The sequence below is a fragment of the Alosa sapidissima genome, chromosome 12, assembly GCF_018492685.1.
Source record: "Alosa sapidissima isolate fAloSap1 chromosome 12, fAloSap1.pri, whole genome shotgun sequence".
Lineage (NCBI taxonomy): Eukaryota > Metazoa > Chordata > Actinopteri > Clupeiformes > Clupeidae > Alosa > Alosa sapidissima.
The window spans coordinates 16,219,739-16,287,106 of NC_055968.1; the positions used below are offsets into that span (position 1 = coordinate 16,219,739).

General features: G+C 42.6%; 2 protein-coding genes across 2 annotated transcripts; both read right to left on the reverse strand.

Moving 5' to 3' along the window:
• Positions 1–354: 354 nt before the first annotated feature.
• podn (podocan) lies at positions 355–18,903 on the reverse strand. Its single transcript, XM_042057096.1, has 12 exons — positions 18,558–18,903; positions 17,747–18,449; positions 16,288–16,305; positions 15,696–16,093; positions 13,811–13,904; positions 12,901–12,965; positions 8,921–9,030; positions 8,446–8,602; positions 8,113–8,228; positions 6,270–6,927; positions 4,279–4,427; positions 355–1,507 (listed from the first exon to the last, which is right to left on the reverse strand). Exons 4-12 carry the CDS (start codon positions 16,047–16,049, stop codon positions 1,312–1,314), a joined length of 1,899 nt encoding a protein of 632 aa, XP_041913030.1. The 5' UTR covers positions 16,050–16,093; positions 16,288–16,305; positions 17,747–18,449; positions 18,558–18,903; the 3' UTR covers positions 355–1,311.
• A 5,238-nt stretch (positions 18,904–24,141) lies between these two features.
• Positions 24,142–40,180, reverse strand: scp2b (sterol carrier protein 2b). Its single transcript, XM_042057347.1, has 5 exons — positions 40,024–40,180; positions 34,573–34,672; positions 30,429–30,558; positions 28,299–28,378; positions 24,142–25,133 (listed from the first exon to the last, which is right to left on the reverse strand). Exons 1-5 carry the CDS (start codon positions 40,065–40,067, stop codon positions 25,038–25,040), a joined length of 450 nt encoding a protein of 149 aa, XP_041913281.1. The 5' UTR covers positions 40,068–40,180; the 3' UTR covers positions 24,142–25,037.
• Positions 40,181–67,368: the final 27,188 nt, after the last annotated feature.

The following is a 67,368-nucleotide window of genomic DNA, read 5'->3' on the forward strand; positions in this document are numbered from 1 at the left end:
CAGCGCCCCTGCCCTGTCCACCATTGTGCCCTTGAGCAAGGCACTTAACCCTAAGTTTCTCTGGGGACAGTGTCCCTTGTGATATAATTGACATGTGAAAAAGTTTCTGCTAAATGAATAAATGTAATGTAAATGTAAACCTTAGTCTCTAATGCCTTAAGATCTGCTAGGAACAGTCTCTGAAAACCAATGGGCTTCAACCTCCTGGCTTGTCTCCCATACTCAGCGTTGGAGGTTCAAGTACATTGCACTGAGACTGCGATTCTCACAATTCAGGTAATCCAGACTAAGAGCGACTCTTATTCGGAATACACTTACAAGGAGAAGAGGAAAGGAGGAGTGTACAATACATCATTTATCTGCCAAGAATTTTATTTTGAATGCAAAAAAGTGTAGAAATATGGTAATTTGTCAGTGAATCAGATGTCACATGAGTGAATATTTCTACATACCATACAAAAATAGATGTAATCTTTATTCGCAAAAGAAACCCCACATGTACTGCACAAATAAAGGACAAGAAGGTTTGAAAAACACAGACATGTGTAACTTTGCAATAGCATGCAATAGCCTAGTGTCTATGCAGAATGGATGAATCTGGCTGAGAGGCATCTGGCTCATTAATGACAAGACCTAAAGGTGACCCTGCTGCTCAACTAGTCCAACTTAATTGACCCCTCTGGGAGCATCAGTAGCCCTGATTCTAGTCACACTGATTACTAGTCCCATCATGTATTTGATCGCCACAATCTATGGCCCTTGCTCATGGCATGTATGCATTTTACGATATATATTTAATTATATATCATTTATTTATCTTGTGTTGTTTGACCATCCTCTTTCTTAAATCAACTTTTTGCATGAGATACAACTCAAAGCCTGCTCTGTGTACAACTCTCTTCTGTGGTGTCCCCACAAGCAAAATAAACACATCAGCAGTCATCCAAGGTGAACACAAAGATGAGAAGAGGGGGAAAAGGAAGTCCTGGTCTGGTATCCTGCACCAGCCACAAAGGGGGGAAACAAATTCCTTCAATACAACTGTTTGCTAATAGCCCAAAATCTGCATAGTCTCTCTATTGTAATCACAACCTGCATCAACTCATCTGAACTGCTCTCTTTCTCCCCCACTTCCCCAAATCACAATAGTCCAAGTCTGTGTACTTAAGAACTGAAGAGCTCAGGTTGAAGCGGTCTGAAGAGCTCGGTTTTTTAGGAGGCTCTCATTAGGCGTAGAGACTTAACGACACACAGGGCACCAGGATCCGTCTGGAACTGTCAATGGCGGCTCGTCTTCACAGTCGTGTGGGTTTAGGCCTCGCTGTCGTCACTTTGTCCTCCTCCTCCTCCTCCTCCGGCCCTGTCCCAATTCGCCAGGTCTTTTTCTTCTTCCTCCCCAACGCCAGGGCCTTGGGCTGCATTCCCATAGCCGATATCCAGCACTTGCAGGTGCACCAGGTGGGCGAAGGAGCTCTCTTTCACGGCATTCACTGACAGTGGGTTGAACCTTAGCAGCAAAGAGACAGGAAAGATGGGGGGTGGGGTGGGGCATAGAGGGAGTAGAAGTAAATGCTATGATCTTGTGTGCGAATTTTCTATCCATCAAATGCACAGTCTAAAACCTCATATATTTATATATACAGATGAGATGTTTCAGAGTCAGTGTGCAAACATTGTTTTCAGACTCTTCGTGCCTCAAGATAAAACAAGGTAAAAACTGTAGAAGACATTTAAAAATAATTAAAATTAATATTAGAAGGACAAACATTAAAAGGACAAAAATAAATATTTAAGCATTATGACCTGCGATATCACCACTCTTGATGACTCATAGAATGGCTCTTGTCCAATCAGAAATTAATTAGTTACAGTAGTTAGTTAATTAGTTAGACCAGATCTAACTGTTGTATAAAAAGGTTTGGCATTTGGCATCACTGAGCTGGCAATGCTGAATTTTAAATATGCTTCAGTTATTCAACTGGAAGCCAATAACAGATGCACACACAGTGAAACATCAGGGAGATGCTCAGGCAATCAAACTCTCAGGTGGTGCACTTCATTATCACAATCATTAACAGCTCATTAAACTAAGCTTTGAGTAAATCCGAACATTTGAAGGCCAGTGGAGAGACCAACGGAGCAGACAGGCAGGCAGGCATCGTGACCCTGCTCTTTAAAAAAAAGAGAAAGAAAGATAAAAATCGAATTAGCCGAGAGATGTTCCAGTCCTTGGAGATGGAAAAAAAATTAAATGCCCGTCCGTTTCCACAGCACTTCAAGGTTCAGTTTGACCTCATCGGCAGTAAACTGCACACTCTCACGGAAGCATCTTCCATTAGGGCCAGAGGCCATTTCCACTCCGCAGCACCAGGAACGAAAAAAAAAGAGAGAGAGAGAGAGAGAGAGAGAGAGAGAGAGAGAGAGAGAGAGAGAGAGTGGAGTAGGGTAGCACAGTTGTGGTGGACAAGCCTGTAGTCACCGTGAGTCATCGTAGTCATGTCAGCCAACGCACATGCCAAGTTCACAAGAGGGAATGCATTCAGAAACACACACCCACGCGCATGCATGTGGCCACGCATGTGCAATTAAATACACCCACATCCACTGGAGACGAACAAACACAAAACATGGACGCAATCAGCTGTTCAGGAAATATGAACAGAAACACTCACACATATTGACACAACACAGATAAACATATACACACGCGTGCGCACACCCACAGATAAATGCTCCACACACTTACAAGTGGAGACAAAAATTTTCAAATTCAAATGCACAGAAAAAGACACAAACACACACGCACACAGGCGCAAGTCGCGCATATACACAGACACACACACACACACACACACAGTAATATAAAGACACAACTATAACACAACTATTGATGTGTTGCTATGCAGAGGGCTCTCAGAATAGTTCTCCAGCTGTGAAATCAGAGCAATGAAAACAAAAAAAAGGCCCATCCCCACAGATGTGGCTGCGGACAAACACACAGCACTTCAGCTGAAACTGAATCGATACAAAGAAGATTAGTGCGGCTACGCCTTGCAGTGGCACGCAAATTGTCATCTCCGAACACTCATCGGCACTTGCAGGCCGACTGGGAGAGAGTCAATAACACAACTCTGAATGAACCCATTTCACTCCTCATTCCCTCTCTTTCTCTCTTAAACACACACACAAACCAATATGTGCAAACCACAACAAAACTTTGTGAGTGTGAATGTGTATGGGGAGGTGATCGGGTCCACCACCATCTGAAAGCTGGATAAATATTACATAACTATGAGATAAATACCAGCCAAACAATCAGCATACTGCAGCACAAGGACATACATCATGCAGATGGCTTTCATCACATTTGTTTGTCTTTTACTCTCTCTCTCTCACACACTCTCTCTCTCTCACGCACACACACACACACACACACACACACACACACACACAGTCTTTCTTTCTTTCTCTCTCTCCCTCCCATACACACACACACACACACACACCCAAACACATACACAGTGCTGTGAATGAGGTAATAGAGAATAGTGCGAGTGGACTGGACTCCAGACCTATCACTCTCACTCCAAACACGCAGCCAGAAGAAGAAACTTCACACATGCTCACACCCTTCCCAAGTCTAATGGCAGAAATCAGCCCAGAACTGATCAGAATCCACTATTTTCTTCGCTTCACTGAGAAAGAGTATCAGTGTGGATATGTTATTGTATTTGCATTTAGAATTATTTAGTAATTTTACACGTCTTCCATTACATGTTATATCATATACATCACATGCTCATATGTATGTGAGCTGAGGATCTAGTTCCAAAAAATGAACCAGAGGAATACATGTTTGGTTAGCAGGTGTGTGTGTGTTTTTGTGTGTGCTTGTGTGTGTGTGTGTGTGTGTGTGTGTGTGTGTGTGTGTGTGTGTGTGTGTGTGTGTGTGTGTGTGTGTGTGTGTGTGCATGTGTGTGCGTGCTTGTGCCTCTGCCTGTGCGTGCGTGTGTGCGTGCGCGCATGTGTGTTTTGTGTATGTGTGTGTGTGTGTTTGTTTGTGTGTGTGTGTGTGTGTGTGTGTGTGTGTGTGTGTGTGTGTGTGTGTGTGCGAGAAAAAGAGAGAGAGAGAAAGTTTGTGTGTGTGTGTGTGTGTGTGTGTGTGTGTGTGTGTGTATGTGTGTGCCTCTGCCTGTGCGTGCGTGCGTGCGCGCATGTGTGTTTTGTGTATGTGTGTGTGTGTGTGTGTGTGTGTGTGTGTGTGTGGTTCAGACACACCTCAGAAAGATGCCCTTGATGTTGGGCGTGCCGTCAAATGCGGTGTCTGGGAGCCGGCTGATGCGGTTGTTCTGAAGGTGGAGGAACTCCAGAGACTCAGGCAGGTCCGGCGGGACATGAGACAGCAGGTTGCCTGACAGATCCAAGGTCTGCAACGCATATCAACACATACAGACACACATAATCAGGACATGCACACACATACACACACACACACACACACAAAATCACACACAGAATATCCTGACACAAACAAATCCACAAACATCTGGATCTCAGACAGAGAGAGAGATAAACAGAGGGAGAAAGAGAGGAAGAAAAAGAAAGAAAGAGAAATAACACATACACATAATCTTGACATACACACACTCTCTCACCAAATGGTATGTCAACTGCATAACTATGTTAAATGCCTGCCAATCATTTAACTAGATGGCCATTTGTGAAAATAATTGTAAAACCACTATTATTTATTACTCCAAATGAAAGATTTCTAAGAAGTCTCATGTCATTCTAACCCCTGCGCACCGTTTCCAAGAACATCACAATTACATCCATCAATGTTCACTCTGATTCAATCATCTGTGTTTGGTTTAAAATGTTTGTGTTCTAACTGTACCACTACCTTCAGAGGCAGTCATTTTCCACTGCGTCACCTCTTTCTCTCTCAGTATATCGCTCCTTCCCTTCTTCCTCTCTTCCCACTCTATCTGTTCATCCCTTCCTCCCTCACCATCAATACATCCCCCCCTCCTTTCTTCCTCTCCTCCCACTCTCTCTCCCTCCCTCTCTCCCTCTATCCCTCCCTCCCTCCTATACCCTCAGCACTCTCTCCCTTCCTTCTCTTTTCCCTCCTTCTCTCTCTGGGTCATTCCACGTCATTTCAACCAGGGCCCACGCACTTAGGTCTCAAAAAATTCAGAAAAAATTACCAGGTGTACCTATGTTACCCAGGAGACACACTGTAAAATTACTTTTAAGTAAGATCATTAGTTTCCAAGATCCAAGGTTCCAAACCAAGATAGTTTCCAGCCAGTTTTACAGGGGGAGGGGGGTGTCACAAGTCTGAAAAATCATTTTGGTTCTCATTTTCAGAGCACCCAAACACCTTGTGGGAATATACAAATATTTTTTAAATATTTGTTTCTTTATTCTCCATGATCCCTTCTTTTTTAAAAACACAAATTTGATCTCAATGATGCATTTTGCCCATGTTCAGGGTGGAAAAGAAAAAAGAAAAATTTGCATAAGACCAGTCAAATTGGTGTCTTTAAAAAGAAGGGATCATGGAGAGTGAAGGAAACCATATAAAAAAATCTTTGTATATTCCCACAAGGAGCGCTCTGAAAATGAGAACCAAAATTATTTTTCAGACTTGTGAGGTCTGCTGTTCAGACCCTGAAGGAATTTATGTTCTGTTCATTGCTTTTTGTGAGAGTGTTTCTACTTATCTCAATAAGGGAAATAAATTAAGAGCCTATGTTGAGTACAAATATGTCTTCTGAAGGCCTAAACAGAGCCCAGCCAAAAACTCCAATAAAATTTTGATCAACTTTGAGGGACAGCTATGACCATGCAGGATCATACAGACCAAATGTGACGATTTGGCTACCTACTATTCCTATTTATGTACCAGCATGCACCATTTGAGCCTCCTACATGATTTAGTTCTTGTGCTATGGGCTTGTGAACTTTGACAAAAAAGAGGCTGAACAAAATCGACACCCGCCTCCCCCTGTAAAACTGGCTTTACAGGGGGAGGCGGGTGCCTTTTACATAAAAGTCATTTTACAGTGTGTGTCCTGGATAACATAGGTACACCTGGTAATTTTTTCAGAATTTTTTGAGACCTAAGTGCCTGGGCCCTGGTGGAATTGATGTGGAATGACCCCTCTCCATTCCCCCCTTCCTCCTTTTCTCCCTCCTTCTCTCTCTCCATTCCTCCTTTTCTCCCTCCTTCTCTCTCTCCATTCCTTCCTTCCTTTCCTCACCGTCAGCTCAGTGACCTCCTGCCACGCTCCCTGGTAGATGGAGTTGAGCTTGAGCTGGTTGTTGGCCAGGTTGATCTCCTTGAGCTTGCTCATGCCGGCCAGCGCGCCGTCGGGGATGCTGTTCAGCTGGTTGTCCTTGACCTTGAGCACCTGCAAGCTCCGCGGCAGGCCCAGCGGCAGCGCGTGCAGACCGTTGCCCGACAGGTCCAGCCGCTCGAGCAGCCGCAGCTTGCGGAAGGCCTCGCGGTGCAGCCGCGCGTTGGTCAGCCGGTTGTAGCTCAGGTTGAGCTCGGTGAGCGTGTAGAGCAGGATGAGGTCGTTGCGGCCGATCTCGGCGATGCGGTTGTGCAGCAGCATGAGGGTCTTGGCGCGGCGCGGGAGGCCGCGGGGCACGCGCTCCAGCATGTTGTGGTACATGTGCAGCGTGTGCAGCTTCTTGAGGCCGCGGAAGGCGGTCGGCTCGATGAAGCGCGAGCGCAGCTGGTTGTTGTGCAGCAGCAGGTACTCCAGGTTGCGCACCTGTATCAGCGCCGAGGCCGTGATGCTGCGGATGGAGTTCTTCTCCAGGTGGAGCACCACCAGGTTGCGTGGGAGATTGTCAGGAACCTCCGTCAGGTTGTTGTTGGATAGGTCCAGGTACTCCAGGCTCCTCAGCTGACTAATGCCGGGAAGTAAGAGTAAGAGACAATATGTGCTCCCATATGAGAAAGATCAATAAAATGTATTGTATTCATCTATGTAGTATGATAAATGTATTCATCTATGTAGTATGATAAATGTATTCATCGATGTAGTATGATAAATGTATTCATCTATGTAGTATGATAAATGTATTCATCGATGTAGTATGATAAATGTATTCATCTATGTAGTATGATAAATGTATTCATCGATGTAGTATGATAAATGTATTCATCTATGTAGTATGATAAATGTATTCATCTATGTAGTATGATAAATGTATTCATCGATGTAGTATGATAAATGTATTCATCGATGTAGTATGATAAGTGTTAACACACAAGTCCTTCCTAATACACTCAGGAAAAGATGTTCTTTGTGCTACTGGCTGGGGAATTCTCACAGCTTGAGGGTGATCAACAACCAAGCCTAATTAACATAATACATCAAGAAGCAGGATAAAACAGCAATGCACAATTAGCTCGAGGCAATACATGTACATGCAGCATGCTGTACCCAGGATGCGTGAAGGCCTTCTAGTTATTATACATGGCAATCGCATAAATCCTACTGTATATTTTCTTTGCAGACCGTTTATGCTAAGAGGATTAATCAAGGTTGAAATACCGCTATGGAGTACAATTATGAAGGTTAAAACATCATAATGGACTGAGCTAACTAGGCAACAGCCAAACGTTTTGCCTTGCAAACACCCACAACAGCACAGGTTCCCCTGAAAAATGATCTAGAGTTTGGTAATTAACAAGATATATTGGCAATGATGATGTTATTCTGCTGAGCACAAAACCACACCGCAAATGGCCTGGGAGGCTGTTGGAAACAGGTGTGTGTATCTCTCCATCACATAATCATATCAAGACTCATTTAAAATAAAATGATTTTACGATTTTCAAAAGTGTAGAGTTACATTTTATTTTAAAATCAAAATTTTACTAAAATGTTATTTTAGATTTCACTAAAATCAATGAAAACCTATACATTACAAAGATGGAACAAAGACAGGAGAAGGAGAAAGAGGGATGGGAGGTAAGGAGAGAGAAAGTATGGCTTCCCACTGAATCAAATCATGAAAGTATAAGGCTACATTCACATTATTCGCTACATTTCTCCAAAAGCAAAAGATCTGCTTTTATTCATGTACCTGAAGGTCTCATTGTCCATGCCATCGTTGCTGAGGAGGTTGTTCTGTAGACAAAGCTCCCATAGGTTGGAGAGGTTCTCAAAAGCGCCTGAGGGAATCTTGACCAGCTTGTTATTCTGAATGCAAACAACCCACACAAAGTATCGTTGTTATTTTGCTTTAATGCTTCTAAACTGTGCTGTTACTTGAGCAGCGTAAAGTGTGCATCTCAAATTTTACAAAGCCTGTCCAAATCAGTGGGGTGGATGTGACTGCTTGTCAGTTGTCACATGATGAAGAGTGTCCTTTTAAGATGTAGCCTTAGGGACGTGTGTGCTTTTGAGAGGGATTCACCTTTAGGTGGAGCCTGTAGAGGGCAGGGGGGAGGTTCTTGGGGACCGAACGCAGGAAGTTGCTGGACATGATGAGGATTTCAAGGCTGCTCGAGCCATTGAACATGTCTTCAGGGAGGCCTGCATCTGTCAGCTTATTGTTATGTAGGTACACTGATCTATAGGAGGGAGAGTCAAAAGCAAGTGGACACACACACACACACAGTATATAAATAACTTATTCATTGCCTGTATAAGTACATTTATATACAGCATTATAAAAGATCATCCGTCTGTTTGATTGATTGCAAAAATAAATTAAAATAAATTGAACCTATAAGCAGTACAATGTTCTTGCATCAAAACATCTGGAAGCTGTAGAGTCACACCTGGCATGAGCTCTGAATTTAATTGGATTTCAAATCATGTGAACCAAAGAAATAACACTGAAATAACAAAGAAATAATCAGCACAGACTAAGCAGCAATTATCCTTACTTGAGGCCTGGCTTCTGGCCAAACGTGTATGGGTAGATCTTGGTAAGTTGGTTGGCAGCAAAGTCTGCACTGACCAGAGATGGTGGAAGGTGCTTTGGAGCTGCGGTGAGCTTCGGTACAAAGTGACAGAGTTGGAGAGGGTTAGCACAGGGCCATCAGGAGTTCAGACTTAAGATGTCCAGTGGTAGTTCAGGCTGTCTTTAGACTTAAGAGAGTTATATGCCAGCATTTGTCCACACATAGAAGCATCCTGGACATATAGTGGCTGGGACATCCACTCTGATAAGAAGGCAATGTTTGAACTTTTGGTAACACTTTGCGGTAAGGGTACATTGAATTATCATGAATTCATGCTAATTAATCATTCATCAATTAATTCACACATCAACTAAAGCATTAAGTAAGGAGGGCACATCATTATGAATTATAATCTATTAAGCATGATCATGATTATTTTTTTTCGACAAAAAAGTGGTCATCACTGCAGTTCTCTAAACAGATTTAATCTTAATATCATGTAATCATGATGATCATGTTTAAGAAATCATAAATCATAATGATGTACCCACCGTACCTAATGCTTTAGTTGATGTGTTGTTCATGCATTAAGGTTATGAATGAGAGACTATGAACTCATGTAAATTCCTGATGATTCATAAGATACAAAGGAATGAAGTAATGCATAAATCATGAATTAATTCATGCATGAATTCATGATAATTCATGTACCCTTACCTTGATTTGATGAAACTCAAAAGCTCTATGATTTAGATTTTTGGTATTTGTATATTCTATGTTTATGTGTAATTGTTTACATAATTTATATTCAGTACAGAATAATAGATAAGATAAGTTGATTTGTTGATTTGTGATTCAAGTGAAGCTCTAGTCTGTGAATGCCAACATACATCTAAGATCTGGGTGCATGTGTGTATATACACAGCTGTTAAGTTCAGCTGCATTCAGCTGGTTGAGCTATTCAGCCGGTTGAGTGTCTGTGCAAGCAAAGACCCACAAATGGAGGCTTTTAACCTGCTCTCCAACTGACACATCACAGGGCTATCACCATGACTCATAGGCTTTTAGCTGGCCTGAATCACGGTACATTTAGGTCCATTTTGTGTGGTTCTCAGGAACAGTGAAGGTACAGGGTCATTCCACGTCAATTCAACCAGGGCCCACGCAAAAATTACCAGGTGTACCTATGTTACCCAGGAGACACACTGTAAAATTACTCTTATGTAACTTTCCAAGATACATATTGATATTGATGTCAATGGGGCATTTTGCCCATGTTCAGGGTGGAAAATAAAAAAGAAAGATTTGCATAAGACAAGTCAAATTGGTGTTTTCAAAATGAAGGGATCATGGAGAATAAAGAAAAACATATTTAAAAAATCTTTGTATATTCCCACAAGATGTTTGGGTGCTCTGAAAATGATAACCAAAATGATTTTTCAGACTTGTGAGGTCTGCTGTTCAGACCCTGAAGGGGTTTATTTTCTGTTCATTGCTTTTTGTGAGAGTGTTTCTACTTATCTCAGTAGGGAAAATAAATCAAGAGCCTATGTTGAGTGCAAATATGTCCAGCCAAAAACTCCAATAAAATTTGTATCAACTTTGAGGAACAGCTATGACTATGCAGGATTATCCAGACCAAACGTGACGATTTTGCTACATACTATTCCTATTTATGTACCAGCATGCAAAATTTGAGCCTCCTACATGGTTTAGTTCTTGCACTGTGGGCTTGTGAACTTTGACAAAATCGACACCCCCCTCCCCCTGTAAAACTGGCTGTATCTTGGAAAGTATTGATCTTACATAAGAGTAATTTTACAGTGTGTCTCCTGGGTAACATAGGTACACCTGGTCATTTTTTCAGAATTTTTTGAGACCTAAGTGCGTAGGCCCTGGTTGAACTGACGTGGAATGACCCTACAAAGAACACAATGAAATGGTGAAATGAGAACACACACAATGTCTCTCATATTCTCACCATGAACATAGGAAACGTAAATCACTCTGTGGTAGAGCACACGAGTGGTGAAGGAGAAATCAGGCCGAGACAGCAGGTTTAAGAGGGCTCACGGTGTTTTATTTACAACGTGAAAAAATAATCCAAAAATACAGTCCACTTCCTATTCGCACCCGACGTGAAGTAAAAAGAAAGACAAACAAAGCATTTAACAGATATGAATATTTAAAGGTCTCTTATGGCTAGGCTACATGCCACTATATAAAGCAGACCTGACCGCAGGACTCACACCAGCCCCTTACCGCGTGTCACAAAACATCGAATTCCTGCATAATGAAAAGCCGGCATTTAAATGGCCAATTAACTAATTACTTCCGTCGACACCGGCAAAGTCTAAAGACCAAAAACGGGCACACCGCCCCTACCTGGCGGACATCTAAAGCAAACATCATCACATATTTCCATACCACACCCCCAAAAACACATGATCAAATATTAAGCAACATTTCTTGCGCGCAAAGGAACACGCCCAACACATTAAACACGCCCAAATAATAATTCATGAAATTGACATAACATACATCTTTAATTAAATAATAATCAAACAATCATAGTGCGATGTGCTGCTGAGGCGGCACATCGTCACATACTCCGAATGAGGTAAACTAGGCTGTCTGAATAGCAATGACTGACATGATACTTTTGGCCCAAACCAATGACAGACACACCATCTCTATCTTTTGACTTGGCACACTGCCTCTCATATAGATGATCATAGGCCATTCTATTGCAATGAAGATGAAACAGTTGCAGTGTAGATAAGCAACAAAGCATTGACATGCGACAAATGGTCTAAATGGAATAAGAACAAGGTATTGAAGATCTAAGATCCCCCTGTCGCTGTTGATGATGGCTTTGCCTTTGCCCTTGGGTCTGTGTTAGTTGAAAACAACATGTACACTGCACACACACACACTATAAATGAGCCAGGTGCTGTTTGGACAGGTTTTAGAAGTAATAAAAAGAGACCCTTGAGCATGTACACACTAAAAGATACTGGGCCCCTGACACAGATCACATCAAGTGGATCTGCACCACCTCACGGCCATGTGGGGTCACTGATTCACTTGGCTACCTTCTGACAGACACCTTAAGGCTCTGAGAGAGAGAGAGAGAGAGAGGGAGAGAAATAGAGAAAAAGAGAAAGAGAGAGAGAGAGAGAGAGAGAGAGAGAGGGAGAGAGGAAGTTTGACAGCTTTAGGGCGGCATGTGTCTGCGAAGCTTAGGGCACTGTCAAAATCCCCCAAGATCCTCCAGGATCTCTCTCACACACTCATCCTTTTTAAGTCAGAGAGCAACAAATCTGTCCATCACAACCCAACGTCCAAAAGGCTGCAGCAGCGCTAGCAGCAGTGTTTTAGATCCGAGGACTTGGCACAGACATCCGCAGAGTGATTAAGCTTTCAAGCTGGCATGGGTGGTGGGGTGGTTGGGGGAGTGGGGAGGGGGTGGGGGGGCTGATGGCTGCTGCCACTCTGCCCCTTGGTAACAGCTGGCTTGAGGCTGCTCAGAGCAGAGCAAACCAGGGCAGAGTGGCAAGGTCTACGGGCTGTAAGCTGCCATCAATTTTTGCCCAAAGGTTGTGGTATTTGGGATTGCGATGGGAAGAAAAATGGCAATTTATGATGCCAGAGAAAACACATACACACACACGCGCGCACACCACAAGCACACGCACACGCATACCCATACGCACACGCGCACACACACACACACATACACACACACACACACACACACACGCACACACACGCACGTGCACACACACACACACACGCACACGCACACGCACACGCACACGCACACGCACACGCACAATGAAAGAAATTCACAATATATTTCCAAACACTTATTCCAACCATTACTGAGGAGTGGATGTCCAGCAATTTCACGAGCATGCCACTCTCTCTGTAAGTGGTATTCACAAATGCTGTCAACTCACCTTATTATTTGCCAGATACAAGTAATTTAGTTGTTCCAGCACTTCAAACCCTTCATCTTCAAGACCTTGAAGTAAACACACACACACACACACACACGCACACACATAAATGTGTGTTGTAAATATCTCAACATGGAATTCAGTAAAGAGAAAAAGGCAACAAATGGAACAAATCTGTGTGTCAGAGGTAAAACATGGCACCATTTATGGGTTCACTAAGTCAAAACAGTGCAGGAAGGCATTTCTGCTGGAAAAACCCACATGACACAGCCCAGTCCTAGCAGAGCTGAATCTACATCCAGCGAGGGTGTGTGCCCAGCTTTAACTGAATAAGCCCACGATTTATCCCTCCTCCTGTAACGGTTCCTTAAAGGAATATTCTGTACTTTTTTCTTAGCCTTTCCAACATTTCACATCCGTTTCACACTGCCAGTGACCAAAGACAATCATGTCAACACATATCACTGGATTTAAAAAAGGAGGGAAAAATCTTTTTATCATTATTATTTTACTTTAGGCTGTACTGCAGCATAATGTGAACTACTAGGAAAGCTTTAATAGTTGAACCATGGCAATTGTTGACTTTTCCAAAACACACCACTGAATTGTGCATGGACATATTGAAACCCTGAAAAAGGAACAGATTATTCCTTCGTGTGCTGCTATTCTAAGTGCTAAGGAAGATCAGTTTGGCATTTACCACAATGGGTTTGGTAACAGGACTCATTTATTCCTATGCTTTGCAAACCAACAAGGATTCTTCATCAGATTCATCGTCATTACATTGACGTCATGCCTGTTGTAATCTACTGCATTGTAGATAAGATCAAATAAAACGAAGCAATATAAAAATGTAAGCAGTAAAAAAACAAAAATGTCATTCTATGTCGTTCTATGCTCTAGTCGTTACCTTGAGTAGTGAGGCGATTGTTCTGTAGGTTAAGAGTTTGCAGTTGGTGGAGGCGTGCCAGATCGTCTGTGGTGACCTCGGTGATTTGGTTATTCTGGGCAACATAGAGGGGAGAAGATGCTTGAGGGCACTGCAGCAGTATGGGCAGGAAGAAGAGTGCACTCGGTTCAATGGAAGATGGACAAGCCCACTCTCCACACAGCACTTACCCTTCTGTACAGCTTTCAACACACTCTCTCTCACACACACACACACACACACACACACACACACACACACACACACACACACACACACACACAGAATCACACACAACCACAACCACACACACATGCACACGCACACGCACACACACACAATAGCCTCAAACCAATGCATTAAGGGCAGCTGGGTAAGTGGTGAAGGACAAACAGCCATAGGTCACCAGATGACTGCCTCCTACCTCCTGGTTCCCTGTCAACACTTGGATTCAATATCCATTCTTGGATAGTATTAACCCTAATCAGGGCTGTTTACCTGTATACTCTTCAGCTTCCTGGAGCATGGGGAATGATTGGAGAACAACATGCTTCAAAGGGAAGCGTCTTCGAAATGACAATTCCACTAATATATATATAAATATCATTAAGCCTTTGGGGAAAAGCGGTCATGACATGAAAAAAGGCATAGTTGACCAGAATATTTAATGTGTGTGTGTGTGTGTGTGTGGGCGGGGTTTGGGGGGGGGGGGGGGGTGGCTATGGCTTCTGCAATTGTCTACACAGTTCAGTTTAAAAATGGCTATATTTTTTCAAATTGTCCAATAGGCTAATCATTCTCACATGATGGAGAGAAAACATTGCAATCTGTTGTCTTGTGGACAGTCTAATCTATATAATGTAAGCAAGCGCTGTAACAAAATTGATTTCACAAAAATGTGCACACCTACATGTCAACTGCATTGACAAAGTCTTTCTAAATTGATTGTGCATATGTTTCTATAAACAATGCACAAATTGACATATACCATTGATATTGCTAGTTCCTAGGCCTGGAGGCTGGCGGATACCTTCCATCAGTGGTGCCAGTATAACACTGAAAAGATATGAATCGACACAACAAAGTGAAAATGCTTTAAAGAGAAGGTGTCTTTGACATCAGTTATTTCAATGGAACATCAGTGTTCAGAGCATCTTTGTTGTATGCTACATTGATTCAATTTAAAAGGACTATGTAATCAGACGTGAAGTACTTATGAAGGGGATAGGTTAAGAGCTCCATCTGTTGCATGCTTGATTAAACACAGTTGATACATGTAGATGAAGCATGTGCTGAATTATGAATGTCTTACTGTATTGAGAAAAATAATTAAACTAAAGAAAAAGATTAAAAATAAAGATTGTGTTGCATTAACAACCTCAGCTGCCAAGGGCAATTTATTGATTGTGACTATTGCTTGACTAACCATATGTCTAGTAATTCTCTACTGAAGTATATCAGTTACTACTTGTAAATGCTTAGATGTTTGGCTTGAGTTAAAAGAACGTGAGTGCAATGCAGCAACACGTAGCCATTATTTGGAGTGATGTGTTGTGACAGATGGTAACCGTGAGCATCAAGAGCACCCGATCCCATCTAAAAACAATAGGCCTCTAGTCTTGGTCATAAACTACTCACACAAAATGATTTGGGATACACTATGTGTTATTGGAAAAAGGACCTATTGGCTTCCACTTTGAATGCTACAATTAGGGAATGCATTGATTGAATGACTGGAGTGGACCTTAATGCCCCATATGACTCTTCTGTGCACATCAACCAAAGCACTCTAAACTACCCCCTTTACATACAAACACACATACATACACATACACACACACACACACACACACACACACACACACACCTGTAGAGAGAGCTGACGTGTGTCCTCTGAGAGGTCGCTGGGGAAGTCAGCAAGGTTGACCCCAGCACAGTCCACCGCCCCCTCGTTGGTGCACGTGCATTCCTTCGGACAGCTGGGTGTCGCCTTCTTCTTATTCTCCCCTCCACCTCCTATTCCTCCTCCAGTGCCGCTCTGCACCACCGTCACGTCCTCCTCCACCTCCTCCAGTCCGTCCTCGTACTCCTCCTCTTCCTCGACCACCTCGTACTCCCCCTCCTGCAGCTTTCGCAGCGAGGGCTGGAACTGGCACAGCACCAGGGCCCACCCCAGGGTCACCAGGCAGAGCAGCTGCAGAAGGCCTCCGTGTCGGCCCATGGCTGCCCCGCCGACGCCACCAGCGCTCCCTCTCACTCCACAGGCTTTGGGGGGGGGGGGGGTGGGGTGGTGGTGATAGGGGGGTGTCAGAGGAACAGATGCTTCCAGATCAGTCCTCAGACACACACACACACACACACACACACACACACACAAACAAACACGCACACACACACACACAAACACACGCACACACACAAACACACGCGCGCGTATACGCCGAGCAGCCTCCTCCTACCGTCACAAATGCAGAAACCTGAGGAGGAGGGAGACATCAGAAAGAAAATGAGCCTCTTCATTTTTAGTGCCACCGAAAGTCATTGTGCTGCTCAATTCATCCGAAGAGACGGAATGCACAAATTCAATGAAAATTGCCCAAGGCCAAGTCTTCCATTTAAACCATGCGCTGCATTCTACACTTTAAATGACTCATGAATGCACACACACACACACACACACACACAACAAAAGTTAACACTGTGGTGTACAACATTTTAGAAATACAGAAGTAAGAACATAAAGATTGCTGGGCAATTGTTCGGAGCTCAGCTCTTTCTCTCATTCTCACTCGTCCTCACCGCAAGGTGAGAAGGGCGCACTCACTCACTCTTAGCATTGGTGGGTCTAATAACAAGTAGTCTCTATGCATCAGCATGCAAATCTTTTCCATCAAAACCACTACAGCATGGCCCTGCTCTAGTTGTATTCATTGCACGTGGCTTTTTACACTTCACTTTGTGTTCAGCAATCCAATGATTTTTACGTTGCCTTACATGGGAGGCAAGTGAGCAGTCGGCCCCTAAAGGAAGAACTGCTCCAGGCTGCTTATTTCGATGACTCTCTCCCTTGCCACCCTGCAGCTCCCCAGGAAAATGAAAGCAACCAGTGGAGGCTTTCTACACTGGCTGGTGTCCTGGTGCGATTAGACACTCTCCCTAGTGAGGGTGGGCTGAGTGTTGTGGCCCTGCTGGTTCCCTGTCCCAATCTACTGAGCCACGCTGAGCTGAGCTGAGCTGAGCTGAGCTGCACCTCCACGCTAGTTTGGACAGCTGCAGCTCACCCTCACAACACACACACTCGCCAGCCGCACTCTGCTTCCCGGTAATGGGCTCACACATAAACAACCTGACACCGGGACATGCACTGAGAGGTGAACTACTACGGCTGAGTATGTAAAGGTGTGTGTGTGTGTGTGTGTGTGTGTATGAGAGAGAGACAGAGAGACAGAGACATGCATGAGCTCCACTTAAACCAGTGAGTCCTGTCCATCACTTGTATTTGGTAATTCAGTGTGTGTGTGTGTGTGTGTGTGTGTGTGTGTGTGTGTGTGTGTGTGTGTGTGTGTGTGTTGGGGGGGGGGGGGGGGGGGCATTTTACTAGAAAAAAAAGGCTACCGCCCCACAAGATCAAGGCAGCTCTGCAGTAAAAGTCAATCAATTTAACTTGCAATAAACAGAGAAGTCATTTCAAAAGCAATGACTCTCACAGTTACGACGATCAATATTTTCCTGCTTTTATACTCCCTGCTGTAAAACACGCTTTCAGCAAGCAGAGCTCATTCCATAAAACATATGAGCTACTGGAGTCAGTCCACATTCTCTCAGAATCTGGAAAAGTTAGACAGGGAGTCACACGCACACACAGACACACACACAAAGCATTTTAACACACCCACACATACAGTACACACACCATACCTTCTTCTCCTATAGGTTAAGGGCAACCCTAAAGACAGCGATGAAGACTGAAGTAGCCTCTGTAGTCCATGTCCATTGCAAGAGGGTCGCTGGTGAAAGCTGCCGTCCCTGCTAGTCCCCTCCAGATGTGAAAGAGAGAGTGGGAGTGAAGGAAGAGAAAGCTAAGGGAGAACAAGCGGGAGGGGAGGCGATAACCGGTCCAGGGCCAAAACAAATCAACTTTCCTTTTCCTTTTTTTAACCCACACACACACACACACACACACACACACACACACACACACACACACACTTTTTTAAAATTCAGTAACAGGTCTTTTCCACACCACTTATGGAAGTGAATTAGGAAATATGAGTTAGGTCAATGCAAATAGGGAACCAACTTAAGAAGCTCCAAGTAACCAACAAAACAAAAGCTTCTACTTATAGAAGTCAAGCTGAACGCTAAGATAGTAAACATACCACTTCAAATAATTTCTAAAACCAGTAAAAAGACACACAGCACATGAAAGGCTTTACAAATCAGGAGAATAGGTAATCATAGGTCATAACCAATCCTTCCTGAAAAGCACAATTGTCCAAAAAAGTGGTTAACTTGTTCTGGAGTTACATCTCAGTGCACCCATTGCAGAATGACTCCCTGCTGAAACTTTCTTGCACCAGTTCCTGCTGGTGACGGGGCAGCACTTGAATCAATAACACATCTAGAAAGAATGACATGGGTAAGTGATTAAGAACAAACTTTTGGCAATCTATCCAGAGCAAAAAACACTTGAAAGCTTTCTCCATCAGTGCATTTCAATGGAGTTTACCTGATTTCTCTGCCTGGCACTCATCAAACTCAATTTCCCAGGAAACCTCTGATGCAAAAAGACAAACACTTCCTAGACACATATTTAGGGGAACACTTAAATCATTTTCTATTCAAAATCTGTCTTTTTTCCTCTCCTCTCTAAAGTTGAGAATTCACACAGACAGGAAATGGCCAGCATCTGCCAAAAAGACAGCAAAACGGATGTGAGCTAATGGTTCTTACGTGTCACTACCCTTAGATAGAAATTCTGCTTGTACATCTGCTTTCATTGTAATCTGCACAGCCTCACCGAAATAGTGCTCAAAGCCCCTGCCAGCTTACAACAAATATAAATAGGATCTCCACCAGTATGGGCCAATAGATTGGAAACTTTAAAAAAACGTTTACTCAATTTCAGATCCAAGGGAGACATAATTGTGATGTTATGTCATCAGTAGCTTATCATTATATAGTGTAGGTTGTTGGATAATTATCCTATGTTTGATCAGCATACATGGTTATCAGTATGACAGTACATCATATCACTGGAAAACTGCTTGATTGGGGCAATACTGTACATCGATAGGTTGCTGTAAAATATCAGGTCTCTGGTCTGCCTGTTTGATACACAGGTGGTGTTTGTGTTTTTATCACTCCTCATTTCATGTGAGCATGCCATGAACGTCACAGACATACTCCAGCCGCTTCCACTGCATCCTCATCCCAGCCAATGCATTTGTCGTCCCAGTCATTATACCTGTCAACGAGGGGAGAAAAAATAGCAACAGTCTAGACTACCTTCGTGCGTCTGAAATGTGTTTTACATCAAACTGACCAGGATGTATTATTTTAGCTGAGGCAGAGCGCTCTCTTCCAGGTGATAAAATAGTGTTCTCCCTTGTGCTCCTGTCTGCATGTTCGCTGAAGAGTTAAGTCAGGAGTTTTGTCTGCAACACCAGTTTGGCTCGGCATTAGGCACTAAATCACAGGAAAGCAAGGGATCCAGAGGGGCATTACAACTACTGTAAATACAAGCTGGAGCCGCTGATTAAAGCAGCGGGTTCAACTTCTGTACAGGGACGGTCCATCCCCTAGGGGAGAGAGGGAAGGGAGCAGGCACAGGGGCACACAAATCTGTCTAAATCCTCTTGCGAGGCTGGGGTGAGGCAGGATGATCTGTTACCTACGGGTTTCAGGGAGGAGAGAGAGACGTTCCAGGCCTAAATCTAAAACTGCGTCCAACATTTTTGCACTGTGGTGGCAGCCCATATAAGGCCTTTGGTGCTTTTAGTGGCCCCTACCTCTCATATCTAGGCAGGACGTGTTTTTTTTTTTATCTGCTTCCATTGGTCTCTCTCTTTCACACACACACAATCTCTCTCTCCCTCTCAAGCTCTCTCACTCTGGCTCAGAGTAATATCGGAGCATTTCCTGTGCATTTCTGTCCTGTCTCTCTCTCTCTCTTTCTCTCTCTCTCTCATGCAGCCGCAGGTGAATGCTATCTCCTCTGGGGAGCGACATGCTCCTCGCCCCCGTCCTGTGGAATAACACACATCATGGAAACCGTCCTCGTCTCCCAGAGAGGGAGCAGGCTTCGAGCTGAAGAGGCCCATTTACTTCCAGTTACCAATTTTTATTTATCTGTGAGGGGAAAAACAGGTGCAATTTCCAGGAATGGCAAAAAAAAGAATGCGCACTTCCCATCCTATTGTGTAAGAGGACATTGGAACAAATACAACATAAATGAGGAGTAAAAAGGAAAAGGGTCCATACACTTACCAACACCCTAATCTGTCCTAGTGGCCCATTAGATAAGGGCAAGTGATATTTTAGGAACCTCAGTTTGAAAGCTGTCAAAAAAAGATTGCATTAATACATTTGTAAGAAATGCAATCTACTTACACATCTGTAAATCTGTACCTGTGGTTGTACTATACTTTTGACTATCAGTGTGATGGGTCATTTATAACATCCAGTTGACGAGACGTTGACGGCTGTGAATGCCTCATATTATTAATCTCAGGGATTCTCTTTTCAATACGTTGAACCCTAACCCTGTCTGCAACACTTGCTTTATTGTTATTCTACATGTATTCACCCCATGGTACTTTACATGGTTGAACTGAACAAGCTGAAACAGTAATGTACGATTCTCCCCCGGCCAAATATGATAATAATCTTCAGGCATCTCCAACTCACTGCCCCACATTTCCTCTTAATTGGAACCAACTCAAGGACAAAAACAACAACCTCTAGGCTCTGACGTGAGGAATTCACCGCACTCCCCTGCGAACCGTCAGCTCTATACTGTAACTAATCAAACGTATGAAATCTGCAGCACGGAATGTATTCTCTACCACGTGTGTCATTCGTTCCAGTGTTGTTAACGGAGAGAGAGACTTCAAAAAGGTCAGCCTTACAATAATGATAATAATAATATAATAATAATAATAATAATAATAATAATCTTTATTTGTATAGCACCTTTCATACACAGAATGCAGCTCAAAGTTCTTTACATTTGGAGCACTTAATACAATTTGTGTCACCGTTCTTTACAGTATTAAATAACTAGTCCTCAATGTATTCGCTGTCCTTTCACCACTATGAAACATTAAAGCAGGTGGTGTCCTACTTGAAACATGACTGCTCTGCAATGCCTTTAGGAATGGAACCTAAAGGCCTGATTAAATAGTTTCCTACCATCTACTAATGGTGTAATTTTGTCTATGGTTTTGAAAATGGTGTGTCGGCGAGAGAGGTACATAATTTCTTAAAATTACGCTCAGTCCTCAGGCACAGGCTAAGCTTTTACAGTTAAGATAGGTAATTACTATTTTATGCTTTAACTAAACCACTGGCACAAAATTACACTGAAATGTTTTCAGGTGCAGGTGGGAGGAAAATTATCCTGAGAGTAATGAATTATTCATATTTATGATAGGTATTCATAATATTCATTTTTATGATAGGGCTATGTGAATATCAGTGACCTGCTTTCCCTGGACTCCTTCTCAGAGTGCTTTTGGCTCTTAACACTTTAATTACTGACCAAGTTCCTCGGGAGGAGGGGATCTCACATGTTTATTGCTAATCATAATATAAATAAGAGTAAACACGTCTCATATGGAAAGGTATGAAAAAAAGGGTCACCAACAGAGGGAGGATATAAGGATGCAAACGTCCTGTTTTTCTAGCCTCTGTTTACAGCTATGGAACATTTTTTTAACATACTCTTTTGATGTCTCTGAAGTGTGTATTCATTTTGTTTTTGTGACAAGGCACTGTTTCTACTAAACAATAGCTCAAACAGACACTCTGAGACAAATAAAAAATACTCATCTGCATCCACATCACTGGAAGGCAGCTGTGTGTGAGTGAGCGTGGAGTGGAGTCCTGCTCTGCAGCTTTTACCAGTGGAGACTCCAGAGGCCCCGGAGAGCGGGAGAGTACGGAGCCAGTGGAAACTGGGTCAGAGCTCATTAACAGCTACGGGCTCTCCAGCCGCACGTCCAGAGTTTTCAAGGGGAAAAACAAAAGCGTGGCAGTCTGGAAACAGGTCACCGTCGTCAAAGTTTTGTTGGGAGAGTCAGGGGGAGGAGAAGGAGGAAGACATGACAGCCCAGACAAAGAATCCTCAGATCTCTCTTTTTGAAAATGACTTTTTCCTTGTGGTGCAGATAAAGACTAACACACCATTAAAACAACAAAAAAGTTTCAGTGTAGCACTTTCAGTTGAGAGTTCAAATAAGCGCAACTCAACAAACCAAGGAGAAGGTCAGTAACACATACTGCAGGTCCACCGCACTTCCTGCAACTCTTCAAATGTGCTTCTTGACAACATCACGATTCTGCCATTTATTGGCTGATTCGAAGAAATACAACAATGGGAAATCTCCATTAAAATTACAGGTATCGGTAACGTGAAGGTTCTCTGCTACCATTGAAGGGGAGAATGGAGGCACTCCAATACAAAAGAAAAATAAGTCACATTCACTACTTTCAGTCCTTGACTGAGACAAAGCAGTGACTGCTTGCAAAAATCAAAAAAAGTTATTTTTTCCATCATTATTTTTTCCACCATTTCCCATTATTAAAGTTTACTACAAAATTGTGGGCCCAACACACATGGAGTACTTGTTATTATTATTCATCCAACAGACATGACCCATACTACTGTATTTATGCAATCATAACTGTGGAACAGGAAGCTGTTGTCTCTCTCACTGCATATCCAAAGGTCTTGAAGTGCGGCAAGGGCGCATTTCAAAACTGTGACTCAGTGGCTTGGAAGGTGGAGAAGCTGTTCAGCAACTGGAAGGTTTCTGGTCCATCCCTGAAGTGTGACTGAACAACACACTGAAACCCAAACTACTTCCAATACAATATATACAGCTCTGGAGAAATTAAGAGACCACTGCACATTTTTCTGATGTCATCCTATGGTTGTTGAGTGACATTCGAATGAGTTGACGGTCATATTCAAAATAAGAAGACCACTGCAAATTTGAATATGACCGTCAACTCATTCGAATGTCACTCAGCAACTGTAGGATGACATCAGAAAAATGTGCAGTGGTCTCTTAATTCTTTCCAGAGCTGTATATACAGTAAGCACGTGAATGTGATGCATTAATCTGTAATGAGTTTGGAGTGCTTGGAGTAGATACATACTGTAAATGCAGTCCACAGCAGCCGTGGCCTATTGGTTAAGGAATCACACTTATGACCTCAGGGTGGTACACCGACACTGGGTACCCATAAAGCGCAATCAGACAAGATGCAGACTTTTGCAGATGCGCCTTCTTTATGCTGTTTCGTTATAGACCTCTGAAGTTCGCCTACAAAAAAGAACCAAAACGGCCATCTTTGCCCATATAAGGAGATCCAGGTGTTAATTGAAGCTAACTACCTATGGCAAGTTCTATTGCAAGTTAGACAGGGGTAGCAAAAATCTAAGTTTGCCGTCTTAGCGTACCGAAGATCACAGTACCCATTCGAAGGCAGAGGACAAAAGTGTGTTGAGCAAATCGTCTGCATTTCAGACTTCTTTGTCCCCGTGAGAGTTTAATAGGTGTGATAATTCAAAATCCCCATGTTATTTTCCCATAGGAAAAATCACAAGATACCGGATCTCAAAGATTACAGCTTTTTTGTAGGCGAACTTCAGAGGTCTATTGGCATTAGGCTATTTGCATGCTGCTTACACACCCAGAGCACCTCACATTTTACAAGCAGTAAACTGCACACGGTCTGATTGCGCCCTTAAACAAGACACCTAATTTTCAGCTCCTCTAAATCTGTGCTCACTAACCACGGATGAGTAAAATGTAGTGAAAGAATTTCCCTCAGGATCAACGATAATATCTATCTGAACACACTTCATTCAATCAGTAGTACTATTTATTTAGTATGAAATATGTATCAAAATGGTCAAATATATCTTCAGTGACATGAAAGACATCAATTTACATCAGTTATTAGGATGTTCCAGGAAGACATTAGATTCCCAATATAACTGAATAGGAATGCGGCAGATGAAGAGCTGATTCAGATTAACAGCTCAAGTGGTACCATCATTAATCAAAAGCACTCAGGGTGAATTCAATCATACTCAAGGTTTATTTAGTATAAAATCTAACATCCACTGGGCAATTATTAAGAAAATTCTTAAAAGTGGCCAAAGTCAAGGGTATCTGTAGAGTGTGCACAACTGTAACAAGAGCAAAAGTGACAACATGAGTCTGAAACCACTGACATGGGTACAGTACAGCTGAGAATCCAGCTGAATAATTAAAGAAAGTACTCAAACAATATATACAATGCGTAGTGGTTTCATTTCTTTTGACATCATCTTCAAATACAGCCCTTAGACAGTATCAATGTTTAAGGAAGAATGTTTTCTCTCTTTTCAAGGCGATCGCAACATGTCAACACAGAGTTGTTTGAATCTGGAGTGTACTGCAAACACTTGACGGCTTTCTCAGTTGTCACAAGAGTGAGAGTAGACACACACACACACACAGTCTCTCACACACACACACAGGGACGTGTGGAATCACTCAGGTAGAGTAACATGTACAGGATATTTTCACATAAAGGAAATAAAATGATGCCCCTCTTTATTTCCGCTCTTTTTTTAACAGAAACGTTTCAGTCACTAATCGATCAAGTTGCATTAATATTAAAAAAAGTATGCCCTGGTGCACACCTAGAGTCTCTACCAATCTAGAGTGTTGTTACCTTGTTAGGAAAAAACAAAAAAACAAACAGCAGAAAAGTGAAAGGAGCAGAAATAAGAGGACACGTCCTTCCTTTGTTGTCTCCAATTTCTCTCCCGTCACTCCCAAATTCGTATAAATGAAGCCAGAGTCTGGTCTTGCCTGGTCTCATCCACGTCGGTGAATCTCTGCGGCCCAGTCTACGGAGGGTTGTGGGCTGTGGGTGTGTGGAGTGGGATGGAGGGCTGTGAGCCCCCCTCCCCCCTGCCCTCCACCCCTTACAGCTTGGCTTTGCCTGGCTGCAGCTGCAGGTTCTGGAGCTTCATGGCCAGGCCCATGTTCCCTGTGATCTTCAGCTTGCCTTGGAAGAAAGCCTTTGATGGAGAGGGGATGGAGAGAAACACATTTCACCAGAGGCCAGGAAAACACACACACACACACACAAGGAATAGCTGGTGCCTTTTGAATCCTGCAGGATTCATTCATAACTGATAAAAAGGGAGGCATGGGGGTCTCGCAGCTCTCTGTGTGGGGGTTAAATTGGCTGGTATTCCTGGCTTCCTGATGGAGAGGCACCCCTCTGATTCCTCTATAGCACCCTCAATCAATGTGTCTGGATGAAAGGAAGGCCACAGGAGTAGAGAGCTTGAAAACCCAGAGGGCATGTATGCACACTCTCTACTGTGACTAACAGGAGCACTGAAAGGGACGCAGGGAGAGAAAAATAAGCTAATATCACTGAGAAAGAGCTATATTTACTCCATTTCATACCTATAACCAGGAAGGTCTCCTGATGCTTGAATCTGAATTAACGAGACCTTTTGAAGCAGTTCAAACTAAAGATCAAACTGCTACATGACCATGGCTTGGCCGGCTATGGCACCACAAAATGTGGAGCAGCGGCAGCCTGAACATTGGTCGGCCCAGGATCAATGGACCCTTTTCTCAGCAGCCATTTTTCACATTAAATACACTAGTGTAGTGCGGTTCAAACATGCCATTCCTGTAGAAAACCAGTAGCCCAGTTACATGCCCGCAGGTATGCCTGCTTTAAAACTAGGATGATAGGGAAAACATCATTCCAGCTAAGCTTGTTGTCTAGCTGTGTGGCATTTTGAAACGTCCTTAAATTGGGGACCATAGTCCATCACTTGTTTTAATTTGGGACCTTGCAGTCGGAATTGTTGTTGGTTTATTCAAACCCTCAAGTCCAAAGTAGCCTGGGCTATTCGAAGGGTCAGTTTATTGCACATCATTTTTACATTATTTTGAACAGCCACTGCATACCCGTGTTTGTTGCCGTGTTGTTGCAAAATCCACAGAATAATTTTATGCAAGCAAACTGCATACAGGGAGTCTTTATTGTTGAGGTCAGGCATTATATAATAATCTTGCATCTTGACCCGTGATTCAGTGCTGCCAAAACTTCTCTTACCCCCTCTATCTCTGGTCCTGTGCTGTGCTGTGTGAGAACGGGAGTAGCTACAGAAGAGTGGAGAAAGCCAATGTGTGCTTCTTTTACCAAAATAATTAACAATATCTTTTGCATTACTAATCCAAACAACATCAAATTTGGCACTGCCTGTACTCGTGCCTGTAGCAAGACACCTGCCAACTTTGAAATCAATCAGACTAATGGTTCGAGAGATATGTGAATAACAGACAGACAGACAGACACAGACGTTCCTGTAATTTATAGATACAGTAGCTGGCAAGCCCAGGTGTTACTAAGATTTTTCCTCCCTCAAATTGCAAAATAATTCCATCCACACGGATAAACAAAAACAGCCATTGAAGGTTGTCAAGAACACGTCAGCGATACTGGCCAATCGGAAACTCTGTTTTCACCTGTCCACACGCAAACACTGAGTTTTAGTGTGGACAAAAGGCCAAAACACGAGGCCACATAAACAGAGACCACATCCCTGTGTTCCGCAGAAGGTTTTGCAGTGCTTCATATTGCACTCGTGGACTTAAGATCATATATACGTGCAAAAAAGCTTTCATCAACTCTTAATTTCGGTGGTATGGGAAAAAGCATTGGCAGTGGACACAAGAAGGTCACTGAAAACCATGTGGAGAATCATTTTGCCTTTCTGATGCACTGATTGAGTCTGATCAAGGCCTCAAGTTTGATTCATTGAGTGGTTTTCGTGGCCAAATGGAAATGCATGGATTCCAGTTGCTGCTACTGGAAGAAACTGGAATCCATGCATTTCCACTGAATTATTTTTGGAATTTGATCCCTTATCATACCTGTTCATTCTTACTCGTTGCTCGACTTATCGTGACTAAATTCAAGATGGCTGCAAACGCTAAACTTCGTGAAGATACTGTCTGTATAAATCGTCTTGTAAGTAAACTACCAGTGCTTTTTCAAAGTTCTCAATGTCTCGTTTTAAATGTCAGGGCCCTCGGAAGTCTACCAATGAAGTGTGGAGATACATTGAGCCTCGTAAATGGGTGTAAAACAGTGATTTATTTGCATGGCTAGCCCGATGCCGAAGCACCACTATTGAAAAAGCTGTTGGTAGCATCGGCTAACTAGCCCCAGATTTTGGAGTGCAGGGGACAAGCCGAGATGTGCTATGAGACATACGTTCACACTCGGTATCATGTTTCAATACACTTTAGGTCAATATCACACCGGAATTCTCCTTTAAATAAATATACGAGACGTGCAACGCGCATGTGGATCCTCCATCCTCTGTAGTAATAAAGTGGATCTTCCAACCGTAGTAGTAAAGAGTGACTAGGGATTTGATCTTCACAATTTTCAGGTATGGAAACCCACACCGGTGACTGCTTCCAGATATCCTCAATAGATCATGTTCTCTTTTTCTAAGAGGAAAGAAGGGTCTGGACAGATGAATTATTTAGCTTTGTTTAAGACTAATTAGCTCCAGGTTGTCTAGACTTATTGAGTGTGAAAATACTAACGAGTAAATGCAGAGTGGCACTTCCAGAGACGAACACCTGTCAGAGTGCCAGTGCAGATGAGGCTACAGCGACTGCGGCGGCGCATGGCTGGGCCCCTGAGCAGGTGTGTGAAAGTTAAAGGGGGGGGGCTGCCTTTTGATGGAGCTGGAGCACGCCAAAGGCAGTAAAGGACGGGGGAGCCAGCGCCTGTAAGTGTAGACAGAGCTGGCCTCCGGTGATAAAGCCACCTGGAACCCGGCTCCCCAGCCGGACCAGACCTGACCTGATACCCGACCTGGATCCACAGTGGACCTCCTCAGACTTTATGACCCCAAACTCTACAAACCAGCATGGCGAGTGCTGCATGCAGATTAGAACAGATGAAAGTTCAAGATGAGAAACACAGAGGCTTTGAGTGAGTGGGCAAAGGGAAAATAAAAAAAACTAGTCTGTTGAATCGCTTGAAGGCTTTTTCTTTTGCCATGCGCCTGCCATTGAACATGTACCATAAACATACACAAATTCCATATAAAACACAACTGTTCATGAAAAGACAAACAAAACCACTGCCGATTACTACAGTTAATAAAAAGCACATCATTGGAGTAGAGAATACTCACGGTCTGAGGATTCATTTTCCCCGTCATGAGGGCCAACAAGTCGCCGTCCGACATGGCAATGGTGCAGTCAGCTTTCTTGGCTAGGGGAGAGAAAAAAAGAGGGATTGTGGGGTTAAGGGGGTATGGGGGGGGGGGGGGCGGGGTGGAAAAAGAAAAAAAAAGAGGGACGAATCGGAAAATGTTAGCAGATGAAAGTGTGCTTTGGCACCGGCTGTTATTAGCACTGTCAGCACATGGGTGCCTCACGCAGTGCTAGCTCCTTTACGGAGTAAGGCGCTCAAGCTGGGGTTTGTGACTCACTCGCCTTTTCAAATCAGGCCCCGAGAGGGGGACATCAGATACAGGACAGCAGACACATACTGTATACAAACACACACACACAGTGTATGCACATCCAAAACTCTCATACACAGGAATGTATCGGTCTGTATGTGTCTCTCTCTCTCTCTCTCTCTGGTCTCTCTCTGGTCTCTCTCTGGTCTCTCTCTCTCTCCCTCTCTCTCTCTGGTCTCTCTCTCTCTCTGGTCTCTCTCTGGTCTCTCTCTCTCTCTCTCTCTCTGGTCTCTCTCTCTCTCTCTCTCTCTGGTCTCTCTCTCTCTCTCTCTCTGGTCTCTCTCTCTCTCTCTGGTCTCTCTCTCTCTCTGGTCTCTGGTCTCTCTGGTCTCTCTCTCTCCCTCATCAAAGTGTGCACACAGGTACAAGTGTGGGCAGGAGAAGTACCCCAGGGATGCTCCTTAACATCAAGGTTTTTAAGGATTTCACTCTTAGAGCCATGGCTTGAATACGCACTGCTTATTTGGTATGTAGAAATGGCTTGAGGATATGGGCCTATGATTTGCCCGGCGACACCATAGCTTACCTTGTCAATCCCTCCTGATATCATTAAAAGCCGAACTACATATTGAAAGGAGTAGTAATGACTGACCGCATCTTCTGGTGCCTATTAAAGATGAATTATTTAACTGCTCAAAGACCAATGGTTTACCCGAGGCCTACAAATGAATGACTTGTCTTTGAATGCTGTTCAGTTTTAAGTCCCTCACACCTTCAGTTGTTATTCCCCCACTAAGAGAGGCAAATATACACATGGGACAGCGCAAAAAGCAAAAAGCGCAAAAAGCAACTTAGCCAATCTGCACAAGGAGAATGCTGGGACTTTTTCAGTTTACAGTGAATGTACTATACCTGCAGCTAATCGAGAAATAAAGACACAATCTGGATTGCACCTACTTTTATAAGGCGTAAAAATGTAACTGCATAACAGACGTACTGGGGTGCGTTTCCCAGAACCATATTTGCTAACCTCTCAAGACCTTTCTGTTTAATGATCACTTCTCCTCCACACCAAACACATAGCTCCATACAGATAACTTGTCTTTGTTGTATTGTTAGTTTTTTTAGCTGTTTACAGTTGATTCCATTGTTGCAAAGCCTGCCTCCAGGCTCAACCGTCGTCCTACTATTGTTGTTATAGTTACCATTCATAAGCATTGATATGGAACGGCGTTTAAACATAGGTGTAGTATATCACTTTTTAAACGACACCCTTTTCAACCTAGACCAATGTAAACTTATTACAGTGCCACCTTGAGGCCAAAATCTCATATCATTTTCATATCACTTTACATTTAGGCCTTTCTAAAAATCACAGAGAATAGGGTTACTGCAGCTTCAGTACTTGGACCCCTAATCACTGCACTCCAGCAGCACACTAAAGGCAGTTTTAGGAATCAGCAGTTGCTACACATCACAGATTTTTAAATGCATTGGCGAAATAATAGCCAACATGTGATGCGATCTAGGAAAACCCTTCACATGGTGCACTCAGAAATCCTTGATTTTTGCTCCTTTTTAACCCTCTCTGGTGAAGTTTCATCAATTTAAGATTCTGATACCATCCTAGCAACATTCTGGACACTTTCTCCTAGCAAAATCCAGGATACCATTCTCCCAAAATCTTGGATGTTGCTAGGACGGTATCAGAATCTTAAGTTAGTAAAATTGCACCATGTGAAAGGTTTTCCCAGATCGAATCACAAAAATGCTCTAACATGTTGGTACAACTGCCCTTCAAGTTTTACATTGTAAAGTCCAACATTGGTTGGTTGCTTGTTAGAGTTATTACCGTACCTGTGTCATTGTGAACGCAGCCGTTGCCATTTTTCACGTCCACAATCCAGGTGGCCTCCTTACCATCTGGTCCGTCCTTGACTTTGAATGCAAAAACCCCACCGATTTTCTTCACAAACTGCTCCCCATCCTGCGAGGTAATAGTTAACTACTGTTTAATTCTTTATCTTTTTTTGTATGTATTCAAATGTAGAGACATGCCGTTTGGATTTTGTTGCTTTCTTGTTGTGGAACAAAACATGAGGAAATATCTTCCCGACAAAGACAAACAGACGTAAAATCAACCCAATACAAAAACATCGAACTGGTAATGTGAAACAGATTGCTTGCTGTCCCTGCCAGCATAATTGCATAAAAGAAGTGGATGAAAACTAGGCCATGGGCCCTCTCTTTTGCAAGAACTTGTTGCAGGGACTTAGTGCACAAATACTGTAGGACTATGGAAACGATACAAAGGCAAACACTCAACAGCGAGTGCTAAAATTTGCTCGAGGGGAAAATTTGAGGAAACCAAGGAGGTAAAGTAGTAAAAAAATAACACCCTGTTAAATATCCTATGCCACCAATATTCAGAGAGCATGCCTGACACAAGTCTAAACAACACACTGCTCAGCTGGATCCTGAATTCTTCCATTATGAGCCAGGACTTCATCTCTCTCAGTCTGAACTTACCGGAGGGAGTAGTAGACCACTACCTTTAAATACATTTGTGAATTTGCACTGGGAGTGGGAGTTTGCAGTGGCATATGGTTGAATGGAATAGCAGCGGTAGAGGAAATAACAACAGCATTAATAATTGGCTGGCCCTGACATGTTGTGAGCTTGGATGAAAGTACTTGCTGTGAGCTAGCAAGTCATGACCTGAAGCCAAAGCTCAGAAGAACTGAGTTGAAAGTGTAAAAGTGTAGTCATCCTGTTTTTGCTATATATATATATATATATATATATATATATATATATATATATATATATATATATATATATATATAGCAAAAACAGGATGACTACACTTTATACACTATATATATATATATATATATATATATATATATATATATATATATATATATATATATATATATATAACACTGAGCAGGTCAGCAAGACAAAAGAAAGGATAAGAGAAAGAGAGAATGAGAAAGAGAAAACAAGAGAGAGAAAGATAGAACGAGAGAGAGAGAGAGAGAGAGAGAGAAAGAGAGAATGAGAAAAGAAACCAAGCAGGAAGTTTCACAGCTGCTATCAGACAGACAATAAAAAGCTGATGTGAGGGGGTTTTTTTTGCTTCCATTTTCCTCTTTTTTCCAGTTCTTATGAAACTATAGAAAAGGGGGATGAAATCTGGCTGACTGGCAAACAAATCCAACCTAAATGTTTTTCACATCCAGATGCCTGGGCTCCGACAGCCGCTGATGCTTTATGCAGCTTCTGCTCAACATGACAACAGAGCTGGCCTACACATTCCCCACACCGGCGGCCAAGTGCAGCTGCCTGCGAGATAAAGGCCCCTGGCTGCCCACCACCGTACCGTACGTGACTCCAATTCACCTATTCTCCATTCATCAGATTTGCTTGGTGAAAGGATCCCTGCACCATACAAATAAATGTTTACTGTTCCAGTAGAATGCTGGAATTGAAAATATAGCCGTATTGAAAAGGAAGAGCACTCTGGTACCTAGGCTTGAGAATTGGTTCCAGGTTCCGGTTTGGAACTGGTTCCAAACGTTCCGATCCATCGGAATCGTACATGTCCACACGTTAACAATTCCACTAACGATTCCGAACATTTTAGAAATATTTACTTTTTTAGAAATTCAACTTCTGCATTGATATTGCACACTTGGTATTCATTCTCTAAAACCACTTTAAATTAGACATTCAAAGCCAACAACTCTCAAAGCCATCCTATAAGTGTTCAGCAAATGGTACAGGAATCGATAAGCAGACTCGACAATGGCATCGATGCCCATCCCTACTGGTACCTGCTGGCTTCTCATGTGGAGCGGCACTTAGAAGCAATGTGAACTTCTGAGTTTAAAAAATGGCACTTGCTAAGTGCTCAGACTCACTTTAAGTCGAGCTAGTAAAAGCCATTCCACACTACTAACGATTACCATAACTATGATTTTAAATATTGCCCTAAGTAGTAAGAATGATAACATCGACATGGCACACTATAATGAAAATGACAGGGAGAATGATATTGTTGGAGATCACTTTCAGAGCAATTTTGTGAACAACAGGAATCCAACAGATAGTGTTAATTTTGTCACCTATTTTTAATTTAGTCTTAGTCTTAGTCTTGTGATGAAATTTCCTTTTTAGTCTTTGTCATATTTAGTCATTCAAATATAATTTTTGTTAGTCAAGTTTTAGTCGACTAGAGGTCTCGTCATTTTAGTCTAGTTTTAGTCAAAAGAAAACTAAAGGTATCTTAGTCTTAGTCAGTTTTACTCAACACATTTTAGTCTTTTTTTTATAACAAATTATTTCTGATTACCATTTGAGTCAAATAGTGTTTCACACATCTCAATTTTCCAACAATATTGTGTGTCCACAGGGCTACTCGTCTGTTATAATTACTCATTCTGATTTTTTGTCAGTCAGTATGTTTACATGCACAGGTAAGTCGAGCTACAGTTATAGCTCGGCTGGGATTTGACCATAGACAGTAAAAGATTTGACTGGACCACTGTCATATTCGTAGACCAGTGTTTCTCAAAGTGTGATCCGGGGATCACTGGTGGTCCGCAAGCTAGCCCAAGTGGTCCGTGAGCAGACGTGGTAAAATATAATATAGATGAGTTGTTTGCAATATTGAACCAACTTGTATGTAAAAACAGTTCTGCAACACTGTCTATGTAAGATATGCCAGTTTAAATCATACAATATGAATCCACACAATAAGCAAAGTGCAAAGACAATAAGCAAGGTGGTTCAGTGAGTAGGCCTATTGTGTAGACTAATTATAGGCTACTGTTGAAGTAGGTCTAATCTTTTTTTTTTTTTTAGCTAGGGTTAGTTATGTGGTCCTGAAACTGAAAAAGTTTGAGGAACACTGTCGTAGGCCAAAGTATTAATGTTTTACTCCGCCTCGCTAGATGGCGATATGCGCCCAAACACAACACATTCCCCAAACAGACTCTCCATCTTAGCCATAGCTAACTTGCTAGCGAACTTTCCATATTAGCTTACTTGCTAGCAAACTTTGCATCATCAGTCTAACTAGTTAAATTGTTGACATTACATGATGAACATTTTCGTATGGACATTCTGGGGGATGTTAATTTGTATGAGAGACGCTTCAACTTCTGGGTATGTAGCTTTGTGGCATAAAGCTTAGGTAGTTAGCTTGCTAACTCTGGCAGAAATCTCCAGTGTTCTTGTTCCATGTAGTTTCGTGTTGCAGCCACAGGGTTGCAGCAACAGCATGTAGACTAGCCTACAGGAAAGCTGTTGCGTATGAACTCATTCGGAATATTTTGAAAACGTAACAGCTAGATATTCTGTCTTTTCATTTTGTAGACGAAAATGAAGAGAGATTTTATCTTAGTTTTTATTTCATGCAAAACATTTTAGTCTCGTCTTTTTTCGTCAACAATAATGCATCTTAAGATAGTCTTAGTCAGTGTTTCAGGACATTACTGCCGTCTCGTCATCGTCTTGTCTTAGTCGTGAAAAAAAAGGTCGTTGACGAACATATTTCCTCTCGTCTCGTCTGACGAAATTAACACTACCAACAGAACAGTGGATCAGAATCTATCAATTATAGGCATCACATTACTGGACATGAAGAATATTCCTGAATGGCTTCCTTATCGTTGGTCAGTGTGGATGTGCATATCATTATCTATAGCTTTCTTTATAGTTACTATTAGCAGTGTACCTACCTAATTTACCTAACTCTGGGGGTATCTTTAAAATCATGCCGTCACAGTGTAGCACTGTAGCTGCCTGGCTACTCTAGCAAGGACAGTCCCTGTGATGAGGGTCAAAATAAACTATTCCAATTCAATGGTATGAACAAGCTTTGAAAGTCTACAATGTTTTCCACAAGGTAGCAGACCTGGCAGACCAAAGAAGAAACCTGAGGTTTATGATAAGGACTGGCAGATTGAAATGGCAATTATTACAGGCTGGATACCTCTTGTAGCTTCTTGTTGATCTCCTGGAAGACAGCATGTGCTTTGAAGCCGTCCAGGTCACCAGCTGCACTGGTGCATACAGCCTTGATCTGTGGAGCACTGTGGAGAAAGAGAGCACTTCAGAGAAACAGGCTAGATAACATGCATTCTTTCTCTCTCAGACACACGTACAAATGCACAGTAAAAAGCCTATGCAATCACAGAAACCAATATACAAATGAAATACACTCAAAGGCCAATTGAAAAATGGACATGTAACAAATGTTGAACATGAACCAAGATTTCTTACGCAACCATCTCATACTTTCCCACTCAAACCTTATCAAACAGGAATCTACATAGCAACACTGTGGAGACAAATCAGAGTCAAAACATTTACTCGTCGTTGAAGAAGAAATGTTTTTGTTAAAACCCACAGATCTTATGAACAAAGGCATTTCTCTTTTTTAAAATAAAAAAAGTCTGCTTTCAGGGGAACTATTGTAGCATGAAATGCAATCTGTGGGCACAAAAGATCCAGAGTCATGGTTGACCATCTCCCCAGAAACATCCAGGAAACAGCTCGGAGAACCTCTGTCGAAATGAGCACCAAACTTCAGTCAGACTTGGCCCTGCCTTTTTACTGACACTGAAGCGCAGAACAACGAGAAAGGCTGGTGTCCTTCTTTCTCTTTCTAGGTTCTCCTTGGTCAGCTATTTGCATGTATTGTACCGTGGAACTAATGTGTAAATCTTGTGTACAAATATTTTGCCATAGTCTACAATCCTCCTTTGACAGGACGACCAAGAGGGCTGCAGAAATGCGAAGCAAAATCTTCATGGTAGACAGTCACCTGAATAGCCCACCTTGCCAAAGACGCATGCATTGTTAAGGAAAAGATATACTGTAAAAATACTAACAATAACAAATGAGATTTTGATTTCCTCCATACTGCAATAAGCTCAGAGGAGCATCTCACCTGTGGATAGTGTTAAATATTCAGCTAAGGCACCTGGCTCAAGTGCCCAAGCCTGAACTACAACAAACTCCGACCCCACCGAAATAAGACGGGAAAATCTCTGTGCTAATGGGGGTCCAACAGCAAATGTGGTAAAGTGGAGAAAGGGCAAGGGAGAGAGCTTTGTCTTTAGAAAAAAAAAAGGTTCGTCTGCTACAGCCTACCAGAGAAGAAAAAAAGGAAGATGGGAGAACAGGATGTCCGCTAGACAGACACACAGCACAGACATGTTTTCAGCAGAGACCCCCTAATAAAAACACATGCCAGCCCCAAAGTAGAGAGACGTGCTATTTCATATTATATCTCAAAAAACACTGAATAAGCTTGTACGGCTGACATGTTGGGGCAGCCGTTGCCCACTGGTTAGCACTCTGGATTTGTAACCGGAGGGTTGCCGGTTCGAGCCCCGACCAGTGGGCCGCGGCTGAAGTGCCCTTGAGCAAGGCACCTAACCCCTCACTGCTCCCCGAGCGCCGCCGTTGAAGCAGGCAGCTCACTGCGCCGGGATTAGTGTGTGCTTCACCTCACTGTGTGTTCACTGTGTGCTGTTTGTGTTTCACTAATTCACCGATTGGATTAAATGCAGAGACCAAATTTCCCTCACGGGATCAAAAAAGTATATATACTTATACTTATATATGAAACCACCAACAACAACTCATGTGAAGGTCTTAAACATAATACTCCAGAAGGCTTTAGTCAAACAAAACAAGCATAACATTTCTGTAGTCATTTCATTAGCCAGACTTTTCTTTATCCTGTCAAATACTTATGGGTTCTATATAAATCATATAAATCTAAGATACAAACATGTATTTCACACCATTCAATCCATGACTGTTACAAACGGTTTCATTTTGTCAGTTGAAGTGAGAAGTGTCTCTAAACAGCAAACATTCTACTACACAAGCCGTTAAGGTACTTTGCATTGTTCCCATCTTAGAGCATCTTGTTTACCAGCCAAGAGCAAAGGGTGTTTGTGCCAATGCCTTGCAGAAAAATAATTCCTGTCTGAAAGAGTGTAGGCACAGCACAATTTTTTTGCACGGGTTGGTGAATAGATTCACAATTTTGAATAATTTAAATCTACTTAAGCCTGCCACAGGAACATTCTTTTTGTCTTAAACTGTAATTGTGGCTGTTTATGTTTATAATTATTGATTATGACGATTTGCTGTTCCTTGCTGTTTGTTTAGTTTGATTATTTCATCTGTTATTATTATTATTTTCATGTATGCTATGACTAAACAGTTTTTTAATGATGTGTTGTATTGTTATCATAGACGGGTTTCCTGTTTACCAACAAATCTAGAGGTGCGCGCAGCCTTGGGCCAGAAGACGTCAGGTGGCTGGCTACAACATTATAAACTTAAAGGAGAATTCCGGTGTGATATTGACCTAAAGTGTATTGAAACATGATACCGAGTGTGAACGTATGTCTCATAGCCCATCTCGGCTTGTCCCCTGCACTCCAAAATCTGGCGCTAGTTAGCCGATGCTACCAACAGCTTTTTCAATAGTGGCGCTTCGGCATCGGGCTAGCCATGCAAATAAATCACTGTTTAACACCCATTTATGAGGCTCAATGTATCTCCACACTTCATTGGTAGACTTCCGAGGGCCCTGACATTTAAAACGAGACATTGAGAACTTTGAAAAAGCACTGGTAGTTTACTTACAAGACTATTTATACAGACAGTATCTTCACGAAATTTAGCGTTTGCAGCCATCTTGAATTTAGTCACGATAAGTCGAGCGACGAGTAAGAATGAACAGGTATGATAAGGGATCAGATTCCAAAAATAATTCAGTGGAAATGCATGGATTCCAGTTTCTTCCAGTAGCAGCAACTGGAATCCATGCATTTCCACTGAATTATTTTTGGTGTTTTTATATAGGTGCACCCGGTTGTCTCCACGGCTCCATCGGTCCTGGTTAACACCCATGCACTGTGGCTTGGTGTGCTTGCTTAACTGGGGTTGACTGCAGCTTTCAAAAATATGACATGGTATTACTCGCAATGCACAACAGGACTGACCTTCCCACTATGTAGGTACTGATAAGCCTCTGTGCTCTTGTTGTTCTTCATGGCCGCCCCATCGACGCCCATCGGTCCTACGAGATAATTAAAAATATCTCCATATGACACTTGAGGCCACCGCCGCATGTCATCTACCCAATCTGTGGAGATAATTAGCCTCGGGTGGCAAAGTACAATCCCTCCATCCGACCTCTTGATGCTGTTTTTTTCTCTTCCCACGTTAGCCTCTCCATCCTAATTCTGCGGGTTTTTCAACGTAGCTATTAGCAGTAGCTAGCAGACCGGAAGTTTACAGACAATGCGGAAGACAAGAACTTTTAAAAATGGGCGGGGCTGCATAAGGTGAATAGGCATGGAGATAATAAGCATCACCCCAGTTCTGAACTCCTGGTCGGCTGAATGGTGCTTTAAAGTGCTGTGGACCCCGATGCCGATATGAGTGTGGTGCAATCTGCTTTCGACATTCAACTCCGCACACCAGCATCGCACTTTGTCGCTGTGTAAATCACAATTCAGTTATATTTGGTCGGCGCCACTCCAATAAAATCTATTGTTCATCCAGTGTTTGCAAGTAAAAACTTCGGCGCTGAATGCGTGTGGGAAGTGACAGTGCACCATATAAAAATATGTCGGCGCTGGCGTCGGCTTAGTCAACATGGAATTAAAATATCACCGAAGCACTTCAAGTTTAAGCCTACAAGCTAAACATTGCTTACCCTCACACTGTTACACGTGAACTGAACTTAGAGATATGACTAGGCTATTTCTGTTTGGTATACACTTCATTGAAATGCTCTAGGCCTATAGGCTACATTTTGCACACTTGTGCATATTTCTTAATACGAAAAGTTCCTTAATTTCAACTGAACTCAAAGATAATGAATATAGGCTATATGGAGTTTTTTCTGTTTATTATGCCCTTTATAATGTGTGTACATTTTGTGCATGTACTTTTGCTGTAGCATTTATTTCAGTTTATATCAGCTATATTTCTAAAGAATACACTGTTGCCTCAGGTCTGCTGCACATCTTTTGAAATAATCAAATAGATCAACGTCTTAAAGTTAAGTTAATAAAGTAACTTGCTTTGCTTTCATTTGAATCCCAATCAAGATACACTGGTAATAATTGGGGCGGTGGTAGTGTAGTGGTTAAGGAGCTGGGCTAGCGTGCAGTAGCCTGAAAGTTGTCGGTTCAATTCCCGGCTTCCACCGTTGTGCCCTTGAGCAAGGCACTTAACCCCAAGTTGCTCCGGGGACAATGTGATCCCTTGTAATATAGCTGACATATGTTAGTCACTTCAGTCAAGAAGTGTCTGCTAAATGTAATGTAATGTAATTGCATTATATTGTTAATATGGACTTCTGGAAAGTTCCGAAATGCAAAATAATAGAATTTTAATCATGTGCTAAGAGATTAGAAAATGTAATCGTTTGACAGCTCTAGTTCAGACCAACGAAATGGGTGGTGCACTTATAACGGTCAAAAAGAGTGCAACGATGGGACACCTTTCACCCTCAACGGACGCCATCTTGGCTACATAGTGGAAGGGGAGTGAGCATTTTCAAACTTGTGTCAGAGAATCGTAGACGGGCTCTGCTTGTGTTGAGGAAGTTGTAGAAGCAGTGGACAACACACACTTTACAGACGTATGCAAGTTATAACATAAACTGTTCATGTGTTCACAAAGTACCACCATGTCACTGTCAGATAGAGAACACTAATAAAGTTATATTTAACTGTTGCAATCGTCATTTCCGTTAAGGCAATGGACTTGGTGTCCGATGTGACTCTATTCTGAAATTTACACACTACGCCAATAAGCACACAGTGCACTGCAGTAAAGTGTACTGATGGAAGTACGCCATCGGAGACAGAATGTCTCTAACATTAATAAGTGATCTAATATAAAGTGTTCAGATATAGCAACAATTATTTAGTTGTTTAGGCCTACAGGCCCAAATTAGGCTTACGACTTTCCCTATAGGCTACACATTAGATGAAAACAGTTACTAGAAAGTGAATAAAGGTAAAGGTCTGTAGTTCTTTTCAGAACCAACCGTGAAAACGTGCTATTTTGGTAAATAGGATTACACCTTACGAAAGCGGTCACCTGACATTGAGACACTGCCGATATGACAGCTAACACCACGATCTAATAGCCTATACGTACCGTTAACTGCTATACAGACTGTTGTAACAAAACGAAACAGGCTTTCAGTTTGATGTGCGTCTTAAACAACTTTGGACATGCCTAAATTAGCTGTTTGTGGACATGTTCATGTGACTTTTGGCTACAATTGAAGTTACACAAAGGACAACCAACAGATAAGTTACACATGACACCGATTCATGATGACACCGTTGTTGGATCATAGGTGTTGATAAATGGCAAATAGTTTGATCCTCACCTTATTATCTGAGATACACGCATTTTGCACAGCGTGTCAGGCATAGGCTATAACGGAGGCCGACGAAAATCAACAGTTTGAGCAGCTTGCAAGGTGGTGGGTATCGCAAATCCCACCCGGAACTTCCTTGTTCCTTGTTGCAAGACCGAAGAAGTCGAACACCGATAGAGTGGAGTCGCTTGATAGATTTACAACCCTTATCAGTGGGGGATTATGTTATCATGTTATGCCAATTAATGTTCAAACAATCACACTAAGGGCTTTCTGACACAAGTATGAAAATCAGTGCAGTAATGTGTGTATATTGTAGTCCGATGAAACATCTGGGATACAGTCAGCGCAGATTTGTTGGTCCGAGAACGTAGCCTAAAGCAAGTTACTGCTGCCATCTTCTGGTCAAAAGCTATTCAGGGTCGAGACGCTGTAAAACCGAGTGATAGTAAGCCCAGTCGGTCTGTGATCAACATCGTTTGTCCACGGGCCAAGGCGGAAGTAGAGCCCATCGAATCTCCAATTTCAGAATTTACGTAGTGTCATTATTTTATGGTTATATTAAGGATCTTTGGTTATTTTTTACAGTCTATGGGTTAAACCCAGACAGCAAAATTTGATTGCAGATAGCGGACCGCTGGTGGCATGCCACTTGTGGCCCGCCGTTGGACCACCATCTCCTTAAATTTAACTTGTCATGAATATTAAGAAATGTTATTAAAATGATGCATGAAGTATAACTGAATAAATGAAAAAATATTTTAATAGTGGCAAAGAATTGGAGCATTGTCGGCAACCCGCCAGTGGCAGAGCGGGACAGTAACAGAGTACATTTACTTGAGTACAGGACTTGAGTACAATTTTGAGGGATCTGTACTTTACTCGAGTATCATTTTTGGGGAGTAGGCTACTCATGACTTTACTCAAGTACATTTGAGAGGCAAATATTGTACTCTTTACTCCACTACATTTCTATCCATAACCGTGAGTACCCGTTACTACTTCTAAAAAAAAAAGGTAAAAAGAAAAATCAGAAACTCTCAATTTGTTGTTTCCCTCTCAAACGTGATTGGATTGTGCAGGCGCCACTGATTGCGACAGCCTATCAGCAATCACCTTTAGCTTTCCGCCAAAGTCAACTCCATGGTCAGATTTAGATAAGAGACGAAACCATGGACGAAACAATTGATGAAGACGCGCAGCAGGACCATCCCGGGAATGTGCCAACCTGTGGCCCCACCTCGCCAGACTATTTCAATTTTCTGAACAAGTTAATGATAGTTTTCGCTTCAAGTGTTTGAATTACAAAATAGTATTTTGTATTTGAAATATGTATTTTAAATACATGTATTAGAAATACTGCCCATCCCTGGCAACATGGTAAAAAGATGAAAATGACTTGATTTTACTTCCAATTCATTTTACATTCTCCAAGGTATTAACATTAACATTTTTCATAACTCCATGTAGGACGTTTCTGTGTGACAGAACTGTGACAGTAGTAATGCAATATTTAGAAAATGTAGGCTACTCTTGTACTCTTGATACTCAAGTACTTTTAAAAACAAGTACTTCAGTACTTTTACTTAAGTAGACATCTGACTGTTGTACTTTTACTTGTACTTGAGTAAATTTTGACAAGGGGTATCTGTACTTTTACTCAAGTAATGAAGCTGTGCACTCTGTCCACCTCTGGCCAGTGGACCGCCAGATGGTCCCAGCCGCTATCTGGGAATAGGCCTAGAATTTAGCAGATATTTACAATATAAGGAAGGCAAACTATTACATTTTCACCAGGAAGTATTGAGAATCTATACTGTACATTTTTCCAAGAAAATATACCATGTGCCTTACATTACATTATTTTAATGTAGGCCTATAGGCCTAAAGGGCCTAATGCAAAATATAACAACACTCAGTCTCCGATCCCTAACTTTGCAGCATGTTTCATGCCATAATCATGACAAGCAATGTTCTCTGTTCTGCTATACTAATCTTAATTAGCAGAGAAATCTGGAGACAATCAGGAGACAAATATGTAATGCATGCTAAAGGAATAGCCTAATAACCCTCCTTGGCAATTCCATCATGCAAATCCTCCTGGCAGAACCTGTGTTCTATGTCTGAAAGATGAATATGAGCCTTTTCAGCTGAGACCAGCTGAGAGAAAGGGTCAACTCTTTGTTTACCTACTTTTAACATGATTTGTGTACAGTACCCTATATTTTTATCATGGGCAGCAAAACTGTAGCATTCATTGGTCAACAATGTCATGCTTCATATTTGAGTGTGATCAAGAACTCAAAGGAAATGTTGTTCATAGCTGACAAATTATGATTTACTGAGAATCGAAGAAAAGGGCACTATAATCATTTGCAATTAGACATGTATCTCAATCTGACCTTTAGACTCTTCTTGGAGAAAGAATTGAGAGACTAAACATGACATACTTTTTGATTGCGATTAATACCAAAAGAAAATATAGTATATCTCCAGTGGCAGGATCAACTAGCAAGAGAATTTCCAATAGAATTACCCCAAGGCTGAGGTTAAGCCACTCTTTCAATGGCCATTGACGGAGCAGTGACCTCAGGAGGACATGTTTATTTGCCTCAGCTGTAAAGCACTTTGTTGTTAGATATGAGTTATAAAAAAAAATCATAAAATAGATAAATAAAAAGTAATCCAGTAACTGTCCACCATATGCTCCATCCCCTGGTTCTTTAGTAAACAATTGCCAACACTTTCATAAAAGCTTGACCTCCTATTGTGGATACTGTATCTGACAGTGCAAACTTTGTGCAAAGTTAGTGAAAAATTTGTGGTTGATGTGCCATCATTGAAACAAGCTGATCCGGAACTCCCACTCCACACTAATGATAGAGTGGGTGGTCATATAAGGATTGTCAAGTTTTTTTTTCTCCCCCCGTCATGTACTTCCTGAATTTTTGGTTAACGATTCACGGGACACCGAAACCCCCCCCCCCCCCCCCCCCCGATCTGTGGCCCCAATGGTATGCTATATGGTATGTTGGTCTCAAGGATCCGCAACAACCAACCTAGCAACTTTTGTGATTTGAACCCCCCCCGGTAAAAATTTAAAATGCAATATTAAACTGCTTTAATTGCCCCTATCTTCAGTTGAGATGTTCTGAACTGCACCAAATGTCATGTGTATGATTAACCTAACATCCTCTGGCGGTATCACAAGTTTAGTGGAATTTCATCCATGGTTCCTACATTTAGTGACTGTACACCCATCGGCCTGTAGATAGTGGTGTTGAGCGAAGGGTTGATGCTGGTAGAGGATGATGAGGAGAGGAGCTACAAGACAGGACTGTCTCACACACACACACCCATAAACACACGCGCGCACACACACATGCACGCATACACACACACGTGCACAGACATGCACACACACAAACACACACACACACACACACACACAGGCACACACACGCACGCACATACGAGCGCACATGCTATCGGTATCGGCAATTATAACAGCCGATAATTCATTTTAAATTCAGTAAAGGAAAACAGAAAATTGATTCTTATTTAGGCTGTATTTCCAGACGCGCACACACACACACGCGTACAAACACACACATGCACGCATACACACACACGCAGACACACACACACATTACATTACATTACATTTAGCAGACACTTTTTAAACAAAGTGACTCACATATGTCAAGGGATTACATTGTCCCCGGAGCAACTTGGGGTTAAGTGCCTTGCTCAAGGGCACAACGGTGGAAGCCGAGAACTGAACCCACAACTTTAAGGCTAATGCACGCTAGCCCAGCACCTTCTACACTAGCACACACATAAACACACACGCACACTCTCACACACACACGCACGCACATACTATCGGTATCTGCAATTATAACGCCAGAAAAATTATTTTAAATTCAGTAAAGGAAAACCGAATATTGATCCTTTATTTAGGCTGCATTTCCTGTATTGGTGTTAGGCCTATGTAGTTTGTCCACCAGATGGCGCAGCGTCTCTGCACAACACACACCACTTCACTTCCTACAATGACAACTTTCACAGCTTTGTGTGGCTTGTATATTCGGTAGGATGATTTTCACGTGAAATGTAAGTAATTCCCATTTCTTCTTGAAGCTGAAATAAACCTGAGAATGTTTATCGGACATGCTTGCTTTTTTACTGCAGGTAGGTTAATCTTACATCTGCTTAATGTTATATCCATAGGTAAAATAATGTTAACCTTAACGTTAGCATTGGTTGAGTGATGGAGGCTAACCTTAGTTTGATTGTTGGTGTTTGTGAAACATAAAAGTGGTTATACCGAGCAAATTCATAGCTGTAATTGTCTCTTTCGACTGTCATCCCATTCTTTTCTGACCATACTGACAGGAGTCAGGAGTAAGTTAGTTAGCCACAATGTTAAGACATAGAAGATAACTATCTATGATGCATCTTAACACAGGGCTCGGACATTTCTGCTTGCTAAATATGTTTTTCTGGTGTTGACTTGCTCACAGTCCTTGGTGGTCCTGTCACTGTGCTTTGTAAAATGTTGCATTAAGACCACAAAAAGTCTACACGAAATCAATGTGAGCATCTGAGCTAGGTGTTTCAAGTAAGAAAGAGCATAGTTTAGGCTACAAAGGCTAAAAATAAAATACTTGTAAAATGTTTTGATTGCATGGGAGCATTATTATTATCATTATTCCACTGCTTGGTTGAATTTCCCATTGTCCTACGTAATTTAGAACGACCATTAACCATATGTTATCTGCACACCTATGAAGTAGATCCATTTTTTTGGCCGTATCACACTTGTATATTAATTCGCCGAACTCGTTGTGAAGTTTAAATGAACTGTCACGTTGCATCCGAGCTGTAAAATGCAGACGTTCAGAACATTGCAACATTGTAGCATATGACTGAGGTGGCTTTTAGCTAGATGGATGACAGCAGGCGAAGTAGCCGGGTCAATATAGGGTTCAACGTCAAACAAATTGATACAAAAGGTTTTTTCATGGATTCTGGTACTGTTGGACATGCTAAAAATAACATACTAAAAATCTAGTGAAATCTGACCTTGGGAAAGGGGTCATTTTCAAAATGGCCACCAAAATGGCTGTCAAGAGGTTAAAATGGCTATATCTCAGTTACTATTCAGCCTACAGGGGTGAAGTTGATGTCAAATTGTGGTCATATTAAACAAGAATATGATTTTAAATGGTAATATTGAAAATGTTTCAATGCTCTACCTTTTTCAGCCATATATTAAAATCAATGCGTTTTAATACAGAGCAAACGGAATACAGGATTATGAACCATCTCCATGGCATGGAGGAAGATAAGACATGTCTTAACTGGTGTTATATCTCATCTAGAGGTTATATGCTTTTAGAAAATATATAGTTTTGGGTGTTTAATCTGTTTTGCCTGGACAATATCGGCTAAAATGTATTTACACTAGATTCGCCTATACAGAATAGGGGGCAATGCATTGTTCATGGCATGGAGGAAGATGGGACATGTCTTAACTGGTGTTATATCTCATCTTCAGGTTAAATGCTTTCAGAAAATATATAGTTTAGGATGTTTAATCTGTTTTCCCTGGACAATATAGGCCAGCATGTATCTGCTTTACAGTACAGTAGATTTGCCTATACAGAATCGAGGGCAATGTATTGTTCATGGCATGGAGGAAGATGGGACATGTCTTAACTGGTGTTTTATCTCATGTACAGGTTATATGCTTTCAGAAAATATATAGTTTAGGGTGTTTAATCTGTTTTCCCTGGACAATATAGGCCAACATGTATCCGCTTTACACTAGATTTGCCTACAGAATCGAGGGCAATGTATTGTTCATGGCATGGAGGAAGATGGGACATGTCTTAACTGGTGTTTTATCTCATCTACAGGTTATATGCTTTCAAAAAATATATAGTTTAGGGTGTTTAATCTGATTTCCCTAGACAATATAGGCCAACATGTATGGACTCTACACTAGATTTGCCTATACAGAATAGAGGGCAATGTATTGTTCATGGCATGGAGGAAAATGGGACATGTCTTAACTGGTGTTTTTATCTCATGTACAGGTTATACGCTTTCAGAAAATATATAGTTTAGGGTGTTTAATCTGTTTTCCCTGGACAATATAGGCCAACATGTATCCGCTTTACACTAGATTTGCCTACAGAATCGAGGGCAATGTATTGTTCATGGCATGGAGGAAGATGGGACATGTCTTAACTGGTGTTTTATCTCATCTACAGGTTATATGCTTTCAAAAAATATATAGTTTAGGGTGTTTAATCTGATTTCCCTAGACAATATAGGCCAACATGTATGGACTCTACACTAGATTTGCCTATACAGAATAGAGGGCAATGTATTGTTCATGGCATGGAGGAAAATGGGACATGTCTTAACTGGTGTTTTTATCTCATGTACAGGTTATACGCTTTCAGAAAATATATAGTTTAGGGTGTTTAATCTGATTTCCCTAGACAATATAGGCCAACATGTATCCACTTTACACTAGATTCGCCAATACAGAATAGAGGGCAATGTATTGTTCATGGCATGGAGGAAGATGGGGCATGTCTTATCAGGTGTTATATCTCATCTGCAGGTTATATGCTTTCAGAAAATCATTGTTTAGGGTGTTTAATTTGTTTCCCCTAGACTGGACATGCCTAAATGTATCCACTTTACACTAGATTCGCCTATACAGAATAGAGGGCAATGTATTGTGCATTCATGGAGGAAGATGGGACATGTCTTAACTGGTGTTATGTCTCATCTACAGGTTATATGCTTTCAGAAAATATATTGTTTAGGATGTTTAATTTGTTTCCCCTGGACTGTACATACCAAAATGTATCAGCTGCACACCAGATCTGTCATGAGCTCTCTCTCTGCCTGGTAACACACGCTGATTGAAGTCTGACCTCCACCTGTTCCTGCTCTGCTCTGCTCTGCCTCACCCTCGTTACCTACCAGCTGCACTGCATTCACCACTCATCATGCCCTGTATATAAAGCCTTGCTTTTCAGTCCACACTTGTCAGATCGTCTGCAACCAGCACCAGTTACCTGCCTGTTTTGGAAAACGCCTCTGACTCTTTGCCTGTGATCCCGGACCCGCTCGACTACTTCTGTGTTCTCGAGCCCCGGTAATCTTGACCTGCCTTCCGTCCCTCTTCTACGAATACCGCCTAGTCCTTGACTGTACTGCTGCTTCGTTTCAATTGCTGTTGTGTGTGTGTTTCCCCCAGGACTTCCCGGATCATCCAGCTCCTGCCATCGCTGTTCGGCTACTGGGGGAACACACACACACAGACTCTTGGAACTCCTGTACCCCCCCCGGAACCCCTGAAACCCCCTTAACCCCCAACCCTTAAATAAACTTTTGAACGTGACGCTTTTGTGGTCCTCGTCCTGTTTGGTGTCTGACAGTACGATCTGACCAAACATGGACCCAGCGCACGGTCGAACCAGCATGGAAACCGACGAACCAGAACCACCCACCGCCATGCAACGCCTGGAAGAGACAGAGAGAGAGGTAAACCGCAACACTGCTGACATTGCCTCCCTACTTCAAGCCGGCTACCAACAGCGTCAGCAGTTCCAGCAGCAACAGCAACAACTTGCAATGATCATTCAACTTCTCACCAACCTTTCTCCTCTGCCTGCTCCCACCGGCCCAGCCCCAGCCAGCCTGCTCACCGGCCCAGCACCCGAGTCTCCTGCCCAGTCCACTGCTGCCGGAGCCCCAGAACCCAGGATCGGCAATCCAGAGCGGTTCAGCGGCGACCCAACCCAGGTACGGGCGTTCCTGACGAGCTGCCGTGTCCAGTTTACCCTGCAACCCAGGACTTTTGCCACTGAAGGGGCGAGGGTCGGTTACGTGATCACTCACCTGACGGGCCGAGCTCGACTCTGGGGAACGGCGGAGTTCGAGCGCCAGACCCCAGCATGTGCAACCTTCAACCTATCCGCAGAGGAGATGCTCAAGGTATACGATTTGGAATCCACAACAGCCGAGGCATCTCGGACCCTGATGAGTATTCGCCAAGGCAGAAGGACTGTTGCGGATTACTCCATTGACTTTCGAACTGTGGCAAGTCGGAGCTCCTGGAACATGGAAGCATTGGTGGATGCCTTCCTCCACAGCCTGGCGGACTACATAAAGGACGAGCTGGTTTCCCATGATCAACCCCCCACTCTTGATGAAGCCATTGCTCTGGCTGTCCGCATCGACCGCAGGATCCAGGCCCGCCGTCGTGAGGGAGGGCGCCAGAGTCCATCCACCAGCACACGGAGTGTCCCAACTGCCCTTCTGTCCGCACCTGCCACACCATCTAGCCAGCCGGACCAGTCTGAACCGATGGAGATCGGCCGCGCCTCCCTAACCCCTGCAGAGCGCCAGCGACGCATCACCTCCAACTTGTGCCTGTACTGTGGTGGTGATGGTCATCGAGTCGCCACCTGTCCAGCAAAAGCCGGAGCTCACCAGATGTAGGAGGAATCCGGATGAGCTCAATGAACATTCAGCCCTCCATCAGCCGTAAACCCCTCATCCAAGTCTGTCTTCACCTGTCTGATTCCACCCACACCCTGGCAGCCCTGGTGGACTCTGGCGCAGAAGCAAACATTATTGACACAGGACTTGCTCGTCAGCTGGGCTTGGAAAGCCATCGCTTGTCCACTCCTGTTCCAGCCCGGGCCCTGGACGGTCACGTAATTGGCACAGTTACCAACATCACAGCCCCCATCTCAATGATGGTGTCAGGAAACCACCGAGAGACCATCCGCTTCCACCTGCTCAGCTCTCCAGGCCAACCCCTAATCCTGGGCTACCCTTGGCTCCGTCTCCACAATCCTCACCTCGATTGGGCCTCCGGAACTGTGAAAGAGTGGGGAAATGCCTGCCACCTGACCTGTTTGCGTGCTGCCTCGCTGCCCCCCGGCTCAGTACCCCCCAGCACTGCCCCCGACATTTCTAATGTCCCTGAATGTTACCATGGCCTCCGAGAGGTGTTCAACAAGACCAAAGCCACATCTCTGCCCCCACACCGTCCGTACGACTGTGCCATTGATCTCCTCCCTGGGACTGCTCCACCCAAAGGTCACCTCTACTCACTATCCCCTCCTGAAAGAAAAACTATGGAGGATTACATCAGGGACTCCCTGGCAGCTGGACTCATCCGCCCGTCTTCCTCTCCTGCTGGTGCCGGGTTCTTCTTTGTGGGAAAGAAAGATGGTTCTCTTCGCCCCTGCATTGATTATCGAGGTCTGAATGATGTCACAGTGAAGAACCGGTACCCTCTGCCTTTACTCACCTCTGCTTTTGAGTTGCTCCAGGGATCCACTATTTTCACCAAACTGGACCTTAGAAATGCTTACCACCTAGTGCGAGTAAGGGAGGGTGACGAGTGGAAGACTGCATTCAACACCCACACCGGCCATTATGAGTACCTGGTAATGCCATTTGGCCTCACCAACGCCCCAGCGGTATTCCAGGTGCTGGTGAATGATGTGCTGCGGGACATGCTGAATAAATTCGTCTTCGTGTACCTGGACGACATCTTAATTTTCTCCAGAACTCTGTCCGAACACACCCGTCATGTCCAGCTGGTTCTTCGACGGCTCCTGGAGAACTCTCTCTATGTCAAAGCGGAGAAATGCGAGTTCCATGCTCAGACTGTGTCATTCCTGGGATACATCGTCGCTGAAGGCAATATCCAGATGGACCCCGCAAAGGTCTCGGCAGTTACCTCCTGGCCAGTTCCGGGGAATAGGAAGAAGTTGCAGCAGTTCCTCGGTTTTGCCAATTTCTACCGGAAATTCATCCGGAACTACAGCTCCGTCGCCGCTCCCCTCACAGCTCTGACCAGCATCAAACACCCCTTTTTCTGGACCCCAGAGGCCAACACAGCCTTTCATACCCTCAAGGCCCGGTTCACCACTGCCCCCATCCTCCAGATGCCGGATTCAGACCGGCAGTTCGTTGTCGAGGTGGATGCCTCAGACGTGGGAGTCGGGGCCATACTCTCTCAACGGGCAGAGGAGGACAACAAGTTGCACCCCTGTGCATTTTTCTCTCGCCGGCTTTCACCTGCAGAGCGCAATTATGACGTTGGAAACCGTGAGCTGTTGGCTGTCAAGCTTGCCCTGGAGGAGTGGCGTCACTGGCTGGAGGGGTCCACAGTTCCGTTCCTGGTCTGGACCGATCACAAAAACCTCGAATACATCCGCAATGCCAAACGTCTTAACCCCAGACAGTCCCGCTGGGCCTTGTTTTTCACCAGATTCAACTTCACCCTGTCATACCGCCCAGGTTCTCGGAACACCAAGCCGGACGCTCTCTCCCGTCAGTTTCATAAGGATGACGCCCCTTCCCAGGAACCTGCATCAATTCTGCCCGATCCCTGCGTCGTAGCTGCCCTGACCTGGGATATCGAGGAGGAAATTCAAGAGGCCCTCCGTGACCATCCCAGTCCCAGTGCATGCCCAGACGGTCGTCTCTTCGTCCCAGAGAATTTGAGGTCCCGGGTCATACAGTGGGGACACAACTCCCGCCTTGCCTGCCACCCGGGCTCCGCCCGCACCTGCCATCTCCTTGCCCAGCGCTTCTGGTGGTCTTCTTTGAGAAGGGATGTCCGAGAATTCGTCCGTGCCTGCCCCACCTGCAATCAGAACAAGTCCTCCACTCGGCCCCCCGCTGGTTTACTCCAGCCTTTGCCTGTGCCCACACGACCCTGGTCCCACGTCTCCTTGGACTTTGTAACTGGCCTCCCACCATCAGGTGGGATGACGGTCATTCTCACTGTGGTTGACCGGTTCAGCAAGATGGCACACTTCATTCGCCTCCCTAAACTGCCATCTGCCAGAGAGACTGCCCAGGCTGTTCTTGATCATGTCTTCCGTCTACACGGGCTGCCCAGGGATGTTGTCTCTGACCGAGGCCCGCAATTCACCTCTACATTCTGGAAGGAGTTCTGCCGTCTTCTAGGGGCCACAGTGAGTCTCACCTCTGGGTTCCACCCCCAGTCCAATGGTCAATCCGAGCGGGCAAACCAGGAGCTGGAGAAGGCGCTGCGGTGCATGGTTTCTCGCAAACCCCAGGCTTGGGCACAACAACTGATGTGGATAGAGTATGCTCACAACTCCCTCACCTGCTCTGCCACTGGTATGTCACCTTTCCAGTGTGTGTATGGCTACCAGCCCCCCCTGTTCCCCAGCCAGGAAGGAGATGTGTCCTGCCCGTCTGCCCTCGCCTATGCCCGCCGTTGCCGTCGTACCTGGTCACAAGCTCGTGCCACGCTACTCAAGTCAGCTGTCAGCTATGCCACTGGGGCTAACCGCCGAAGATCGCCGGCACCCGCCTACCGTGTTGGCCAGAAGGTGTGGCTGTCAGCCAAGGATCTCCCACTGCGGGTGGAATCGCGTAAACTGGCACCTCGATTCCTCGGCCCGTTCCCTATCCAGAGGGTCATCAGCCCAACCGCAGTCCGGCTCCAGTTGCCAACCTCCATGAGGGTGCACCCTACTTTCCATGTTTCGAAAGTCAAGCCGACGCATGAAAGCCCGCTGGTCCCCGTGCCGCTTCCTCCTCGCCTCGTTGACGGTGGGCTGGTGTACACCGTTCGACGCCTGCTTCGGTCCAGACGGCGAGGTAGGGGCCTCCAGTATCTCGTCGACTGGGAGGGCTATGGACCTGAGGAGAGAACCTGGGTGCCAGCCAGTCGGATTGTGGACCGGACACTCATCGCCGACTTCCACCGTCTGCATCCTGATCAACCTGCAATCCGTAGGGACCGCCCCAGAGGGGTCCCTAACCGTCCTGCCCGCCCGGCTTCCTGTCCTGTGCCTGACCCTGACCCTGTCTCGGTACCTGTCCCGTCTTCTGTCCACGACCCTCCAGCTCCCTCCGAGGATGAAGATGTTCACTCGGACCGCTCGGAGGAATTCTAGCCCTCCACCGGCTCCCCTCCGCCCTCCCGACGTGGTGTCACTCTTGGGGACTTTTGGGGCCGTCCCTTAGGGGGGGGGGTTCTGTCATGAGCTCTCTCTCTGCCTGGTAACACACGCTGATTGAAGTCTGACCTCCACCTGTTCCTGCTCTGCTCTGCTCTGCCTCACCCTCGTTACCTACCAGCTGCATTGCATTCACCACTCATCATGCCCTGTATATAAAGCCTTGCTTTTCAGTCCACACTTGTCAGATCGTCTGCAACCAGCACCAGTTACCTGCCTGTTTTGGAAAACGCCTCTGACTCTTTGCCTGTGATCCCGGACCCGCTCGACTACTTCTGTGTTCTCCAGCCCCGGTAATCTTGACCTGCCTTCCGTCCCTCTTCTACGAATACCGCCTAGTCCTTGACTGTACTGCTGCTTCGTTTCAATTGCTGTTGTGTGTGTGTGTGTGTGTGTTTCCCCCAGGACTTCCCGGATCATCCAGCTCCTGCCATCGCTGTTCGGCTACTGGGGGAACACACACACGCAGACTCTTGGAACTCCTGTACCCCCCCCGGAACCCCTGAAACCCCCTTAACCCCCAACCCTTAAATAAACTTTTGAACGTGACGCTTTTGTGGTCCTCGTCCTGTTTGGTGTCTGACAAGATCTGCCTTTACAGAATAGAGTATGTATTATGCAAAGTGTGGTAGAAGATGGGAACATAAGTTGATTGATGCTATATTTCATGTACAGGGTATACGCTTTTAGAATATATATAGTTCTGGCTGTTCTATGACTTTAGAACCATAACCCATGCATAGGCATGCATATATTTGTGTGCATCAAATACATGTTGGCATCTATCATAAGGGCAGCCGTGGCCTACTGGTTAGCACTCCGGACCTGTAAACGGAGGGTTGCCGGTTCGAACCCCGACCAGTAGGCACGGCTGAAGTGCCCTTGAGCAATGCATGGATTCCAGTTGCTGCTACTGGAAGAAACTGGAATCCATGCATTTCCACTGAATTATTTTTGGAATCTGATCCCTGAGCCTCGTAAATGGGTGTAAAACAGTGATTTATTTGCATGGCTAGCCCGATGCCGAAGCACCACTATTGAAAAAGCTGTTGGTAGCATCAGCTAACTAGCGCCAGATTTTGGAGTGCAGGGGACAAGCCGAGATGGGCTATGAGACATGCGTTGACACTCGGTATCATGTTTCAATACACTTTAGGTCAATATCACACCGGAATTCTCCTTTAAATTAGATATAGTCACCTACAAATGAAACAGAGGGCGCTTGTTATATTGAGCAGGTCTTGCATAGAAGCCATAATAAGGCCATATCTGTGTATTATTTGAAATTTTAGGCTATGGTATGTTTATTTTTTGTTCACACAGGATTAGTGTGTTAGTGTGCCGTGGGACATTTTAAGTGTCAAAAGTGTGCCGTGGCACAAAAAAGGTCGAAAAACACTGGTTTAGATCATACCTTCCTAACCGTCAACAATTTGTACAGGTCCATAATAAACCATCTACCCAGAAGACTCAGTACTGAGGCCCCTGTTGTTTAGCAGATGATACATAACTATACCTCTCCATAAAACCTGATGAATTAACACCGTTAGCCAAACTTGACACATGTATAAGAGATATAAAGACATGGATGACGAATAATTTCCTGCTTTTGAACTCAGATAAAACAGAAGTCATGGTTTTAGGTTCTAAAAAGATGAGGGATATCCTTATCCACATCACAGGCTACATATAGTGATCTATATCTAGTTAAAAACCTAGGAGTTATAATTGACCAGGATCACATAAAGTCACATAAAACAGATCACCAAAACTTAATTTTACCATTTAAGGAACATTTCAAAGATAAGGAAGTCCTTATCCTTACCAGATGTCGAGAAATGAGTTTTGTCATCTCAAGGATAGATTATTGCATTGCTATTGCAATGCTATTATGCTGGCTGTAATAATACCTGTCTAAAGAGCTTACAGCTTATACAAAATGCAGCTGCTCATACACACAAAAAATATGAACATATTTCCCCCATCCTAGCATCTTTACACTGGCTACCTGTTAAAAGTCATTGACTTATAGTTCTTGGTTGGTTGCCTGCATTGAAAGAGGACACCTCATGAAGACGCTCTTTTGTCTGCTTCTGACAGAAGAAGCACTTATCTATGCTGGCAGTAGCTGCTGCTGAACAAGTGTACAAAGTCCCTCTAGATGGACTTGATGCAGTTGCAGGTGTTGCTGCAGGTTCAGAAGATGGTCTACCACGTCTTTTCTGAATCCACTGAGTCCTGCCTGCTTCACATGATTTCTAGTAGCGAATCTTAGCATGCTGCAGATGCTCACTGTTACAGGTGGATTTGTCGCAGTTCCTGTGCCAAACTGCTTTGTTCTGTTGTAAAATAACTGCACTGTAACAATGTAATCTTTGGCTGATCTGTGATACCCATCTCCATACTCTCTCATGGACAAAAACAAGAAATTTGGTATATGTCTCTAGTGATGGGTCATTCACCAGTCCACACATATCTGCCACTGGATACATCCAAAAATAGCCCAATAGCCCATAGCCCAAAATCTGTTTCTTTTAGAATATGTGTGCCATCACCTGACTAACAGAAAGACACTCCTCAGAAACTAGACTGTGCCACCATGAACTATGAAAATTTGCTTGCTCAAATGTAGAAGGCTAGAAGGTCACTAATATCACCAACCATGAGGAACAGAGCACTATGTGCTTCAATTCGATATTCTAAATTCTATCACTGCCAGCTATCAACAGCCAACTGTCACTGGTAGTCAGGGATGGATTACTGCACGGGCCTACCGGGCCCAAACCCAGAGGCCCAAGGAGTCAGAGGGCCCAAGCCATTGCATGGAATCATTGCCTCAATATCAACACATAGGCTATGAATCGGATTGAAATAAAGTATTGGCCATCCCCAAAATCCACCAGAATACAGGAAATCACATCAAATAAATTTAAAAAATGTCCCCCGCAACAATTAGTGGGGGGCCCTTAATACATCTGGGCCCAGGGGCCTGAAAGTTCATAATCCGTCCATGCTGGTAGTGTCTCTCTTTCTCTTTCTCTCTCTTACACACACACACCTGTCTGTTTGTCTAGCTGATCCTTTACCCTTTCTTTTCTTCACACTTACATAGGCTTCGGAAGGCCTTACAGACTTCAGCTGGTACTATGTAAAAGTCTATTAAACTTGATTTAACAGAGATCTCTGCACTTTGTGCTCTGAAAAAAATGTTTTATAATGTTGTATTGTTTATGTGGTCCACTTTTGAACACTACCTTGTAGAATATCTTTGCCTTTTGGCACCAAACCCTATGCCCAGCAGTGTGAGGTTTATGGACAAAACGCCAAATTTGACCTTTTCTGAATTTGACCTTTGATTTGGGTCCTTCAAAATCTTCAAAAAAATGGAGACATGTTTTTTTTTACTCTTAAGAACCCCTAGAACAAAGATATAATACTCTCCAAAAATTAACATGCGAATCCCACAAGCCCCCAAATTAGACACATAGGCCCCCCTACTATTATTCAAATACATAATGCCCCACCTTGATTAGAACCCTGTTATGGGAGAATATTTGTAGGCTTCATTGTGTTTGTTAAAAATGACTATCGGCCGATATCAGTTTTTGAAAAACTCAAATATCGAAATCGGTATCAGCCTTCAAAATGTTTGGCCAGGCTCTATGGGAGATAGAGACATACAAATACAAATTGACATACACACGCATCTACACGCAAAGACACACCATATACACACACACACACACACACACATATACACACACAGGCACGCACACACTCACACACAAGCATGCACACACGCACACAGGCACACACACACACAGGCACGCACATACAAGCATACACAAAAGTTGCAAGAGTAGGGGATGGAGTAGGAGATGAAGACAAATTGACAAGCATGATTTAGTACTATCTAGTATTACTGTAATGACAGCGTATGCTGCTACCGAGAAGAAATGGAGACTTTCATGCTAGCCACATAACCAGTTCTCTCAGTCCCACTTTCCATTTAAGAATCCCCTTTATGTAGCCTTGAATCTGGATGATGACTTTGCTTTTAATTACATCAGCTATGAGTATGCATAGAGAAGGTGCACAAACCGCATTATACAAGCTGCAAAAACATAGCTGAAACAAAACCAGTGCACTGTGTGCTTGTAGCCCAACTTCAGTTGCAGAAGTGAGGCTGGAAGGAAGGGTGCAAGCATGGTTTTGCTTTCATCTAAATATAGACTAGGAAGTGAGCTGACTGGCAATATCTCACTTATCACCAGATGCAGTTCTGAAAACCTACCAGTTTCTTTCTGTAATGTTGTCCCTATGTTGAACCTATGTTGAATCGCGAAAGTGCTTTCCAGTCTTGGTTGAATCAACAGACAAAGCAGTGCAATTGTACATTTGAAAGGCTAAAAAAATCATAATGTGGCTTGTATTGCAGTGCGTTTATAGAGATTAGTCCTACTGTGCAAATGGTATAGGCCAGGGGTGGGCAAATTTTTTGGCTCAAGGGCCACATTGGGTTTTGAAAATTGGCCGGCGGGCCGCACAACACTCTCAAAAGAGTATACTACTTCTTCTTAGCATTAATATCAGTGTTTTTTGCATGGTGATCTGTATAGGCTAGCCTACTCTCCTCCACTTTAAGCTCGTCACCTTGTATGTATTTTAAAGTTTTGAATATACCTCTCCATACCATAATTAAGTCCCTTTTGATTGCTTCTGGAGAAAATTAAATCCTTTATCGACCAAAACGTCTTCAAAACCTGCTTTGATATACTGTCAGCTGACATTTTCCACCGACACTGGCACCGACAATCAAAAAATCCAGTGGAAACCAGATGGCAGAAGTATGTAGGCCAATCGGCCCACCAGCTTTTTCTACTTTGCCACCTACAGAGTTTGACAGGTACGATTTTTCGAAACGTCATGTTATTTCCCATAGACATTCGACAACCGAAAGTTGGGTGGATCCGGTTTCGGAGGCGGGACTTATTCCGGAGAGGTCTATAGTGGTTAAGAAGCTGGGCTATAGGTGTGGGCGAATCGATCAAAATATCGATAGTATCGATGCCAACACTGGTATTGGTATTTGATCGATAATTATGTAATAATTATGTAATAATGTAATTGAATCGATATTTTAATTTAAATATCTCTCCTCTACGTTCACTATACTTTGCTTGTGTCTTCCACCTCTACAATCCTGAGCACTTTGCTCCTCCTCCCCTTCCTGCTGCTCTGCTGTGATTCGTTGTTGTGTCATTACATGACTCACTGACACGCGCAGAGGAGCAGAGAGGCTGATAGCAAATTGAATGAGAGATCAGGATGGCCGAGAGGAAGAGAAATAGCCTAGAAATCTAGACGCACCCTAGCGGCAGCAAATTACATTTGCTTCCAGGGCTAGAAGAGAAGTGTTGTGTGGAGCTATTTTACGGCACTAAATGATAGTACTGCAACTTGTGATACGTGCATTCGATACTGTGGCAACACTACAAACCTATACAAACACTTAAAAATACATGACAAGGAAAATGCTGAGCTACAAAAACGAAGAAATGAGGAGGGAAATCCAGTGTTTCCCATACATTGACTAATCTGTGGCGGGGCGCCATGAAATCAAAATCGGCCGCCACAGATTAATATTCTATGTTTAATTTAATTAAATTTAATTTAAATTATAAGATCAAATCCTTGCATTGCCATTGAGCTGCACTTTTTACGCACGCAGCCTTTCCTTACCCCGCCCCACTCTCTCTCGTAGCCTGCTGCCCCTCCTCTGCATGTGCATTTAACAAAGTATTCACGATTGTTGAAGGATTGTTGTTGCCACATAGAAGCATTGCATAGAAGACGTCTGGCTAAATTGCTATTAAATCCGCTTAGCATCGTGACCAATGCTGTGCAAATTTGTTCAAAACTGCTGCATTGAAATTAACTCTGCTAAGGAGTAGATGTGGTAAAATATAATATAGATGAGTTGTTTGCAATATTGAACCAACTTGTATGTAAATCCAAACAGCTCTGCAACACTGTCTATGTAAGATATGCCAGTTTAAATCATATGAATCCTCTGACACAATAAGCAAAGTGCAAAGACAATAAGCAAGGTGGTTCAGTGAGTAGGCCTATTGTGTAGGCTAATATAGCCTACTGTTGAAGTAGGTCTAATCTTTTTTTTTTAAGCTAGATGGTCCGTGAGTTTCTTTTTTATTGGTTAGTGGTCCTTCGTCTGAAAAAGTTTGAGAAACACTGCACTAGAGCCTAAGACGATCTTAATACCGCTATTAGTTAGTGTGATTGCTCAAGAATAAGACATCGCGAAGCTGAGAGCAACCTGACGAACTTGAATTGACCTGGGCTGTATTCACTTATCCCGCGCGCCCCCTCTAACATTAAATTACACTTGCACTTGTTATTGAGGCCTACGGCCTAACGGTGTGCTAATATAATGTCCATTGTCTAGCATGGCAAACACCTTTGAGCTGTTGTCTAAGATAACACTGGCTCGTCCATTGCATATAGGCTATCATGCACTCCTGATTGCTTCCATCTAGTCAAGCAAAAAAAAAGTATATATACTATACTTAAGTAGTATAAGTAGTATATATACTAAAAAGTATATATACTACTTATACTTACTATATATACTATACTTATACTTAAGCATGTCCATCATTACCGCATATATTGATAAACTAGAAAATAAACATGAATGTTGTTGAGCAATCACACATTTTGTTGTAGGCCTAGTATAGATCAGACATTCAAATAATATATGCAGCCAATTGAAACGTGTTATCTATAAACATAGTATTTTTTGCTGATGTGAAGTTAAAACCAGAAAAAAGGGAGAGATTTTTGTTATTCTTTATTTATTTTTTTTAAAAAGGCTGTAAAATTTGGTTTGCATTCATTCTACAGTGCATAATAACTAACAATTTTGGGCACTTCAATACATTAATAAAAAAAATATTGCCTAAAGAATTGATCATTCATTCACCTCAGAAATAATGACATCCTGCTCTCCCCTACACAAAAGTATTTTGTATCGGCAATACGGACCCTATATGTATTTGGTATCGAATCGATACCAAATTTTGCAGTATCGCCCACCACTACTGGGCTAGCGTGCAGTAGCCTGAAAGGACAATGTAATCCCTTGTAATATAGTTGACATGTACACGTAAGTCACTTTGGACAATAATGTCTGCTACATGAATGTAGATAAAATGTAAATATAAATGTAAAACACAGACAGATTTGTAGTTTCAGTATACTCTGTAATCTTGGTGTGAGTCCACCATCCATGAATCATAGGCTTCATGTCGAATGTCACAAAGCTAGTAGACCTGAAAACAGGTCTAATCATATGGGTCATTGCGTGTCAAATCAGATAAGGTTGTTGCAGCACCATCTCAGATTTTGTTCAAACTTTGTCTATGGCAAGAATGGGTCCCAAAACCAGGCCTGTAAAATATTTCTGTTCAAAACCAATGTATTTTTTTTTTAGACCTTGACATTTACAGCCTGAAAATCACATTATCTGAAAAGCAATGTTTGGGCATTAATATCATGAAAAGTATTATTCATAGGCTGCCCAAACTTTGTAGGGTGGAAGACAAACATGTTCTTAGTATGACTGAGATTTGGAGAGATAGTGCAAAAGAGTGACATTAAGGGGTAAACTTCTTTTTGTGCACATTTGGTATCAATCATTACTTTTTTCTTTATATACTATTTTATTAATGTTGTACCAATGAGCTCTCCACAATGGGCTTAAAGATTTGAACCCTTTAACTGGCACACCATGATAAAAGTGATGAAAAAAATATGTTTTTGTTTTATCTTGCTCCATTAGGCTGTAGTATGAAAGATCTGTGATTTTTTTCCCCCAAAGAACCCTCCCATTCAATTTCTATGAACCTCTACCAAACGGTTGAGGTGCCAGTTTATGGTAAAAGTCAGTTGGCATGAGATTATTGTGTTTTACTGAAAGAAAAAATGTTTTTTCCCCCAAAAAAAGTGGTATTATCTTGTAGCCCTGGGCCCAGAGTTTAAGAAAAATCATGTTAACAAGAAATAAACTCATTCCCACTGTACCTGCAGACCACTTAAGTAAATTTACCATTGAAATTAATAGGATTTTATGGATTTAGGTGAAGAATGTGTACACATAATACATTTTGGTCTATACCATGAAGAGAAAACTGATTCAACTATATAAACCATACATTTTCTGAAAATACCCGATTTACCAATACCCAATGTGTAATGCATGGGCATGAGCATACTAATGAGGAGGGTCAACATTGGCTCAAGTATTGTATTTGCAGACAAAATGATGATTGATTGGTGTCATGTGGATTCAAAAAATTAGTTTAGAAGACCCTCAATGTTACTTTTAACGGTCCAATCATACTGAGAACATGTGAACATCTGTCTTCCACCCTACACCCTTTGAGCAGGCAGGGAATGCTTTTCAAGATATTACTGTAATGGCCAAACATGGCCTCCAAGAAGGCATTTCTGATAATGTAAAAAATACCCAAAATCAAAGGTGAAACAATGTATGAAAACATTTTAATTTAACAAAAATATTTTACAGGTCTTAGTTTTGGGACCTAAATATTAGGGAGACAAACTCTGAGCAAAATCTGAGACAGTGCAGCAACCATTTTCCTGGATTTTGTCTGATTTGACATGGAATGACCCATCTACTTCTCGAGCGACATTGGCTGTATGCTGGAAATTATTTGACCCGTTTTACAAGACACAGAAGTTTGTTGTGCGTGATAGCCCATTGTGTGATCCCTATCAGTTCAAATGCATACATGTAATTTCATTATCATCATTTACATGTCTGTTATTAACCACTCCGCACTTAAACTTAAAGGAGAATTCCGGTGTGATATTGACCTAAAGTGTGTTGAAACAGGATACCGAGTGTGAACGTATTTCTCATAGCCCATCTCGGCTTGTCCCCTGCACTCCGTGGCACTAGTTAGCCGATGCTACCAACAGCTTTTTCAATGGGGTTGCCTAGGCATCGGCCTAGCCATGCAAATAAATCACTGTTTTACACCATTTACGAGGCTCAACGTATCTCCACACTTCATTGGTAGACTTCCGAGGGCCCTGACATTTAAAACGAGACATTGAGAACTTTGAAAAAGCACTGGTAGATTACTTACAAGACGATTTATACAGACCGTATCGGTAACACTCCATAATAAGGTGCCATAATAAATAGCAAACTAGTAATTACCTAACCCTTTGTTAATATTTGTTATTTGTTACTAAAATATCTATTTGGCATAATGTTTGGCATAAATGTTAAATGTTTATTTACAAACTATGCTATAAAAGTTAATGACATATTATTATTTATCAAGCTTTTCTGATTAGCTTTGTGGAGAATATATGGAATTTATGGTTTATGGCTTTATGGTCTTGTGGGGTGTATAAGGCACCCTACTGCCAGTGGTTGGTTGTGTGAGAGTTTGCGCACCTCTTCTTCCACTTCATCCTTATTGGATACCTTTGTGGTTGGCTGTCCTGTAATTGGTGACCCTCTGTCTGTCTAGTGTTTGAAAGTAGTGTACTCTTTGCCTTTGGAAGTACTGTTTGGTTGCTGCTCGAATTTGGTGAAATTCAGGGGAGGTGGGTGTAACAGAGTTAGAAATGTAGTTTAGTGTTTGTATGTGATTTTCGCCGTAATTAAGCAGCTTTATTAAGATTGGTGTTTTGGAGCCCCCTTTGGAAAAACGGTATTCTCCCCTTGCAAGTGACGTCACGTTTTGTTCGCGCCACAGCAAAATAGCCTAGTGGACGGCAAGAACACGAATCAAATCAATGGGTTGTAATGGGACATATCGCACAGCTAGGAGATTATAGTGAGATTTAACTGTAGTAATGCCCTTCCGCGACGGTTGGCTTATTGTTTGGAATACAACAACATCCCATGTTCTTGCATAGATATATTTTGGTTTGTTTTCTTTGTGTTTCGGGAGTATTTCAACCACAATTGCATGCTTATCTCCTCAGTGTATGAAGCACAGCAGCAGTTGCTATAGCAACCATAGACTCTGAACAGGACGGCAGATAGCACTTAGGCAAAGTCTTTGGCAAGATCTGAATGTAAACAGATAATACCGTTCAAGTTTTTTTTTTTTTTCCTATTTCTTTCAATTCTTTAACTTAAGACATGTAAGAAGTTTATTCGCTGGGCATGGTACAAACTGACTGAGTTACATTAGCCCTAGCACTATGAGCTACGATAAACGTTAGCTAGAATAGCTAGCATCTAAGTGTGGCAGCTAGTTATTATTTCATGTTCTGATATGACATTCTTAACGTTTTGACTATGTTACAACTGATAAAAGCAAGACAAATAAAGTAACCAAATCGCTTTGCAATATTTTAGTCCAGAAATACTTATGGGTGTTCATTTACCATAATGTTCATTACAGTAGCCTAACGTAACGTTATCTCCCCTTGCTGTTACCACCAGTTTTAATAACTTTACATTTGCGATCATGACCCATTTCATCTAACAACACCACTGGCATCTTCTTTGACTATCAGACCCCAAACAGCAATACATTGAACTACAAAGATGTTATAGTAATGGTGTTCAGTTCATCATAATCTTTATGACATAATGTAATTTGCCGTCCGTCTCCCATCTTTTTGCCGTCCAGCATGGAGCCGTCACGTGACTTAAGTCACGTGTCTGCAAGGGGTGAATACTGCAGCTCTGCTGCGTTTTGTCCTTGTATTGTTGCCATAGCCGATCAGAAGCGGTATGCTTTGCATTGGGTAGGTTGACTGTATAAAGCACTCCCCACTTTGTTTTAATTTTGTAACTGTAAAATGTTGAAAACTTCGATATACCACCTGTATTATATTACTTTACATGTATTGTTAGAATTTGGGTGCAATTCTAGCAACTTAGAGAAAGTTTATTAATGTTTTCATTATGACCAAGAGTTACACACTGAGTCTTACGTGACTAGCTGTAAACTCCGCTAGCAACTTTCCATGCATTTAGTGTAGGCTAGTTTAGCTTGTGCATGGAAAGTGCAATTCAGTCTAGCAGGAAATGAATGTACATTTAGTTTAGCATTATGTTTATGCATTACCTCCGTATGGTCTACGTCTGTGAATGTTTAGTGAGTCTCAGAATATGAAATAACTGTCGTTCTGTGCACCTGAACATTCCATATCGCGTGTCTCCCTTGCTAGTAGGGCTGACAGTGATGGTATAGGAATGATGCATGTAATATAGCCATTCAACTACTTCTTTTTATTTTGCTTGTGCAGATGCTGTTTTATGTATGCCAGTGCCTGAAGGCATGTTTTGTTTTAACTTTTCCTAAAGGAATAAATGTGATAAGCCAGTTTTGGTCTCAGTCCCTTCACCGTCTGACTAATAGTTATATATTACTAATATATTAATAAAGCTTAACCAACTTTATTATAAGGGTCCCCCATATATAGTTATATATTACTAATATATTAATTAAGCTTAACCAACTTTATTATAAGGGTCCCCCATACTGATAGTTATATATTACTAATATATTAATTAAGCTTAACCAACTTTATTATAAGGAGCCCCACACTTATAGCTATATACTACTAATATATTAATTAAGCTTAACCAACTTTATTGCAAGCGGTTCTGGCGCCGACAAGAGTGGCAGCATGTCAAGGTAGCTCTGTTTTTTTTCTTGAATTTCCCCTTGGGGATCAATAAACTATCTATCTATCTATTGTAAGGGTCCTATGGGGAGTGGTTCATATTGCGATAGGCAGAAGCACAGTTTAATAACAATTAGTCATTAACTTTTCTATTAACATATAGTTTGTAAATAAACATTTAACATTTAAATGATGTAAGAAATAACTGTTAATTAGTGCCAAAAAGACATTTAGTTAACTATTAACACATTAATACAATATTAGTTAATATATTTGTTAAAACATTAACATACAGATTTTATGCAAACAACTCATATTTAATTAATGATTAAAAAAAAACTATTAACTTGTGGCAAATAGATATTTTAGTAACAATTAACAAATATTAACAAAGGGTTAGGTAATTACTAGTTTGCTATTTATTATGGCACCTTATTATGGAGTGTTACCACAGTATCTTTACAAAGTTTAGCGTTTGCAGCCATTTTGAATTTAGTCACGATAAGTCGAGCGACGAGTATGAATGAACAGGTATGATAAGGGATCAGATTCCAAAAATAATTCTGTGGAAATGCATGGATTCCAGTTGCTGCTACTGGAAGTAAAGTATGCGTAGTCTTTAAGACTTTACTCACTTGTTGCCTCAACCTTAAAAAAATCCTATTTTTCGCGGAAGCCTGCACGTAACCCTTGATTGTATCATCTGGCTGCACAGCTATAGTAATTGCTCTGTTAAAGTTAACCGGTTTTGTTTTACTCTCAATAAAACAGAGGTGATGGTGACAAGGTTTATAAGTTGCAAAAACTGGCTGGCTGCGCTAGTCAGTCCCTCCAGGAATTTGCGATGTTGCGATCGCAACAATTAACGCAAATTCAGCAAATCCTCGTGAATTCTGGGTGACCTCGCAATTTTGTCCAAACACCGCAACTTTTTTCGCAAATTTGACCAATCATCATGGTTTCCCCGTGAAATTTCACCTACCACAACAGTCCCTCGCACAGAATATTGAGTCAGATGCCACACTCACTTCTGCAGACACCAGAGACTCTGCCCTATACATGGATTTCTATGCAACGTCACGAAAACATGCGTGCGCAACCAAGAGGCAGAAAGCACCATTGAGCAATGCAAAAGAGCAAAAGAATAAAATGAGTTTTTGTGCTGAAAACTGCACCAATTCAAAATCACAATGGTTAGAGAATGTTAAATATGTTCAATATCCCTAACGGAATGCATGTCTTCGCCAAAAATTACAAAATACGATGTTATATTAATAATGCAAATGAACGGCAAACTTTGAAATATAGTCTGAAATGAGATGTTATTATCATTGAGACAACAGGGGTATACAAAAAAATCCGATTGTAGCTTACAGCAGCCGACTATTTAGGTTAAGTTTATAATGTTGTGGACGGCCACCAAGCGTCTTCTGCCCCACAGCTGCGCGCGCATCTAGTTTTGTTGGTAAACGGGAAACCCGTGTATAACTTGTTCACTCCCCTGCAGTTTTGATGACAATAAATAGAAGGCTAACGTTAATGATCTGCTTTACTTGCATCTCTCAACCTGGTGTTGCTAACCTACCTAGGCTATGAAAGTAAGTTAATTAAGGCCTACTTGGTTTACTGACATTTGAGTAGGCTATGCAACCCAATGGCAAACGTTTACATCTGGAGATGTCCTAGCTTGTGTCATGTTTGCTAGCTTGTGGACTTAGTTTGTGTAGTGCTACCAAAATCATAGCATAACATTGCAAGACATTTACCTCTTCTATGATCCAAGAATGATTTCATTCAAGTTATTTTTTAACATTTATTTTAACTAATGACAAAGAAAATCCCGAATTGCATCCACATATCGTGATGAAAAAGTTATTTCCACTCATAGCCTAACACAATGAGATGGAAGCCTTCCAATCCACTCAGAAATGTAAATAGGCTACTCTCACGTCCTTAAAGTGGCAGGCAGTCAATTAGATTTACACACCACCAATGTAATGACATTAAAGAGAAGTGTAGTCTAATATTGAATCTAAAAATCAATAGGAAATTACTATATACTTAACTAGTAGTATGCAAGTCACAGAATATGAATTATTAAAAAGATATGAACTTAATATGACTTACAAAATATATGAATATATTGAAACATATGACATGATGCCATATCTTTAGGGGGGCTGTCTTTTTTGGACAGTTCTACGAAAGCCTATAGCCCACTGCTTTGTGAATTACCCCAGTCAAAGCATTTACACAAATAAAGAAAGCCTACTTTGATTTTCTGCTAGAAACTAAACTTGCATTATGCACACTCAATTCTCAAAACATGTACCAAAACATGATTAGTTCATAGATTTCACATGTAAAATACATTTTATACATTTGTACGTGTTTATGTTTATGTGTGTGTGTGCCAGGTCAAAGATAGCTGCAATTACAACATCTCATTTTTGCTTTTTCATTTTTAAGTACAGTAGGTGGCGCTATACATGAAATGAGTGGTTATGGGATGGGTTGACATGGCCCCTTAAGACCAACATACAAAAAAAGGTGGTCCTCCAATTCTCGAGATATTCACAGAAAACTGTGTCCGGCGACGGATCAAAATGAAAAACAATGGTTCCATGCTTTCCTTGTGGGGCTACATACCCACCAAGTTTCGGGCACCCAGTCTTTCAGTGTCCCAGGAATCTCTGACGGAAAATTACACATGCGAGAAAAAAAAAAAACGTAAGAAAAAATCTGACTAAACCTATATGACCGGCACTTCGCTGCGCAGCGGTCATAATAGTATAAGTATAGTATAAGTATATATACTCTTTTGATCCTGTGAGGGAAATTTGGTCTCTGCATTTATCCCAATCCGTGAATTAGTGAAACACACTCAGCACACAGTGAGGTGAAGCACACACTAATCCCGGCGCAGTGAGCTGCCTGCTACAACAGCGGCGCTCGGGGAGCAGTTGCCTTGCTCAAGGGCACTTCAGCCATTCCCACTGGTCGGGGCTCGAACCGGCAACCCTCCGGTTACAGGTCCGGAGTGCTAACCAGTGGGCCACGGCTGCCACAAAGTCAATCGCTGACTCCCGCGTGACAGGCGGGGATACTCATCACTATGCTAACGAGGACGACTCTTATAAGTATGGATGCAAGGGAATAAATAACCATCAGATAAAATCTGAAAACTGGGGGGAAATGGGATGTTTGCCAAGTTTAGGCTACTAGGCTACTGCTTGGGTGCAAAATACAGTATGCTACTGTGACAGGGGATGTCACGTGAGTGTTAATGGCCAATCTCGTAGCACGCTACACTTTAAATGCTTCCTGCACTTTCTCTGTGCATCTTGATCGCTTCCCTGACTTTTGTCTTGTTCCCTGTATCCCCATCTACCTTTGGCCATGGTAAGCAAAGTGTGTTTGGTGCGTGAGTTTTGTGCAGGTTTAATGGCATCTAATACCATATATCATTTACAGCAGTGGCGGACCGTCGGTGTAATAGTGTCTTTAATAACATTTTACTTTACCATTTATTATTCGCTGCTTCTTCTTCTTCCCGATCGTTCTTGACTAGGCTACTACCATATCCTACCGCTGTCCG

What these genes read in the sequence shown, in the direction of transcription:
- podn (XM_042057096.1), bottom strand. Translation starts at nt 16,049, where the DNA reads ATGGGCCGACACGGAGGCCTTCTGCAGCTGCTCTGCCTGGTGACCCTG. An exon ending in CACGTCAGCTCTCTCTACAG is followed by an intron (nt 13,905 to 15,695) that starts GTGTGTGTGTGT and finishes TATGTTGCCCAG; the next exon opens with AATAACCAAATCACCGAGGT. An exon ending in GGCCAGAAGCCAGGCCTCAA is followed by an intron (nt 8,603 to 8,920) that starts GTAAGGATAATT and finishes TCCCTCCTATAG; the next exon opens with ATCAGTGTACCTACATAACA.
- scp2b (XM_042057347.1), bottom strand. Translation starts at nt 40,067, where the DNA reads ATGCCTGACACGCTGTGCAAAATGCGTGTATCTCAGATAATAAG. An exon ending in CTGCGTTCACAATGACACAG is followed by an intron (nt 28,379 to 30,428) that starts GTACGGTAATAA and finishes TCTCTCCCCTAG; the next exon opens with CCAAGAAAGCTGACTGCACC. An exon ending in GGAAAATGAATCCTCAGACC is followed by an intron (nt 25,134 to 28,298) that starts GTGAGTATTCTC and finishes TCTCCATCAAAG; the next exon opens with GCTTTCTTCCAAGGCAAGCT.